This window comes from Miscanthus floridulus, chromosome 14, assembly GCF_019320115.1.
Source record: "Miscanthus floridulus cultivar M001 chromosome 14, ASM1932011v1, whole genome shotgun sequence".
Taxonomy (NCBI): domain Eukaryota; kingdom Viridiplantae; phylum Streptophyta; class Magnoliopsida; order Poales; family Poaceae; genus Miscanthus; species Miscanthus floridulus.
In genome coordinates, this window is record NC_089593.1 from 45,400,803 (window position 1) to 45,472,891 (window position 72,089).

The 72,089-nt window shown below is 46.1% G+C and overlaps 1 protein-coding gene and 1 pseudogene across 2 annotated transcripts; one reads left to right on the forward strand and one right to left on the reverse strand.

Annotated features, from left to right (window-relative positions):
- The first annotated feature begins 5,685 nt into the window (after window positions 1–5,685).
- On the forward strand, window positions 5,686–31,787 carry LOC136502786 (probable solanesyl-diphosphate synthase 3, chloroplastic; annotated as a pseudogene).
- Window positions 31,788–31,859: 72 nt separating this feature from the next.
- Window positions 31,860–36,490, reverse strand: LOC136502785 (WEB family protein At5g55860-like). Of its 2 annotated transcripts, none has more exons than XM_066498028.1 (3): window positions 36,286–36,490; window positions 35,346–35,550; window positions 31,860–33,856 (listed from the first exon to the last, which is right to left on the reverse strand). In XM_066498028.1, exons 2-3 carry the CDS (start codon window positions 35,526–35,528, stop codon window positions 32,084–32,086), a joined length of 1,956 nt encoding a protein of 651 aa, XP_066354125.1. In that variant the 5' UTR covers window positions 35,529–35,550; window positions 36,286–36,490; the 3' UTR covers window positions 31,860–32,083. The 2 variants fall into 2 exon arrangements, with proteins under 2 accessions (XP_066354125.1, XP_066354127.1); XM_066498030.1 differs by lacking the exon at window positions 36,286–36,490 and adding an exon at window positions 35,853–36,230.
- Between the last annotated feature and the right edge of the window lie 35,599 nt (window positions 36,491–72,089).

Here is a 72,089-nt window from a genome sequence, read left to right on the forward strand (position 1 = left end):
TCCATGCGAACACATCCATGTTGCTCCTCAGGAACCTGACGAGCGCGTCTTCCTATTTGGGATCCAAGTTGGCCCCGATAAGGGCCGTTCTGCTGGGATCGCCGTCGACCAGCTGGATCACCTTGTGCTCCTTGGACTTGATGTTCTTGCGAGGAGCCTCGAGCTCTGGGATCTCTAGGTGGTCGGCCGAGGTCTTTTTGGCGTCGAGCATGGTTTCGGCCATGCAAATAGAGAGGTCGTGAGCCTCTGCTATTTTGAAACTGTCGTCCTCGTAGGTATAAGCTACGTACATGTTGCCTCAGAGGGTTAGAACTCCTTTCTCTGTAGGCATCTTGAGCGCCAGATACCTGTAATGAGGTATGGCCATGAACTTGGTGAGCGACGGTCGACCAAGAATAGCATGGTAGGTGCTGTCGAAGTCAGCGACCACAAAGTTGATGTAGTCGGTGCAGAAGTGGTCTGGGGTCCCAAACTACACAGGTAGCGTGATCTGCCCGAGAGGTGTAGAGCTCTGTCTGGGGAGAACACCCCAGAACTGTGCCTCGTATGGCTTGAGATCCGCCTGAGCTATCTTCAGGGCAGGCAGACTATTCTTGAATAGTATATCGATGGAGCTGACGCCATCGATCAGTACTCTGTCGAACTAGACCTTGTTGATACAAGGATCGAAGACCAGGGGAAAATGTCCTGGCTTAGGTATTACGGCCCATTGGTCTTTTTTGCTGAAAGAGATTTCACGGTGAGACTACGGAGGGAGCCGTGGATCGGCGAGGAGGTTGTCGGCGTTGGCCATGTTCAAGCAAGCACGGGCGAGCAGCTTGCATTCCTGCTTGGTCTCGATGGACACTTTGCCTCTGATGATGGTGTGCACATGATCGATTGGCTTGACGTACTTGTGACGAGGGTCTGCATCGTCGTCATCGTTATCCTCATTGCGCTGTTCTCCTGCATCGTTAGGCTTGTCGGATGTATCCGGAGCCTGTTGACGCGTATAGATAGACTTGAGAACGCGGTAATTCTCCATGGTATGGTTTGAGTTAGGATGGAGCTGGCAGGGCCCTTTCAATGCTTTGGCGTAGTCGTCTTCGTAATTACGATGTCCGCCACCCTTTTTAACGGTATTGACCTCGCCATCGTCTTCTCGAGCATGCTTGCTCCTGTAATCATCATGGCGGCTACGCCGCTGATTACGTTGGTCGCGATGGTCGCAGGAGTCGTTGCGCTGGTTGCGGCGGTCAAAATTGTCGTTCCGACCACGGTTGCTGCGGTAATCGTCACAGTGTGGGGGGTGGTCGGAGCGTGGAACCCTTGCTGCTTCTTCAATAATTATCTTCTTAGCGTCATCGGCGTCCGTATATTTCTTAGCGGTGGCCAGGAGCGCTGTGACCGATTCAGGTCTCTTCCGGAGGAGCTTGTCTCTTAGGGCGTCGTGGAAGCGGAGGCCAGTGATGAAAGCCTCGATTGCCTCATTGTCGGAGATTGATGGGACCTTGATGCGCATCTCTGAGAAACGCCGGACGTACTCGCGCAGTGGCTCATCTTTCCGATCTTGGATCCGTTGCAGATCATACTTGTTGCCCGGTTGTTCACAAGTAGCGATGAAATTGTCGATGAAGGCTTGCTTGAGCTCCTGCCAAGAATCAAAGTAGTTCACCGGCAAGCTGACCAACCATTGGTGACCTGCATGGCCAATAGCGACTGGGAAGTAGTTAGACATGACATGCTCGTCAGCCATGGCTGATCTGCATGCAGTTTCGTAGAGCATGACCCATAATTCAAGGTTTTCCTTGCCGTCGTACTTCTGAAGTTTCTCGAGCTTGAAATTCTTGGGCCATATGACTTGGCGAAGGTGTGGAGTAAACTGCTTCAAACCCGACGGGCCGTGGGCAGTGTCATATTCCATACGGCGATAGCTTTCATGGGATGCATGATCGTTGGCTCTCTGGTTGATGCAAGCGCGCAGATCACATCCACCGAGGTAATGGCGGAGATCGTTTTTGCCATCGCGGTGATCTCGATTGCCATCTGGATTAGCCCTGCGACCGTGGTTATCGCGGCGATTGTCGCGGTTATCACGGTGGTTGTCATCCCAAACGTCGCGGCAGTTATCCTCCTGACGGCGGTTGTCGTCCCGACCACCATCATGACCACCATTTCTGCCTTGACGGTTGTCTGATGGGTCGTTGTTGCGCGAGCCACGTTGGTTGAGTGGCTGTGAGCGACTTGAGTATTGGCGGCTGTGGCTTGATTCGATTGAAACAGATGGAGCCCGGGCTTGATTCACCATCTCTGCGGTCTGAGCCATAGCAGCCGTCAGATAAGCTTGTATATCATCGTGAACTACCTGGGTTTCGGGAGTGTTGGGTAGCTGCTGCATTATCGCCATGGCGACAGCTACATTGGCGCTTGGAGTCTTGAAGACTTGTTTGTCCCCCACCCTATCGAAAGCATTGTTGAGGTCACGTGGCTAGACCCTTATGCGTCGTGCCTCCTCTTCTGCTTCAGCTTCGATTTGCCGGTGATTAAACCGGTCAATATTGCGTGCCTCGCGCGCAGTCCTTTCTTGTTCTGTTTCGCCAACTGCTGGTGGCTCATCATTGCTGACAACGTTGATCAAATCCCCTCACCTTGGCGGGAAAGACGGGAATTGTGGGGCCCACGGGGCGTGGTCTGGGATATCTAGATCGTATTCGACGCCTTCATCATTGTGATGCTGGAGCTTAGTGTGGACGGAGGTATTAGATATGATGCCAGACGAGGAGCTGGAGTCACCCTCTTGGACTGTGTGGACGGATCCTTCTTGATAATCTTCAATCTGGATCACGTTGACGAAGTTGCGAGGCTTCGGCCAAGGTCGGTGCATAAAACACAGATTCAAGCGGCGTTGTAGGTTATACGCGTAGCTGGAGGCAGCGTTTTGCAGGCCGTAGGGCTAGGCCTGGTGGTTCTCCATCGAGGCTTCATACTTGGAGAGCCGGAGGCCCGTCGCGGAGGCTGGCCGGCGATGAGCGGAGCGCCCTTCGGGAGTAGATATGACCACAAGATCTGTACCAAGCTGTGCAGGGTGGCTGGCCCAAACTGGTCGGGTAGATCTGTTGTGGGGAGCGGTTACCTACTCATTAGGTTGACTTTGAATCATACTTACCAGAGCTAGGGTTTCAGCGAGTTTGGTGCCAACCCGATCAATGGAATCGAGCAGGTCGGTGTTGTCGATCTGCTTCCCTTTATAGCGGGGAGGCGGATGATGGGTTATCGGCGTGGCTGAAGATGATGCGGGTGTGGTCGGAGCCAGATGTACCGTGGTCGGAGCTAGATCTATCGTGGTCGGAGCTGTATCCACCGTGGTCGGAGCCGCATCCACCGTGGTCGGAGCCATAGCCAATGCAGGTGAGGTAGTGGTTGACGCAGATTGAATCCGCGCCTCCTCCGTGGTCATGGCGATGAAGTCGTCGGAGCCGGTGGTCTTGGTAATCTAGCCGACAGTGAATGTGAGTCCGCTTGGCGTAGCCATGGGGTCGGAGGTGATGACCGTTTTGTTCACTTGGAGAGCAGTACGCACACCCCCTACCTGGCGCGCCACTGTCGACGAAATATGGTCGGCAGTCTACCTAGGGGTATGCCCAAGGTAGTAGATTGTCGGCAGACAGATGCGCAAGCCACAAACAAGACGATGACGCAAGATAGACATGAGGTTTTATCCAGGTTCGGCCGCCAAGAAGGCGTAATACCTACGTCCTGCGTCTGATTGTATTGCTGTATGTCAATAAGAGATGATTTTTAGAGGGGTCCCCTGCCCGCCTTATATAGTCCGGAAGGCAGGGTTACAGATCTGGAAACTAATCCTAGCCAGTTACAATTGCCATACATGGCCGGATAAGGATTCCTATTCTAACCGACCAGGATCTTGCTTGGTCGCCAAATCTGTTTTGACTCCTTACGCGGGACTCCGAACAGGTTGGTCGGGCCGCGCGTCGTCTTTTGGTGGACCGAACCCACTGATCCGGGCCGGCCCAAGCCTAGCCGTAAGGGTATAGGGGTTAATACCCCCACACCTAGTGGCACTTGATAACCGCTTTTATCATAATTTCCCCTCTTCATAGTACCACTATCTATCCTAAATCTGGTCACACTCTCTGTAGTGTCTTGATCGGAAAACAAAATGGCCCTATTGCATGACCTTTGCCTTGAGCCCATTTTTGTTTCTCTTTCTTCTTTTTCAAGTTGGAGCACTTGATTCACCATCTCTTAGGCCACCTCCATCACCATGAGTGTCATCTAGCTCCATCACTTGACTTGGACCAACCTATCTCAAATCCACATCTAGTGCATAGGGTTAGTCCAATATGTTTCATCAATTATCCAAGACCAAACTATGGCTTTCAACCATGTGTTCTTAGGCAAGTTCTTAAAAGGTAAGGCTCTCGTAACAAGGTACATGCGTCGGTAGGAGTTTTGTCTCCTATTGTCTCACCTACTGCCTAGTATATTTGTTGTGTGGACTTAATCTTTGTGTTGCAATTGTGTGATTAAGATATATCCTTAGAAGTAGAGTTTGAATCATAGGAACCTTATACTCTCTCGTTGTCCTCCTACCTAGCTATACCTTACTAAGTTATCCTAGAGTTAGCTTGAACTTGTTTCATCAATCCTTCCCATCACTATTTGATACTAAGTTGTAGTAAATATTAAAATCTCTCATTTATTATCATTTCTAGCTATCTCTTTTTCTTGAGATAAAATAAATAATGATAGCTTGGAGTACTCTTAGGTGAAGTGCTACAACAGTATATTCTGTGTGCTTGTGGAATTCTCTACTTGAGCATAAAAAATACCAACAACTGTCAAGGTGAGGTCTGAGGAAGAAAAACATACCTTCGGACCATCTTGAGCTGGGTGTCATGTGGGGAGCCCCAATTGGGGATGATGATCCACCGGTCCAAGCTGGTGTGAAGCGGGTGTAGGCTTTGATGTTGAGGGTTGGGTGACAAACTCTATGACAAGATAGGTAAGTGTAGTGGTCCAAAATCGAGTGAGAAGCCACTTCCTCTACTACTCCCACCTTTGCCAAAATCACTCCACGTATGCCTACCAAGCCAAACATCAAATGTGGAGTCTTTTTTTTAATGTCTCTCATCTGGGTACAGCTGTAGCATATGGTCGTACACATGCACGCCCACTCAACACACGCACACTACTCACACCACTCTTGTACAAACAAACATATAGCTACACTCAGATCTGAAGACCGCGTCCTTCTTGAGATCACCGAAATCCTCTGACTTCGTAGACGACGGGCACGTCATGATCCCATTGTGGCATCACGCGTGAGAGGCAGACGAGCCAGGGCACAGCCTGGGCAGTGCTGGGGAAAAACCCCGGTGATACACCAGCGTCAAACCCATGGTTCGAACACCGGTGGGCAGCCAACCACCGGCTTCTGCCATCTGCGCTACGTGCAGTTCTCAATGTGGAGTCTTTGTTGAACCCACAAAAGCTCCACCCAAAAGACAAGTGTAGATCCCAAAGCCAGATCACTTGAGAAACCCACTTAACACTCTTCCTGACATTTTTTGATCTATAACAATTCTTAAAAGGGAACAATCTTGTGGGATTCTACTGCGTCCACTTTGCCCTTTCCTGCAGCCGGAAATAGAAATTTCCGCTGTTGGCGTGCAGCTTCAAACTCACATCGTGGGGTTCCTCGCCGTATCCCCAGTCCCCACCCAAGCAGCCTTTGCACCGCCAGTACGCCAGCTTACAGCGTCCACGGCCCAGGCTGCCCCTATCCCATGGGCCATGGGCGGCGATAAGGCGCGAGCAGACGATAGAAAGCCGCGGCCGCCAACTCGCCCACGCAGCAAGGCACGGGCCCCACTCCCGCCTTCGCCACCCGCCTGCCTGTGGTTGCCTGCCGCGTCGCGTGTCACCGCAAGCTCACAAACTGCAAGACGCCGGGGCCGCGCACGCTGCCCTGCCACCACCGCCACCCGAGGACCATGAGCATGGCGGCGCCGTCGTCCTCCCTCGCCTCTTCCTCCCATCTCTCCCGCCGCGCCACCGCCACCGCCACCGCCACGGCCGCGGCCCAGTCGCACTCGCCTCCGCTGCCGCAGCAGCTCCGCCTCGGGTGCTTCCAGCACGACGCTCGCGCACAGAGCGTTCGGCTCCGGTACAGCTGGGCCTGCAGGGCGGCATCGAAGAGGCGCACGCCAGGTGTTTGCTTCGTGGTCTCACCAAGCCAGCCAGGTCCGCCTTTGTTGACTTCTTTTGCTAAACTATGCTGCGTCGTTTGCACTACTAGCGTTGGATTCGTGCTGTCTGGCTACACATCTGTGCAGGTCTTGCTGCGATCGACGTACCGGCGGCGACCATTCCGAATGCGACGACCGTCCCCGACCGTTCTTCGGTGTCCTCGCTTTTGGAGGTTGTTTCGGACGACTTGCTGAAACTAAACAACAATCTAAAATCGGTGAGCGTTTTGCTCTCTCGCCTTCTAAAGACTGCCGCACCTTTTTGCTCTGTTTACTCCGAAATGCTTTGGAAAGAGACGTACTCCTGTGATAGCAGCAGTTTGATGACCCTTGTACCAACATGACACCGGTGACGAAGCTAGAAAAAAATTTAGGAGGGGCTGAAACAAAAGAATAGAGGTTTTTTATCTTCTTTTAACCTTAGCTCCTCCTACCTAATACATATATGCATAAAATTTTAAGGGAGGGCTTAAGGAGGCTCCACGCGCGCAGGATGGGTAGGGGGGGCTAGAGCCCCCTAGCCCCATCGCTGGCTTCGTGCCTGCATGACACTGTGAGCCCTTACGCTAGATAGTTTTTTTCATCTGTAATATGATAAATAAAATATATCATAGTATTAGTAATAGTTAACTTGCAACATATATTTAGTTCATGTAAGAGACAAAGTTGACACTAAATAAACATAAGAAACTAAAAGAACAATAAAATAACTATTATGATTATCATAAGACAACAATGGTTCAGTTATTTGTCTTTTTCCCTTTTCTTGGAACCCGACAAATGCTTGTTAGGCAACATTCTAACACCTAAAATATGAAAGTAATAAGTACTTAGAATTAATAAGTTTAGAACCCTAACAGTAACCGGCTAACTTTCTAACATGCTAAACAAATAATTAACAAGCAATGGATATGGATCGAGGGATTTACTAATGATAATAATGCATGAGGTCACGAGGGCAGCACAATACTCCACTATTACTAAATCCAAATGACCAAACCCCACAAGCAGCAGGAACAGACAAAATTGTTGGCCCATAGGATCACCGGCTCAGGTGAGTGAACCACTCACCAGCCTTGCCGAGCACCCGCTAGTGTTGCCGAGCACCCACTAGCCGTACCGACCACGAACAAGCATTGTCCGTCCCGACACACTATGGCTGGAGCTAGAAGGAGAGAGAACAGAGCATGCACACATAATACAAGGCACCAGCGTTGGCCGAAGCCCTGTGAGATGACAAATCTGAACTCTCTTTACTGAGTTGCCGTGGTATTCTATTTATACAACTCTATCCATCTAGTCATAGTACAGCGCACATGCTGTAACAGTAACTAGATAACATACAGGGCTGACTCTGCGCTGGTCACTGCATGTGCCTACAGTGCTGCAGGTGAGCCGTGCAGCGCCTGCACTTGCAGTGGCTACAGTAGCACAGCAGGAGGCCTTTCGGCGTCGCCTTCCCTTGTTGTGTTCACACAAGGTAGCAGTAGATTATCTAACAATCTTTCCCTAATCCTACTGTTAACCCTTGTACCCCCTCCATGCCGATCATTTCCTTCAGCTCCGTGAGTCGAAGACGACCGAGCGGCTTGGTGAGGACGTCCGCGAGTTACCGACCAGTTTCGACAAACTCGATGACGATCTGCCCTCCATCGACACAGTCCCTGAGGAAGTGGAACTTCACGTCGATGTGTTTAGTCCGGTCGTGCAGAACCGGATTCTTCGTGAGGGCGATGGCGGGTTGGTTGTCCACCATCAGTGCTGGTGGGTGAGCTTCCATGTCGTCAGCTCGCTCAGCAGCCGACGTAGCCACACAACTTGGCACGCCGCTGTGGCCGCCACTACGTACTCTGCCTCGCACATAGATAGCGCCACCACCTTCTGTTTCAGTGACAACCATGAAATTGGGGCCGACCCGAGGAAGACGAGTACGCCAGAGGTGCTCCGTCGCCCATTGATGTCCTCCGCCATATCTGCATCGCTGAACACAGTGAGCTGCAACCTACTTCCGCCGGTCTTTGGGAAGATGATCACATGATCTACCGTCCCCTTGACGTAGCGCAGTAGCCGCTTCACCGCAGCCCATTGATCCTCTCTGGGATCCTCCATGAAGCGACTGACGTAGCCCACGGCGAACGCAATGTCCGGCCTTGTGTGGACTAGGTAGCGCAGACCGCTGACGATGCTCCGGTAAAGTGTCGCATCCACCTTCGTCGTGGTGCTGGCCTTCGTCAGCTTCAGCCGCTCCTCCATCGGAGTCACGCATGGCTTGCACCTAGCCATGCCGCTCCGCTCCAACAGCTTGGAGGCATACGCGCTCTGACCGAGCGTGAGTTCCTCCTTCCCCTGTCTCACCTGGATGCCGAGGTAGTAGGAGAGTGCGCCGAGATCGCTCATTCGAAAACGAGCCGCCATCTCGCGGTTGAAGCCGTTGATGTCCTCCGTGCGCGCGCTAGTGACGATCAAGTCGTCCACATACACGCCGACGACGAGCTTGTCCTTCCCCCGTCGCCGCGTGTAGAGCGCGTGCTCAGTTGCGCACCATTGAAACCCAAGCTCGCCCAGCGTGGCGCCAAACTTGGCGTTCAATGCTCGTAGGGCCTACCGTAGCCCGTAGAGCGCCTTGCGCAGTCGGAGCACCCTGTGCTCCTCTCCCTTGACGGCGAAACCTGGAGGTTGCCTGACGAAGACCGTCTCCACTAGCTCGCCGTTGAGGAAGGTCGATTTAACGTCCAAGTGATGAACGCGCCAATCCTTTGCTGCTGCCAAAGCTAGTAGCAAACAAACCGACTCCATGCGCGCTACTGGCGCAAAGACCTCCTCGAAGTCTATGCCCTCGCGCTGAACAAAGCCTCGGGCGACGAGGCGCGCCTTGTGCTTGACAATGGTGCCGAGCTTGTCCTGCTTGACTTTGTACACCCACTTCAGGCTGATCGGATGGCATCCTGGAGGTGGATCGACGAGCTGCCAAGTCTCGTTTTCCTCGATCGCCTTCATCTCCTCCAGCATCGCCCGTCGCCAGTTTCCGTCCCGCTCGGCCAGCGCGATTGTGGGTGGTTCCTCTGCACTGACGAGCAGCAGCTCTGTGTCATTGAGCAGCCGACCAGCCAGTCCTAAGGGTCCTATGCCGCCGACGATGTCGTCCAGCCTACGGAACCGCACCTCCTCACCTTCGTGGAAGGCATCCACGAACTCAGTGATGTCACTTGGAGGTGAGGCGAATTTGATCGGCGTCGATGGAGTTCCCTGTTCCGCCGGAGTGCTCGGTATAGTACCTGAAGTGCTCGGCACCCCAGGTTCGGTGCTCGGCACTATTTCTGGACTTCTCCTCATAACTCCTGCAGTGTTCGGCCACACTGTAGGAGTACTCAGCCTCAGTCTTGAAGTGGTCGGCACCACTGCAAGACGTCTTGGCTCCGCCGCGGGAGTGCTCGGCACCCGTCCTGTAGTGGTTGCCACCACTGCAGAACCTCCCGGCACCATTCCTGGCGTGCTTGGCATCCCTCCAAGAGTGCTCGACACTCCTCCCGGAGTGTTTGGCATCCCTCCCAAGGTGCTTGGCACTGCCTGCCGCTGGAGTGCTCGGCGCTCCTCCCGGAGTGCTCGGCACCTCTTCCCCAGCGTCTCCACCACCGTGGATGACCAAGTGCTCAACGACGAAGGTGCTGGTGAAGCCGCCAGCTTTCCCCATGCTCGGACTGCTCTAGTCCCAAGCCGTCTCCTCGTCGAACACGACGTCGCGCGAGACAAGCACCTTGTCTCTGCGTGGGTCGTAGAGCCGGTACGCCTTGGTACCCTCCGCGTAGCCCAAGAACACCATGGGTGTGCTCCTGCCCTCCAGCTTGGTGAGGTTCGGCTTTGTCTTCTTGACGTGGCCGATGCAGCCGAATGTCCGAAGGAAGGACACGCTCGGCTTGCGCCCATACCAAGCTTCGAACGGCGTCTTGCCCGTCAGGGCCTTGGTCGGAGCGCGGTTGAGAATGAACACCGTCGTGGTCACCGCCTCTCCCCAGAACCTTGCTGGCATGCCTTTTACCTTCATCATGGATCGGGCCATGCCGACCACCGTCTGGTTCCGCCTCTCCACCATGCCATTCTGTTGTGGCGAGTACCGCACGGTGTGGTGTTGCCCCACACCCTGATCCGAGCAGTACGCAGCGAACTCCACCGAAGTGAATTCGCCGCTACGATCAGTCCTCAGCACGCGGAGCTTCTTGCTGCTCTCGGCCTCCGAGCGTGTCTTGAACTTCTTGATCGCCGCCGTCGCTTTGTCCTTGCTCGTCAGGAGTTGCAGCCACATGTAGCGACTGCAATCATCCACGAGCAGGAGGAAGTATCGCCGACCACCGTTTGTAGCAGGCGTGATCGGCCCGCAGAGGTCGCCATGAACGAGCTCGAGAGCATCCTTCGCGCAATACATGGCCGCCTTTGGGAAAGGTAGCATCCTCTGCTTCTCGGCCAGGCAGCTGTCACACAGCTCGTCTTTGTGCTTGATGTGGGGTAGCCCTCGGACCATCTTCTCCAACCGACCAAACGCGTCGAAGCTGAGATGTCCGAATTGGGCATACCACATCCACGGTTCCTCAGAGTGCCTTGCCGCCAGGCACACCGGCTGCTCTACCTTCGGGTCAAGCAGGTACAACCGGTTCAGGGACCTCTTCACCTTGGCAAGAAGTCGCTGCTCCCGATCCCTAATCCTAAGGACTCCGTCCTTGATCAGTACCTCACTACCGCGCTCATCTAGCTGACCAATGCTGATGATGTTGGAACGCAGCTACGGGATGTACTATACATCCATTAGCGCGCGGTGCTCCCCGTTCTGGCATCTGAAGGTAATGGTGCCGCGCCCTTGGCTAGTCACCCTTGAGCCGTCACCAAACTTCACCGTACCGGTAACATCGTCATCGAGCTCGGAGAAGGATGCCTTGGAGCCCGTCATGTGGTTACTGGCACCAGAGTCCAGATATCACCGCTACTCCTGGTCGGCGCCCACACGTCCGAGGTGGACTTGGGCGCGTGGTTCATCGAGGTTAACAGTCTTCAGGGCCTTCCCAGGTCCTTCCACCGTCGTCGCCTCTTCCCTCTCCTCAGCCTTGACGTTGTGCAATGCACAGAACGTCGCCATCGGGAAAGTGGCCTCATCCTCATCATCAGCTTGCGCCAGGTGAGCCTGAGCCTTCTTCTCCTGCTTGCGATTTGGGCACTCCCGTGCCCAATGGCCCAACTTCCCGCAGCGCCGACAGACGTTGGGTTCGACCTGCTTCTTCTCCGAAGAAGCATTGCCGCGGCGCTTGCCATCGCCACCACGGCTGGAGGAGGCTGCCTTCCCGGAGTTCCTCTGAGCAGCCCACTCCTCTTTCCTCAGCAGGAGCTTCCCGCTGTCCTTTGTTGCTGTCGCTTGCTCCAGGCGCTCGTCCACCACCCGCAGACGGCCTGTCACATCCTCAATGGTGAGGGTGGACAGGTCCAGCATTGTCTCTATGGAGAGCGATCTGGATGTACTTTGCCGGCACGGAGTGGGGGTACTTGGAGACCGCCTCCTATTCGTCGATGGTGACGTCGTGGCTCTTCAGCTTGCTGATGAGCGTCTGTAGGCGGAGGGAGAAGTCCTCCACCATTTCACCATCCTTGAACTTGAGGTTGGCGTACTCCTGCTTCAGAAGCTAGGCCGTCGCCTTCTTTGCGCGGTCGGAACCGACGCGCATTGCCGCAATAGCCTCCCATGCCTCCTTAGCCGAGCTCTTCGCCCCCAACGGCTCCCTGTACTCTGCCGGTACAGCAGCGAGGATAGCCACCAACGCTGACATGTCATCTTCCTCATTGTCGATGCCCTTGTCAACAGCATTCCAGAGCCGTCGGGCTCTGAGCTTGACCTCCATGGTTACCGACCTGTTGACACCGTTTTTTGCACGTGTCAAAATGATCAGAGTGGGCTAATCGGCAGAGGAAAGTTACTGTGTACGCTGACAGCCGATGAAAATCAGTTTGTAAAGATGGGTGCCGATCAATGGTGGTGATCGATGGAAAGGTTGATTTAGACTCGGGCGTTGCCGATAAGGTTGGAGATGTTATTGTCGATGCCGATGAAAGAAGGTTTGAAGACTACTGCCGATGAAACAGGGAGTATGCCGATGGAAAGGAGGACGGTGAGATTTCCATCGTAATTGAGGCGGACAGGGAAATAGATAGGAGTTGATTTCCTTTTCTATATTTGTTAGAGTATGATTCATGTAAGGGTCACGTGTTTCCTTAGATATGGGTTTGGTGTCCTAGTTGTGTTTGGTTGTGTCTCTTTAGATCAGGGTATAAATATGGAGTGAGGGGCAATGTAATATAGATATCAATCAATATCAAAACCAATTTTTACTCCTATTTGCATCTACTTACTTTTCGGCGACTTCGTCAATTTGCATATTTTCCTTTTTACGAGTTCTCATTGATTCGGCGAGTTGCATAGCTCCAGTGTGACCTTCGGCGATCCTCGAGTTCCGTGTGAGTACCTCTTGGCCGTGACTTCCGGGCGTATCGCTGTTGTCAGGACCAAAGTGCTCGTATTTTCATCCTTGTCGATTAACAGGTCAAATCGACTGGCACGCTTTGGATATCGATTCGGGTATTAGCCCTTTATGTTTGTAGATCCACTTTTGCATCAACACATCTTTTGGCACGCCCGGTGGGACCAATCAGTCCGATCAATATGTTTAATTCCGAGATCAATTCAGAGAACATTATCGCGGTATCAGAAGAAGATCTTAAGGAAGAGCAGAGGCAGGCTATGGAAAAGGCTGTAGAAGAATATAGGCAGCTTTATCTGAAATCGTTTAGCCTGAACAAGAGTGGACAAGTCATCCAGAAGCAAGATTTGCCGTTGCCTCGGCAGGTTACCTTTGACTCCAATCCTGGTAAACTTCAAGAGATGGTTAATTCTGCAGTAAATCATGCTTTGATTAATCATTCCAATGTGCTGTCTAATACTGTTCATAATGCTGTGGTTCGAACTCTCAAAGAAGGACAAACGTCACCGCATTATGTTGGGTCTGCCTATCACCAACCAGAGCCGGCGTCTGTCAATACTCCATCGGCTCCCTCGGCCGTTGTGGGTACAGAAGTTACTCCCCCTTCAGTATCGGCAGGCTTACCTAATATTCAATCTACACCGATACGATCAGATCAGGTACTACCAGGAGGACGAATTCAACTTAATACAGATCTATCGGCATCAGCTATGTCAGGCCCTGTGTCTCAGAATAGTCAGATTCCTACTAATTGGTGGGGATATGGTATGCCTCTGGAGTCATCTACTTTCAATCCTGGGTTACCTCAGGTGTTTGATGCAGTAGGAAAAGTTCCTATACCATCGGCTGTTTCGCCGATAGCTCAAGTGCCTCAATATGCCACAGCAACTACTGTGCAATCAACTCCAGGAGGTTTCCAGATGCCTTTGGTTCAAACACCCAACTCAAGTCCATCGGCAAGCTTACTGCCGATGCAGCAGAAAGCCCCTGCTGTGAGTCAAACTGGGGTTCAGTTCATGCCTCAAGCTGGTTATAATTATCCAACAATGTCAGCAAATTACCAACCATCGGTAAGTTTTGTACCGATGAGTTCTAATAATGGTTGGTCAGGACAGTTACCTGTTCAACATACAGTTCAGCAAAATCAGCAAGTTGCAGGGATTCAACAAGGTCATATGCAAGCTGGTTTCCAGAATCAAGCATCGGCAGTTCAGCCGATGAATCCTTTCCAACAGGTTAATGGACCACAAGTAACGGCAAATATGCCGATTGCTGGAGATCGTGGGCCACAAAGATATGTGGAGGGATATCAGCAGCCACCTCCTGTAGAAATTCAGCCAGTTCGTCAGCAGGAGGCTGATGCTTTTTAGGCCGATAAGATAGCAGAAATTATGAAGGATCAGTTTGGGATAAAGCCTAAGGTCAATACTTACTCTTATCGGACTCCATACCCTCCTGCATATGATTTAATTCATCTCCCCAATCGGTACAAGGTACCAGATTTCACTAAATTCTCTGGGCAAGATGATACATCAATAATGGAACACGTCAATCGCTTCATTATTCAATGTGGAGAGGCAGCTGGCAGAGATGAATTAAGAGTTCGATTATTTTCATCATCTTTGTCTGGATCGGCATTTACATGGTTCATTTCATTACCACCAAATTCTATTATTACTTGGGCTGATCTAGAAAAACAATTTCATAAGTATTTCTTTGCTGGAATCCATGAAAAGAAGCTTACCGATTTAGTAAAATTGAGACAGCGTAATGATGAATCGGTAGAAAGCTTTGTGCAAAGGCTAAGAGATGTAAAGAATAAGTGCTACAGTCTGGTGCTGGATGATCGGCAGCTTGCCGATCTAGCTTTCCAAGGGTTATTGCCACATCTTAAAGACATATATGCTTCTCAGGAGTTTGAAAGTCTCAGTCATCTTGTGCAAAGGATTTCTGATCAAGACACTAGGGTTTTTGAACCTAAAAAGAATTGGAGTAAAAAAGTATCATTTGTTGAAGAAGTAGGAGATTCTGATTCTGATGAAGAACCAGTTATCGGTTTAGCTGAGTGGGTTAAGAATAAAAAGCCGATATCTTGTCCCTTTGGCCAAAAAGAGCCAGAAAAGTTTACCTTTAATATCACCAAGGCTGACAAAATATTTGATCTTCTGCTTCAAGAGGGCCAAATTAAGCTGTCATCTAATCATGTGATCCCATCGGCAGAAGAGTTAAAGAAGATCTTGTACTGCAAGTGGCACAATGCAACTTCACACAGTACAAATGAGTGCAAAGTGTTCAGGCAACAGTTACAATCGGCCATTGAATCTGGAAGAATTAAGTTTGGTATTTCTAAGGCCCAGAAGCCGATGAAAATTGATCAACACCCTTTTCCAGCAAATATGTTGGAGGCCAAAGGGAAGACCAAGGTATTAACGTCAGAGGCTGCTGAGAAAAACGCATCAGTGAATCCCCAACATCGGATAACTACCGATGATGCAAAAAGTAAGGGTTTGCTGGGAGAAAGCAGTAGTTCCAAAAATCATCCTCGACCTGGCATTGTGATTACTCATTGAAGGCAGCAGGAGAGTTGGCGTCAGCGAAATGACCGATATCGACAACAGCAAGAAGAGAGACGTCGGGAAGAATGGCATCGGCATAAAGATCATTGGAGGTGCCCGTTTTTCATCCACTGCTGGGAAGAAGGTATTAAATTGCCAACTGTTGAAAATTGCCCTGAGTGCAATGGTTATTATGGGGTCAATCGGTCAGAAAGGAGGTTTCAACCTGGTAATCAGGGTTTGTTTATCAATGAGCCGATCAGAGGCAGAACATCAGTGCATGATCGGCTGGGGGGCAGACTTAGTGTACATGAAAGGCTTGGTAAACGCGCTGGATATTTTCCAAGGAATCAAGAGGAGCTTGAGGAAATGGCAAATGCAAGAGTTCCTGATGAGAAAATATTCTACAGGGACCCTAATATACGCCGTGTAGAGTCAACTAGGACCTGTTATCAGCCGGTTTGGAAAACCAAGTTTCCTCGATGGTGCTCGGAGGGTCTGACAAAGACGCAGAGAAGGAGGATGCAACGTGAGCGTCAGGAGGATTTATACCAAGAGGAAAATTCCTCCAATGAGAGGTCCGGTCATCAGCAGTGGCAGGTAAAACACAAAAATAAGGGTCCATCAGCAGATGTTAATATGGTATTCATGTTGCCAATGGAGTTTTTGGCACTATCTGATAATGAGGAAGAAGTTCTCTCTGATCAAGTAGCTCAGTTGACACTAGATCCAATGATGGCTGTTTTTGAGAAACCTACCGATGACGAGAGACAGCATCTTAAGGCTTTGTTTGTGAAAGGCAGAGTTGATGGGCAGCCTGTATCTAAGATACTTATCGATGGAGGGGCTGCGATTAATATTATGCCTTATGTGATGTATCGAAAACTTGGTAAGGGAGATCAAGACTTGACCAAAACCGATATGATGCTGAAGGATTTTGAAGGCAATGTGTCACCGGCTAAAGAGGGCAGTATGCGTTGAATTGACCATCGGCAGTAAAACCTTGCCGACGACGTTCTTTGTTATTAATGGCAAAGGTGCATATAATTTGCTTCTAGGGAGGGATTAGATTCATGCTAATTGTTGTGTTCCTTCTACAATGCATCAATGCCTCGTACAGTAGATTGGGGATAAGATTGAGGTTGTCCCTGGTGATTCTTCTTATATCATCGCATCGGCAGAATCAGATACTTATGAGCGAACTAAATGCATATCAGGAGAAATTTGGGAAAAAGAGTTTCTTAGAGTTGTTGATTATCAAATTCCACCGATCCAAGCAGTCGGTTCTGAAGAAGAGTTTTAATGGATAGGTTTGCCGATGATGCAAAGTTAGGTCAAGGGTTTACGTCGGCAGATGATTTAGTAGAAGTAGATATGGTGATGGCGATAGGCCAAGACCTACTTTTATTAGTGCTAAGTTAGATTCCAAGTGTAAGCAGCAAATAATTGATTTGTTAAAAGAGTATAAAGATTGTTTTGCTTGGGATTATACTGAGATGTCTGGATTAGACCGATCGGTAGTTGAACATCGGTTACCTATCAAATCTGGATTTCGGCCACATCAGCAGCCAGCGTGCCGATGCAACCCTAATATACTTCCTGATATTAAGGCCGAAATAACTAAATTAATTGAGGCAAAGTTTATTCGGCAGTGTCGATATGCAGAGTGGATCTCTAATGTGGTTCCTGTTTATAAGAAAAATGGAAAACTTCGTGTTTGTATTGATTTCAGGAATCTCAACAAAGCCACACCGATGGATGGCTATCCAATGTCGATTGCTGATTTGTTGATTGATGCTGCAGCCGGACATTAAGTTATCAGCTTCATGGATGGTAATGCAGGTTACAATCAAATATTCATGGCTGAAGAAGATATTCCCAAGACTGCTTTCAGATGTCCAGGTCATGTGGGGTTGTTTGAGTGGATAGTCATGACGTTTGGTTTGAAAAATGCCGGCTGCTACTTATCAAAGAGCTATGAACTTTATTTTTCATGAATACATCGGCACATTAGTGGAGATCTACATTGATGATGTAGTGATTAAGTCTGGAGATGTCACAAAACATTTAGCCGATCTACGAAAGATACTGGAGTGCACAAGGAAGCATGGATTGAAGATGAATCCTAATAAATGTGCATTTGGTGTATCGGCAAGGTCAATTCTTGGGTTTTATGGTGCATCAACGAGGGCATCGAAATCAGTAGAAAGTCTATTGATGCAATTAACAAGGTGGTTGCTCCTGCCAATAAGACTTAATTGCAATCTTTGATCGGTAAGATTAATTTCATTAGAAGATTCATATCTAATCTGTCGGGTAAGATCAAGGCTTTCAGTCCACTACTTAAATTGAAAGCCGATCAGGAATTTGTATGGGGAGCTGAGCAGCAGTTAGCCCTCGATGAAATTAAGAAATATTTAACAAATCCTCCAGTGCTAGTTCCACCTCAACACGGGAAGCCTTTCAGGTTGTATTTGTCAACTGATGATACCGTTATCGGTTCAGCTCTTATTCAAGAATTTGAAGGGAAAGAACGTGTTATTTATTATTTGAGCAGAAGATTAGTGGATGCTGAGACAAGGTATTCGGCCATCGAAAAATTATGTCTGTGTTTATACTTTTCTTGTGTCAAATTAAGACATTATTTGTTATCTGCCGAATGTACGGTCATATGCAAAGACGACGTAGTCAAGTATATGCTGTCAATGCCGATATTAAGTGGTAGAATCGGCAAGTGGATTTTAGCATTATCAGAATTTGAACTACGTTACGAATCAACTAAGGCAGTTAAGGGGCAAGTTATGGCTGATTTTGTCACTCAGCATTGTAATACAGTGGACTCTCTGGAGATTGCTCCCTGAACACTTTTCTTCGATGGATCCACATGTGGTGAAGGAGCAGGTATCGGCATTGTGTTAATTTCACCTCAAGGAAGGAAGTATGAGTTTTCATTGCCGATTGTTGCTACGTCGACAAACAATCAGGCTGAATACCAAGCCTTGATAAAAGGGTTAGAATTACTGAAGGAGATACGTGCCGATGCTGTTGAAATCTTTGGTGATTCTATGCTAGTTATAAATCAATTGGCTGGAATTTATGAATGCCGAAGTGAAGTTTTGATTTCGTATTATGAAAGATGTTTGCAATTGTTGAAAGGATTTAGAGATTTTCGTCTTGAACATATTTCTCGACTGCATAATGAGGAGGCTAATCGACTAGCTCAGCATGCTTCAGGGTATCAGCCTATTCAGGAAGTGCTAACATCGGCAGTCGATACCTGATGACTGGAGAAAGGAGATTGTCGATTATTTAAAGGATCCATATAAAAAGGTTGAAAGACGTATAAGGTTCCAAGCTACCAAGTATGTGCTCCTCGATGATGAATTATATTATCGAACTATAGATGGAGTTTTACTCAGATGTGTTAGCAGTGATGAATCGAAAAGCTTGATGGGTGAAATTCATGAAGGAGTGTGTGGGGCGCATCAATCGGCTTTCAAGATGAAGTGGATGATCAGAAGGAATGGATACTATTGGCCGACTATTCTTGAAGATTGTTTTAAATATTTTAAAGGATGTCAGGGGTGTCAAAAGTTTGGTAATATTCAAAGAGCGCCTGCATCGGCTATGAACCCTATAATCAAACCTTGGCCGTTCCGGGGATGGGCTATCGATCTCATCGGTCAGATTTATCCGCCATCGAGCAAATGACATAAATTTATTCTGGTTGCTACCGATTATTTCACAAAATGGGTTGAGACAATTCCTTTAAAAAAGGTGACATCGGTTAATATGATTGATTTTGTGAAAGAGCATATTGTTTACCGATTTGGTATTCCTCAGACTATCACTACCGATCAGGGCACTATGTTTACATCAGGAGAATTTGATGAGTTTGCTGTAGGTATGGGAATTAAAGTTTTAAATTCTTCTCCATATTATGCTCAAGCTAATGGTCAAGCTGAGGCTTCTAACAAAGGGATCATCAAACTCATTAAGCGCAAAATTGAAGAAAATCCTAGGAGGTGGCATACAGTATTAAATGAAGCCTTGTGGTCATATCGGATGTCATGTCATGGTGCAACCAAAGTAACGCCTTATCAGTTAGTATATGGACACGATGCAGTATTGCCTTGGGAAATTAAAGTTGGCTCTAGGCGAATACGTTCTCAAAATCAGCTGACAGCCGATGATTATGATACTCTTATGAAGGATGAGTTGGAAGATGTGGCGGGTCATCGGTTAAGGGCTTTAGTTAGCATCGAAGAAAATAAGAAAAGAGTAGCCAGGATGGTATGACAAGAAGGTGAAGGTAAAGGAGTTTGCCGATGGAGATCTGGTCTGGAAATTGATTTTACCGATTGGGACTAAAAGTTCAAAGTTTGGGAAGTGGTCTCCTAATTGGGAAGGTCCATATCGGATAAATCAGTCTGTTCCTGGTAACGCATATATTCTAGAAACCCTCGAAGGGGTTGTGTTTCCCAGAGCATTAAATGGAAAATATTTAAAGAAATATTACCCTAGTATCTGGATGGATGCATAAAAGTATAAGTGCCGATAACAGTCCTATCGGCTAGAATTATGCAAGGATGTCAATGTCTCATAAAGTGCCGATACAATAAACAAGATTTACAAGTTTAACAAGGATTGGATAGCTAATATCGCACGCAGGCGAATCTGGTCGGCTTCCTCCATTTCTTTGATGTCTTCATCGGCAGCACCCTCCACAGGCTTGAGTTTTTTCTTCATGGCCAAAGCTTTGCGAAGCCTGGATGTCTCTTTCTTGCTGAAGGGCCTTGATGGCATTGGGTAGCTGGCTTTCTTCTTGTTGAGCATGAGTTAAGGCTGCCTCGACTTCTTTCAATTCAGCCAATAGAGCCATCTTTTTTGCCGATAAATCTAAGATTTTCTGCTTAAGTTCAGCGCCCGAAGTCTGCAAGTTGCCGATGCCCTTGTGCTTCTCATCGGCAATTTGTTTCAGTTGTAGCATCTCTTCTTTGAGTTGAGCTTGAGCTGCTCTATCGGCAATGCGCTGAGCAGCCCGTTGATATTGCAGTTGGCGGCTTTCTAAATGGGCTGCTGGGAAGAGTACTTCTTCAACATCGGCAGGGACCTGGCCACGGATTGTTTTGAAAATTGCCTTTGCGGGGTCCGAGTCATCTACTCAGTTGGGCGGTATCCTGCTGTAGCAAGTTCAGGAGAGCTTCCAACTTGGACTTAATTTCTGCCGATATTGTTCCCAGTGCAAGGGAAGAACTTGTTTCCTCTCCATCATCGTCAGAAACGTCAATGGCAAAGGAAAATAGGCTGTTTGGGGAGTCTTGTTCCTGAGGAAAAGAAAAAGAGGTCAGTTAAGGATAAGTATGAATATTATAAATCGACTAGGTCAATCGGCTTACCTGTTTCAAGGCAATTTCCTGTGCTTGGCTGGAGGAGGCAGCCTGGAGTATGCCGTGTGGAGGATCGGCTGAGCTTGCCGATGGGATATCCTCTGTGGCCTCATCGGTGGTTGGCTCTTGGGTATGATGACCGATGACGTTGGGGCAGATGGGGGGATCGGCATGGACTTCTGTCGTTTTGGCTGTGCCTCGGCATCTGTTAAGGCTTTGCGTTTTGCTTGGGCCTCAGTAGCGGTTGGCTGGGGGGCATCGGCACTTGTTGGTTGTGGAGCTTGGAACATCTGGTACGCTTGCCGATGTACCTCATTTGTTGCTGCAAAACAAGTGTAAGGTATGATATTTAACAGATAAAATGTAAAATCGAAGGAATACCTCTGAAGGTTTGTCAGAAGTAGTGGTGCTTGATGTCGGAGGAATTGCCGATGACGATCCAGCAGCGGCTCTTACACCCTGATGATTAATGTTAATACAGTTTGTGATCGGCATGAGTAGAAATAAGCGGGTTGTTACCTTGAATGCCTTGATCAGGGTTGTAGCAGCAGCCGATGGAGTGGCCCTAGCTGTAGCCAATTTGGACTTTGAGGTGATGGTCTTGGCACGGGTCTTCTGGTGAGTCAAAGCAGCTAAGGTGGGGGCGTTGTAGCCGATCGGTGATATCGGGGAAACAGGCTGAAGATTGAAAGGTTTCCCACTTTTACTCATAGATGGTGCTGGGTTGTTAACCTGTCACTGAGAAAGTTAGTTACCGATATATGAAAGGAAAAAGCAGAAGGGAGTTAAAAGAAACTTACTGCATCATCAGGGATGGCGTATTCAGGGTCGATCATGTGCCGATATGTGTGAGCAGATGTTGCAAACAGTTGTTCCTTCCACTCTCGCCACCATTGCTTATATGACTCGGTGATGAAAGATACTGGCGTCCAGATGGATATATCAACATCTGTAGTATCGGCATCGGGGGAAAGTCGCACTACCCTTGCTCCAATCTGTTCCGCAGGTGATTGTTTCTCTGGGTTTGATCACATCGGCAAAACAAAGTTTGATTGGCAGTTGCCCAAAAGCCAATTGACGGGATACTGCCGATGGGTTGTAAAATTCAGTACGTGATAGTGGTGTTTTTCCCGCTACCGAATGTGTTTACTGGAATTGCCCTGGGAGTAATGATGGCCATCATGAGTTCATTATCCTGATTCAGAGTGTCATCGGCAAAGTTGAAAAGAAGGGGGAATCTGTTTTCTTCGTCAATATAAGGTACCCAGGCCCTATGATCACGAGAAAGACCATTGTAGAAGCTTTGGAAGAATCTGCCGATCTGGTCTTCATTGGCCTCTGTTCCAGGAAGGACAATTATGGCTTCACCAAAATTGAGGGGTGAGCGTGTTGCCGATTCATCAGTCCCCAAGCACATGGTCTTCAGCAATTTCTCGTGGGAATTGTTGGGCAAAGAAGTCCCATTGCAAACGTTTGTGCATATGGGCATTCAGCCACATGTTGATAAACCACCACGGGCCTCCTAAGTTGCCGATGGGTTCGCCAAGCAAAAGTTTCTGAGACACTTGATGAAGAAGATGATAAGTGGAGCTCAGAAGGTATCGGCCAAGTGGGAACCTTACACCATTAGCCAAGAGTTCAGCTGCGGGGAGGAAGGCGTTGGTTGGTCCTACTGATCGACCACAGAAGATAAATTTTTCTAACCACATATTCAAGAATGTGGCATGTTCCCTCTGGTTAACTGTCCCGGTCTTCTGGCATTCTTGAATGTATCCCGTCCAACCGCCGATGTTGCGGGTATTCACCCTATATTCAGATTTTCTGCCATAGATGGAGCCTTCATCGGCAGTTGAAATATCCAAGCCAGTGAGCATGTGGACATCGGCAAGTGTGGGAGTAGCTGGGCCATGTCCAAACATAAAAGTGTTTGTTGTGTCTGACCAGAAGTAAGCAGCTGCAATCATCATTGACTCATTCTTTTGCATATCGGCAATAGATAGCCTAATGCATTGGTCTAGCTTCCGTTCTGCCCAGTATACTTGCATCGACCTATTGACCCTTAAGTACCAATCTTTCCACCCTTTGGTGGTTTTGGGCCAAGATCGGAATGTATCTTTCCATAAATTCAGAGAGAAATTTTGGGCTCTAAAGGGGATTCTATTGACTTCTGCATTAATCAGATCGGTTGGATCTGGGTTACCCATTGGTCCTAGGCATTGGACATGTGGCTGATCGGTTGGAATAACTAATTTGTTGCGCAGTTCCTAAGTTTAGAGAATCCGAAGAACAAAAGAAAAGAAAAAATTACCGACTGTATGAACTCGCAAAGACCAGAGGAATCGAGGTAAAAGGTAACGGAAGAGGAACGAACCGCAGGGACGTCGAAGTTGATTGCCATTATCTTGAGGTAGGTGGGGGCATGAGCCGGAGACTCGAGGTTGACGCTGGAGAAAAGTTCTTGTTGGTTGAGGTTGCGCAGTTGTTCGTCGGAGTCGCCGCCGGAAAGAGAGAATGTCAAAGATTAGGGTCTGAGGGTAGAAGACGAGCGTTCCGGAGAAATCTATTTATAAGCCGCTTGGAGTAGGGGTATTTTGGACTTATCTCTATACCGCGCGCATGTAGGTCGAGGTGGTTCAGATGGATATGGTAACTGTTCGCACGATAATCAAGGGATTGTACAGATGATTTGATGGCAAGTAATCATGACTTGGAAGAGATATCGGTACAGGATATTTTAATTCTGAAAGTGGCGGCATTATTATGTTAGGATCTTGCCGATGGATTATTGTTTCGGTATCTTAACCATAATCAAGGCAAGAGTGGTTGGCAATTGTGCGATATTTACTGAGGTGCGTGAATCAGGATTAGATTTGATTAGATTTGATAACAGATCAAGTTTTGGCTTGAAGGATGAGTTACGGTAATTGGGCGAAGGCAAACGTTATCTGGAGTAAATTTCGGAGCATTAATGGTTTTATACTCCGAAATTGGGGGGCATGTGTTGACACCGTTTTTTGCACGTGTCAAAATGATCAGAGTGGGCTAATCGGCAGAGGAAAGTTACTGTGTACGCTGACAGCCGATGAAAATCAGCTTGTAAAGATGGTTGCCGATGAATGGTGGTGATCGATGGAAAGGTTGATTTAGACTCGGGCGTTGCCGATAAGGTTGGAGATGTTATTGTCGATGCCGATGAAGGAAGGCTTGAAGACTACTGCCGATGAAACAGGGAGTATGCCGATGGAAAGGAGGACGGTGAGATTTCCATCGTAATTGAGGCGGACAGGGAAATAGATAGGAGTTGATTTCCTTTTCTATATTTGTTAGAGTATGATTCATGTAAGAGTCACGTGTTTCCTTAGATATGGGCTTGGTGTCCTAGTTGTGTTTGGTTGTGTCTCTTTAGATCAGGGTATAAATATGGAGTGAGGGGCAATGTAATAATATATATCAATCAATATCAAAACCAATTTTTACTCCTATTTGCATCTACTTACTTTTCGGCGACTTCGTCAATTTGCATATTTTTCCTTTTTACGAGTTCTCATTGATTCGGCGAGCTGCATAGCTTCAGTGCGACCTTCGGCGATTCTCGAGTTCCGCGTGAGTACCTCTTGGCCGTGACTTCCGGGCGTATCGCTGTTGTCAGGACCAAAGTGCTCGTATCTTCATCCTTGTCGATTAACAGGTCAAATCGACTGGCACGCTTTGGATATCGATTCGGGTATTAGCCCTTTGTGTTTGCAGATCCACTTTTGCATCAACACGACCACTCTCCATAGTTGGTGCGAGTTAGCGTCGGCCAACTGGTGCCGTTGACCTCCCGCACCGTACGAACAACGACCTCCGGTCGTGGCTGGGTAGCCACAGCAGTGCCACTGCTGTCGTCCATGTCCGAACCGCCCGTCATCGCCAGCGGTTAGTCTGGAGACGGCGTTTGTACGGCTCCAATACCACTTGTTGGCCCACAGGATTACCGGCTCAGGTAAGTGAACCACTCACTAGTCTTGCCGAGCACCCGCTAGTGCTGCCGAACACCCACTAGCCATGCCGACCACGAACAAGCGTTGTCCGTCCCCACACACTATGGCTGGAGCTAGAAGAAGAAGGGAGAACAGAGCATGCACACACAATACAAGACACCAGCGTTGGCCGAAGCCCTGTCTGTGAGATGGCAAATCTGAACTATCTTTACTGAGTTGCCGTGGTAGTCTATTTATACAACTCTATCCATCTAGTCTTAGTACAGTGCACATGCTGTAACAGTAACTAGATAACATACAGGGTTGACTCTGCGCCGGCCACTACATGTGCCTACAGTGCTGCATGTGAGCCGTGCGGCGCATGCACCTGCAGCGGCTACAGTATCACAGCAGGGGGCTTTTCGACGCCGCCTTCCCTTACTGTGTTCACACAAGGTAGCAGTAGATTATCTAACAAAGATGACTTAAGTCAGATAAAATTGAATTGAATTATTGGAATTCAGAAATCATGTAAAGGCATAACCGATGGCCTAGACAATCCAATCCATCGACACATGTACCTTGATTCCTTGAAGTTGCAGGGGCACTGACCGCCTGACCACCGTGGCGCCATTAGCGGTTCATCTAGGCGAAGCGCGAAACCACGATCACCCAAAGAACCAACGAGTGCGAGCATGTGCAGAATTGCGGGAAGAGGCCGACTCCACGTGACTGCATGACTTTTCCCATCCCAGGCTGACTATTGTGTTTTGGTCTTTGGGCCTTCAAATCCTGGCTTATGCGTACATTGACTGATATGCAGGACATACGAACACATGGGCCCCTTAGCGGCATGGATTAGGCGGTCACGCCTCTTGCCTAGTGTCAAATCCGTCCTGAGATTCTCTCCTAGGCGAGTTGTGGTGTCGGGCAATTGGATTCCTGGCCTAGTGGTTTTGGTCTTTTGACCGAAGTTGTGTACGCCTAGTTGTAGAGTCAGAGGACCGAAGGTTGTGCGGGGATGGTTTGTGTACCACCTAGTTGTGTGGTTTAGTGACCAAGTTGTTCGGGGTTTGTATCCCTAGTTATACGTTTTTTTAACCTGGTTTCCCTTATAATCTGTGCCCATTCTCTTCTTCTAATAAAGCCTCCACCATCCTTTCAAAAAAAACTAAGTAGTATCTTTCTGTTTAAGTGCGTTGTTAAAAGGCTGATTGTTAAATTGGGGCCTGTTATGAAGTACTCACTTTAATAATATTGGTTAGTGCTCGTAATTCATTAAATTGGTATGTAAGTATGTGACCATGTTTTTGCCCTCAAATCACTTTACAAACCAGTGTACACTTCCATTCTATTACTAGTTGCTTCATCCTAGATTGCCTTAGTTTTGGCAAGTGTGCTTTGCACCATTTGCACTTGTTATCCAAAAGGATGTAGACAATGTGTGCTTTGCACCATTCTGCACTTATTGTCCATGACTTGACTTTACAGTGCATGGGAGTCCATAATCTAAATGACTAATGAGACCGAGAGAGCTCCTTAGCTTAATGGTGCATCCCTTTTTAAACTGTCCTATATTTGTTCATGCATTGGCCCCATATTTTGGGGACGTTGGGTGGTTAGAGTGGACAGGTGCTTTAGCTGGTTCTTATTTGACATTTTTTCATCCTAACTTCTTCCACTGAGTTGCTATCTGTATAAGGTAAGACATTGTAAAATTGTGCGTACCTACCACAATAACAGCTAACATAACTTCAATAGCTTGTTGGTGCAGAAAATCCTGTTTTGGTTTCTGCGGCTGAACAAATTTTTGGTGCCGGTGGAAAGAGATTAAGACCAGCATTAGTTTTTCTGGTGTCTAGAGCAACTGCTAAGTTAGCTGGTTTGTCGTAAGTTCTCTTTGTTATTACGGCATTACCATTTTGAAGGAAATGTTTTGAAATTATTATCTGAGACTATATTTTTGGAATACTTACATAAAAAAACTATATTTTTGGAATACAGGGAGCTAACTACAGAACACCAACGATTGGCAGAGATTATAGAGATGATTCACACCGCAAGTTTAATACATGATGATGTCATAGATGATAGTGGGATGCGAAGAGGTAGATGATATGTTGTTTCAAATAAATCAGAATATTGTGAATAAAACTGTTATTTCTTTTTTCATTTTATAGATGCATTTGCCTCTACTGATTCTTATCATCCAAATACTTCCAATGTTAGAGCATGGATTAACTGGGGAATCATTATTTCTTTTGGGATCTATACTGTTACTACATTTTTCTCACACATGATTTTAATCAGACAGAAATCATCATACAAAGTTGCAGTCTTCATCTTATCATTTACCTTTTGTTTGAAAATTACAAGGAATTTTTGCATTGACTTAAAGAGAGACATGAACTGAAGCCAGCCCTAGGTCGTGAACCTAGGTGGACAAGAGAACAAACAGCCTCACCACCACATTGGCAGCCTAATATTTATTTTCAGTGTTACACTATCATGCTCATCAGAATAGAAGGGCTCATTATTCAGTTGGCCAATATAGCCTAATATGTAGTTGACTGTTTTTCAGGAAAGGAAACTATTCATCAGCTATATGGTACACGGGTCGCTGTACTTGCTGGTGATTTTATGTTTGCACAATCTTCTTGGTTTCTTGCAAACTTAGAAAACATTGAAGTTATAAAGCTGATCAGCCAGGTGATGATGGGATAAGTCTCTGTGTTGGCTGGTCTTTGTGGAGCTGCAGCATGGTGGTCTTGCTGCCCATCAAGGACAGCATCCTTGACAAACATCTTAGCATCTAGGACAGCATATTAGCATCTAGCATCTTGGCATATGCTTGGCTGGTTAACAGCCTATAAATATGTATCTCCAACCCCTCAGGTTGACATGGCATTTGTATGAGAAATAAACCAGAAAATTGCCCCAACTCCTAGTGTCATCCTCTCGCGATGAGAGTAAGAATTCTGCTACTACAAAGAGTAAGAATTCAGCGACTAACAACTGGTATCAGAGCCATACTATCTTGTAGCCTGAGCATCTCCTGCTCATCTCCCTTCCCAGTCTCGCAACAGCGCCAGCTGGGAGCAGCAGCAGCTCCGGCCGCTCCTACTCACTCCTCTCCCTCTGCGCTGAAGCAGTCCTCTCCCCACGCAGCAGCCCTCCGGTAGCGCGTCATGTCCGCAGGACAGTCTCAGCGCTCGGTCGCCTCGAGCACGCGGCGTCGGCAGGAGGCCGAACTTGCCGCGGCAGAGGAACGCGAGCGAGCGGCGGCAGAGACTGCTGCGGCGGTGGCAAGGGCGTCGAAGCTGGCAGCGGCAGAGCTGGCAGCAGCCAGAGCGGAGGCAGAAGCGGCAGCGGCGGCGGATGCAGCGCGTGCGGCGGCAGCAGAGGTCGAGGTTCTGCGTGGCAGCATCAGCAGCTCCATTTCTGCTGACGACAGCGCCGACGCGGACCTCGAGCTGCTGGGGAGGGAGGCAGCGCGAGCGCGGGCGGTGCGGTGGGCAGCCGTGCACGCCCACGAGCGCGGCGGCAGCCCAGACAGGCGCGGACGTGCCGGCGGCGCTCCTGGGGGAGGCGCGCATGGCGGTGGCGCTCCTGGAGGAGGCGCGCACGGCAACGGTGGCGGACGGGTCGATAGAGAGCGCGGCCTTCATAGGCAGCGTGACTCTCTCTCCCCGGATCGGTACCGTGGTTACCACGGGCTCCAGGCTGTTGTCAGGGACGTCGGCTCCGGCGATGGGTGGCCTACCCTCACTACTACCAACTACGTCGAGTGGGCTGCGGTGATGAGGGTAAAGCTCCAGGTGCGGCACATATGGGAGACAGTCCGGTACGGCGACGTCGACTACGACCAGGATCGACGGGCGCTGGATGCCCTCATCGCTGCAGTCCCGTCTGAGATGCAGTTCTTGCTTACCAACAAGCGGACTGCCAAGGAGGCTTGGGACGCCATTGCTGCGGCACGCATCGGCAGCGATCGCGCCCACAAGTCCACACTGCAGGCACTTCGCAAGGAGTGGGAGAACCTGGCCTTCAAGCCTGGTGAGGATGTTGATGACTTTGCTCTCCGTCTCAACACTCGATCGAGTCTCTACTGAATCTCTCCACGATGTCGATCGAGGAGGCGATAGGTCGCCTCAAGGTCGTCGACAGCGATGAGCCACAGTCTCTCTCGGGGCCCATCACCACTGGCGGGAAGCTCCTTCTCACTCGGGAGCAGTGAGTTGCCTGCCAAGGTAACCGGAAGAAGGGAGAGCCTGCTTCCGCGACAGGCGGCCGCAAGCGTAGCAAGCCTCGCAAGGCGCGCAGAGACGCCCAGGCCGGGGCGCGAGGACGTGCCGAGAGTGATGCCCGCGGAGGCGCCCAGGGCGGCGCCGTCCGCAAGCACAAGCCGGCACGAGACAACACCTGCCGCAACTGCAGCCAGCTTGGCCATTGGGCCAAGGACTGTCGACAGCCACGACGCGGCTAGGCCCATGTCGCATAGGCGGAGGAGCCGGCTCTGTTCATGGCACATGCAAGCATCGAGCTACCTCCAGCGGCACCGGCCGCAGTGGCTCTCCTCCACCTTGATAAGCCAAAAGCACACGCCCTCCTCGGCGACGGCTCCGGCAATGACAAGACTGACGGGTGGTGCCTCGACACCGGCGCCACCCATCACATGATCGGTCGACGGGAGCTCTTCACCGAGCTTGACTCTAGTGTCCGAGGCTCCGTCGGGTTTGGGGATGCCTTCGGCGTGGAGATCAAGGGCGTCGGCTCCGTCACCTTCACCGCCGTGTCTAGTGAGCACAGGCTGCTCACCGGAGTCTACTACATCCCCGCATTGAGGAACTCTATCATCAGCTTGGGACAGCTAGATAAGAACGGTTCGTGCGTGGTGGTTGAGGATGGAGTCATGAGGATTTGGGATCGCCGTCGTCGCCTTCTTGCCAAGGTAACCAGAAGCGCAAATCGACTCTACGTCCTTAACATGCAGGTGGCACAACCCCTCTGTCTCGCTGCTCGTCGGGATGACGAGGCATGGCAGTGGCACGAGCGCTTCAGGCACCTTCACTTCGAGGCCCTGAAACGGCTCAGTGCCACGGAGATGGTGCGAGGCCTGCCGTGCTTCGACCATGTGGAGCAGCTCTGGGACGTCTGCGTGTTGACGAAGCATATGCGACTCCCCTTTCTCCAGCGGGCGAGCTTTCAAGCCAAGGAGAGGCTCGAGCTTGTGCACGGGGACTTGTGTGGCCCGGTGATACCGGCCACACTGGGAGGACGACGCTACTTCCTGCTGCTCGTCGATGACCTCGCCCGCTACATGTGGGTGATGGTCCTCGGCAGCAAGGGAGAGGCTGCGGACGCCATCAGGCGCGCGCAGGCTGCTGCAGAGGCGGAGGAAGCACATCCGGGTGAGGTACCACTTCATCCGAGGCTGTTTGGAGGAAGGGAGCATCAAGGCAAGCTACATCAACACCAAGGACCAGCTTACGGACCTACTTACCAAGCCTCTTGGGAGGATCAAGTTCCTTGAGCTCTGCTCCAGGACCGGGATGGTTCAACTTTTCCACAAGACGACGCACAAGACTTAGGGAGAGAATGATGTGATAAGTCTCTGTGTTGGCTTGTCTTTGTGGGGCTGCAGCATATGGTCATTGTGGCTGCATGGTGGTCTTGTTGCCCATCAAGGACAACATCCTTGACAAGCATCTTAGCATCTAGGACAGCATCTTAGCATCTAGGACAACATCTGTTTTATGACATCATATTAGCATCTAGCATCTTGGCATATGCTTGGCTGGCTAGCAGCCTATAAATATGTATCCCCAACCCCTCAGGTTGGCATGGCATTTGTGTGAGAAATAAACCAGAAAATTGCCCCAACTCCTAGTGTCATCCTCTCTCGATGAGAGTAAGAATTCTGCTACTACCAAGAGTAAGAATTCAGCGACTAACAGGTGATCCAGGACTTGAGCAAAGCTTTCATTTCCTGTTTAAGACAGTACTTGATTTTCTTAACAGAAATGATACTGTGCCCTAACAGGTCATCAAGGACTTCGCAAGTGGTGAGATAAAACAAGCATCCACTCTTTTTGACTGTGACATCACTCTTGATGATTACCTTCTCAAGAGCTACTACAAAACTGCATCTCTGATCGCAGCAAGCACAAGGTCAGCCGCCATATTCAGTGGCATCAGCACGACTATTTGTGAACAAATGTATGAATATGGCAGGAATCTTGGGCTGTCCTTCCAGATAGTTGATGACATCCTGGACTTTACCCAATCAGCTGAGCAACTTGGCAAACCAGCAGGAAGTGACTTGGCGAAGGGAAACTTGACAGCTCCAGTCATCTTTGCTTTGCAAGATGAACCAGAGCTAAGAGAGATCATCGATTCTGAGTTCAGTGAGACTGATTCGTTAGCTGCTGCGATAGAGCTTGTTCACAGGAGCGGTGGAATAAGGAGGGCACATGAGCTTGCGAGAGAGAAGGGTGACTTGGCTATCCAAAACCTGCAGTGCCTTCCGAGAAGTGATTTCAAAAGTACCCTTGAGAGTATGGTAAAATATAACCTTGAAAGGATTGAGTAGATGGATTCAGTTGATTCCTGTACCAGTCCACTAGATACAGGCCTCCAGTATGGGATTGATGTAGCTCCAAAACCCGTCTTTCAGCCCCATCTCAGAAGATACGGTTTCAAAGAAACTACTAGGAGAAATTGTTCTATTTCATACATATTCTGGGGAACTCCTGTCAGGCAGGCCAGAGTTATCTTGTTGATCATATGAGATGATCTATGCAGGATCATCAGAAAGCAAGGACCTAGCCGCATACTCGTACACGTCGAGCCTACATCTGAGTATTCTACTTTTGCAGCTCTTGTAAATATAAGGAGCTTACTGTAACCTAGCATTCTTTTATTTTGCAATTTGCGCAGCAAATTAAGTGCTATACTTGTATGGGGACCTAACAGGCTGACACTCATATAACAGTTATGTACTCTAGATCACTGGGGTGTATTTTTCTATAAACATGTTGGCTGGAGTGATTGATACATACTTCAACATAAACAAGGGACCTCTCCAGAGAACACATGCATAATTGTACCATGTTGAGATCATAGTTCATGAATGCAATTCGCAGCAAGTTTGTTGCTTCCACTATTCTGGAAGCTTGCAAGAACATGACTAAGATACTTTTGCTGAAGTATAACAGTGGATCACAGAGGTACAATGCCCTCATCCGGAAGTCCAGAAAGTGCCGGAAATTAGGGGTACAAGCAAATTTAAAATTATGTCAGAAATTTACTGCAAGGCGCAATGAAGTACACGGATTTATACAGATTATAGCGTCAAAGCATGCGTTTGAGTTTGGAAATTTCAATTTGCAAACAAGAGCTTCGGATAGATTACACAGATTTTTCCCCAGGAAGGTACGAGGGAGAACTGCTGCCAGGATGGCTTTTCTTCTTATGGAACATGCTCGTGATGTTTGGCAGCATGAAGCTCCTCCTCAGTAGCGTTCTGTTGTTCCTTTGATGCCCGTCGTTCTTCTCAGAAGCTTTTCCAGCAGAAGTCTGAGTTACAGGGGGAGATGCACTTCCAAGTTCTTCTGCCCCTGCCAAAGGCTGCGCCTCTGCAGTTTTCTTCTGCTCCTTCTCACGCCATCTCTTAAGCTCACCTTCTACAGCCTTTTTGGCTGCCTCAGCCATCTCTGCCCTCTTTAGGGCCTCTTCTGTTGCCAATTCCATGTCCTCCATTTCCTTGCGGGCAGCTTCTAGTTTCTTGATTGCCTCATTCTCACTGGCTCTGATGGCTTCCACTTGAGCCATAGCAGCAGCAACTTTCATCTCACTCAACTTCTCTGACTCCTCAACCTTTCGGCTTAGAGATTCAAACTCCTCTTTTGAAATTGTGATATTTGCTCCAGACTCTGAAGTTGAGGCTCTAGCAGCACTTGCTCTGTCAGAGAGTTGCTTGATCTGATCAAGGGCCCTTGCTTCAGCTGCTTTAGCCTCTTCTGCTTCCTTTAATGCCAATTGCAACTTTTGTTCGGCTTCTGCTAGTTCAACCCGAGCTTTTTCGGCTTCCTCTCTTAGCTCTGCTGCACTCTTCTGCATCATCTCAGCTTCTTGCAGGGCATTCTTTGACTCCGAGGACAGTTGCTGAAGGGCCAGCATCAGGTCATCAGAAGCTGACGTAGCTTTTGATTCAGCAGCCACAGCAGCCTCCAGCTCAGATTTACATTTCTGAAGCTTGACATGTAAATCTCCCACAATATATTCAGTTTCTGTATCCTTCTCTTTGAGCTGATTGTGGTCCTGTTTTACAGCTTCCAATTCCACTTTCAGTGACTCCACCAAACTTCGAAGAGAACTTTCCTCCTCTGCTACTTTTTGCAACATTTCCTTAGCATCATCCAGCTCTGTGCTGACAACAGCAACAGACTCTAAATCCCGAGCCCGAGCATCTTCTATCTTTTTTTGCATAGATGCAATCTCAGAATTGGTTTGTTCTAGTTTTTCTTTCAGACTATCATAAGCAGCAGGGTCAAAATCATTCCTCAAAGACGACAATTTCTTCTGTGTTTCTTCCAAAGCTTGTTTATACGTGGTCCTAGCAACATCCTTCTCATCAAGGATTTGTGCCTCTTCTTCGTGTGCTTGCACCGTAGCTGCCTTAACATGCATAAGCGATTCTTGAATTTCGGCGATCTCACTACGAAGTTGGTTAGCTTTTTCTTTGTTGGCTTCAGTTGTATGCAGTGATTCCTCTTCATGCTGGGCAGCAGACAACCTCATATCCAAAGATGTTTCAAAATCCTTCTTGAGCTTTCTAAGCTCCTGTTTTGCTGCATCAAGGTCTGCCAAAGCGACAGCATACTGCTCCCTTGCACTTTCCAGTTCCTGCTTCAGAGGACCATCTGTTCCTAGACCTTCATTTGTGCTGCCACCTTCAAGCTGCTTGGTTCGAGTCTTTGCATCCTCTGTTGCCTGAATGGCCAACTGTTTGGACTTGTTAATCACATCCAGCTTGGTCGTTAGCTCCTCAACAGTTTTTTTAGCTTTCTCTAGCTCAGAAAGAGCCTGTACTCTCGTTGTCTCGGCATTACTCAGTTGTTCCTTGTATTTATTCAACTCTTTCTGGGCCAAGTGCAGCTCTGTCTCCTTGGCTAAAACCCTCTGGTAAACATAATTCCAATAATTGCAAAGCATCAGAAACATATATCGAGAAACAGGCACGTAATCATTCAAGTTACATGAATAGTCTTAAAATTGATATGACAGGTGACCTATGTCAATGTATCATTATAGGTTCAAACTCAAGAAGCAAAACATAGAGGAGCAATTAAGTCATTAAATATGTTCTCTAAACACAGAGATTTAGATGTAAGAGAAAACATGTTGGGCTATCCAGCTATAAGCTTAAAAGGGCAACTTCAAAGACAGTTGAGTTGGTCCTCGAGTTGTAGTTGGCAGAAGGCAAAATAGTTGAGTTGTAACAGCAGGTTCCAGATCAGCTACTGTGGTAGAGGATAGTGAGGTTCGCTGGAAAATTGTAATCCTCCAATTGGACAACAATCTAGCACTGGGTAATGTGGCATTTATTCCTCTCTGTTCAAGGAATGTTAATTATCTGTATGCATAACACTTCTTCAAACTATTTCTAATTGATATTCCTTTCCATCATACTGTCTATTCTGAACCTACAAAAACAAATTACTAAACCAGCTTGATCTAAAAGCATTTTTTTTTTCTCAATTGAACTAGTGACTGCAAAGTAATGGATCCAAGAATCCAACTATTCTTCAGACCATGCAACACTCCCATTTATATAAGACAATTAAACAAATAATATAAACAATAAGTAAAAAGTGTGTTGCAAAACTAATGAGATGCAAGGCAGTCTTCTTTGGTCATAAGACTTCTGTTCTACAACTGTAAATTAATATTTTGTCTGTTAAAAAAAGCAACTTTATATCACATGGATGTAAAGAAAATAAGATGGTAACGGCCAATTTAGATTTGAGGACTACTGCCCCCCAGTGTTACATGGACACGAGTACAGATGCCATTATCCAACCCAGGTGAGGGTGTTTGATTCTGCAGATTTTCTAGAAAGCTTCCAAAAGGTAAAAAAAAACACAAATGTGGAATTGTTAAGTCTGACAAATCGACTGTAGCAAACAAAAGAGATAATATCAGGGCACATAGTTTCTTATGTATTGCTTTCTGAGTTTGGCACTTTTGGTTATCTGGGTCGTTTTGGGCCAATTGGGTGAACCCTTAGTGTTCACACAATGTGGCTGCAAGTTAGGTTTGGCATGGTGTTTTGTTTTTGGTCACTACAAAGTCTTATAATTTCGTTGCTGTTTAGTAATGAAATTCGGCTTTGGCTGTTGTGGAAAAAAAAACATAGTTTCTTATGTATTCTAGTCCTATCTAGTTTTTTATGTATTCTAGTCCTAGCTATCTTAAGGTATGCCACACAATGGTCATATTAATTCCCGTAGTGCAATTGTTTGTGTGACCTATCTCCAGGACTTTCTCCTTTTGAGTAACCATCCCAACCAAAGGTCAAAGGGGAGGAGGAGGGGGGGGGGGGGGGGGGGGGGGGGGGGGGGGGGGGGGGGATGGGGGACAACTTTGACAAAGAAAAATGTTTCATTACCTCTGCTTGAGGAGCCTTGGGCTTTCTTGCAGCTGATTTGTCAGATGAAAACCGGACTTCACCAAATAAACTCACTGCAGCTTTAACAGATTCAAAAGGAGCCCTTGTATCTATTTCGCCAATCTCTCCTTTTTCTGCATCAGCAGATGGTGGACGAGCTTTTGTGCCCATATTTGCCTTCATTTATTTATATAGTTTATGCAAGCTGCAATAGGAAAATAAATTGAGTTAAAACAAAGATGATGATAGAGAAGTCATTGGAGTGTGAAGTGAGTCGATAATGATAAAAATGGAGTGAAGAAATTACTAGGCAGCCCCATTCTGTCATGACTCATGAAGAAACAAAAAAGATATATATGGTTTCTCGACCTTTAAAAATCGCATATTTGATTATTCCAGACATAATACCAGGAATTGGTTGTCGCCAATATGACATCTTAGTGACATTCAAATCCTTGATGAAAACCATTGAATCCTGGATTCCATGCAGCACAAAAAAGAACGCACCTGCTCCCAATCTTCCTGCTCTTCCCCACCCCCATGGATCCTAGAAACAAGATTCAAAAAGCTACCTTTGTCTGTCAAAACTATGGTTTGATCATCTCGTATGGCTCATCAAGCTCGCCAATCATCTAGGGCTTAAACATTCCACCAGCGTAGAGCTTCACCCATGACATTCCGATCCAATATTATGGCAACAACAATGACCTCTCACGTATTGTGCGTATTGTGGTGGCGAGGGGCGTTCAGCTGAACCACCCTCAAAAGAAAACAAGAGCTTTCCATTTGCAATAGCCCCACCACGCAACAAATCCACAACGAAACCAGACGGATCGGAGCGTCAAAGCATAGACAAACATTCCGATTCTAGGCCTCAAAGCAAAGGGACGGTTCTTCAAACCGAAATAGGAGGAAAATCAGCAATTTAGGGCGTTCTTACCAAGCACAAACGAAGAAATCAACACGCAGGGCCAGGTGGTGACGTGACGACCCTACGGATGGGGTGGGGGAAGAGGAATGCAGCCGCGGTGGGAGAGATGGGCTAAATCTGGGTGGGGTGCCGGGCTGGCTCGTGGTGAAGGAGAGATAGGCTAAATCTGGGTGGTGGTGGAGGGGATGCAAAAGGTTTCGGGCAGCTGGAGGAGGAATTGTGGTGGGGTGGGCCGTGGACTTGGGTGGGTTCACGACTCACGAGCGGGGGATGACCGGATGAAACACGGTTGGGTTGGACCGGGCGGCTCGGCGCGGGGTGGGAGGCACGATCTGAAATGCGGGCCCCCGGGCATGCCGCGCGTGCGTCCTCTTAAATTGCACGGACCATCCGTATCTCACAGAATAAGGTGTCACTGTCACACCGACCGTCACACCGGATGTTTAGGTAATATAATAATAAAGTTAATTACAGAAGCAGTAACTAATTAATCTATTAAGCATAATTAATTTATCATTAGCATATGTTTACTGTAGCACTATGTTATCAAATTGTTGACTAATTAAGCTTAATAGACTCATCTCGTAAATTAGTCTCAATATGTGTAATTAGTTTTGTAACTAGTCTATGTTTAGTACTCTAAATTAGTGTTAAACATCCGATATGACAGAGACTAAATTTTAGGGGTGGCAACCAAACACCCTCTAATTTAAGCATAGTCTTTGTCCAATACTTGCTAGACCCATCAGCATGCATACTGAACTAACCTAACCTATCAGGCATGTATCCTTACGGCAATGTGTTGGATAGCACAGACTATTAGTGTCGACAGAATATCGTTGACAGTCCTCCGAAGGGTATCCCACGAAGATAGATTGATCGGTAGATAGGCGTGTAATCAAGAACAAAAAGGCAACAGAGACACACGAGTTATACAGATTCAGGCCGTCAGTATGACGTAATACCCTACTCATGTGGTCTGTTGGTTTGTATTGGCTATCGTATGATATTGCATGAGTTTGGAGGGGGTCCCTGCCCACCTAATATAGTCGGAGGGCAGGGTTACAAGTCGATTAGATCTGATAGATAACCAAAAAGTAATAACAGATTACAGGAATCATGGGATCATACGTATCCTAACAGATCTTGTAGTATCTTCAGGATATCTTTTCGGTGTCTTGCAGAAGGCGCCGAGCAGAGTCGTGTCCCACAAGGCTTCGTCTTGTAGGCTTGGCCACCCCTGAGGGCATAGCCCATGTGGTCCACCGTGGGTATCCGGGGTCGTACCCTCCACAGCTAGTCCCCGAGCGCCTTGTACCCGTTGTGCAACACCGTCTTGAGCTTGTCTAAGCAGGTGCGAACAAAGCCAAGCAGTCAAACTCATGGTCCGACCACCATGATGAGTTGCCGAGCAGTTGTGAGCGGTTATCGAGTAGCGCGATCTGTCGCCGAGCAGTGTGATCTGTCGCCGAGCAGTGTGACCCAAATATGGCTTGCCATAAAGGTGTAAGAGCTCAAGTTCAGAATTGAAAATTTCTTCGCAGTGGACCAAGTGTGCCCACTTAGAGTCCGATCATGAGAAAAGGAGATAATTGTCTTCAGCTTCAAGAGGCGCGGAGTCTTCCAAAATAAAGCAAACACATTCACCACGAGGTGAAGTGTGCCCACTTAGTCTCCAAGCCTGACAGTAGATGACGTAGTCATGTGGTGTCAGGGTCCAAAGTAGAAGAATAGTATAAGACGAGCCGAGTAGGTAGCCAGTCCCCGGGAATAGCCCCGAAATGAGAAAAAGCACATTCACCACAAGGTGAAGTGTGCCCACTTAGTCCCCGAGCATGATAATAGGTGACATAATCACGTGGTGCCAGGGTCAGAAACAACAGTCAACAGAAGAAAAATCCCCAATACGGTGAGGAACCGATACGTAATGCTAACGCAGTCCCCGAGCCACAAGAGGAAATCTTGAAGAAAACAAATTGTAGAGAAAATATCGGAGTAATGGTTGTACAATAGTAATTACTTAGTCGTAACATTTGGCGGAGAAGTCAGCGAATATTCGACGAGCGGTAACAAATTGCGGAGATAAATCGGCGATACGGGCTGCTGAAAGGTCCTAATGGCTAGAGGGGGGGTGAATAGCCTAATAAAATTCTACAACAACACTTAACAAAATATGTTAGACAATTATGCGGCGAAGCGAGTGTTGCGCTAGCCTACTAAAATGCAAACCACCTACCACAATTCTATTTTGAATAGTGTATATCCACACAATAGCTACGACACTTAGCTAAATTAGTGTGCTCTCAAAGACTAACTAAAGAGCAACACTAATCAAACAAACAAGCTCTCACAACTAACTACACTAAAGAGCTTGATAACTAGTTTGCGGTAATGTAAGAGTGAGCAAGAGAGTTATACCGCCGTGTAGTGGTAGGAACCAATCGATCACAATGATGAATACCAATGTAGACCAATCACCTCGGAATCAAATGATGAACACAATGATTTTTACCAAGGTTCACTTGCTTGCCGGCAAGCTAGTCCTCGTTGTGGCGATTCACTCACTTGGAGGTTCACGCGCTGATTGGCATCACTCGCCAAACCCTCAATAGGGTGCCGCACAACCAACACAAGATGAGGATCACACAAGCCACAAGCAATTTACTAGAGTACCTTTTGGCGCTCCGCCGGGGAAAGGTCAAGAACCCCTCACAATCACCACGATCGGAGCCGGAGCCAATCACCACCTCCGCTCAACGATCCTCGCTGCTCCAAGCCGTCTAGGTGGCGGCAACCACCAAGAGTAACAAGAGAAATCCGCAGCGAAACACAATCACCAAGTGCCTCTAGATGCAATCACTCAAGCAATGCACTTGGATTCACTCCCAATCTCACTATGATGATGAATCAATGATCTAGATGAGTGGGAGGGCTTTGGCTAAGCTCACAAGTATGCTATGTCAATAGAAATGGCCAAGAGTGTGAGCTTGAGCCGGCCATGGGGCTATAAATAGAGCCCCAATCAAATAGAGCCATTATACCCCTTCACTGGGCAAAACGCGTTCTGACCGGACGCTCCGGTCAGACTGACCGGACGCTGGCCCTCAGCGTCCGGTCGCTCGATGTCAGCCACGTGTCCAGACTCAACGGTCATCAGCCTCGACCGGACGCTGCTTCTTCGAAATGACCAGACGCTGAAGCCCCTGCGTCCGGTCGTTTACAGTAAGCTCCCGAGCATGACCGGACACGTCCGATAAAACTGACCGGACGCTGAAGCCCCAGCGTCCGGTCATTTCCAGTAAGCTCCCCGAGGCATGTTTTTTCGACCGGACGCGTCCGGTCCACCTTGACCGGACGCAGCCAGCGTCCGGTGCTCAACCCTAGCCACTGTGCCGTCTGACAGCTCGACCGGACGCAGCCTTTCAGCGTCCGGTCGCTGAGTGACCCAGCGTCCGGTCAGTAGACCGACGCCAGCATCATTTCGATCAACTCCATTTCAACTCTTACTTCTTCACCCTTGCTCAAGTGTGCCAATCACCAAGAATTTTGCATCCGGCGCAATAGAAAATAGACATTTCATTTTCCCGAAAGCGCCGAATCCCGCCGAGCTTGCTCGGCGGGAGGGAGAGAGGGACCCAAACTCATCTCAACCCTGCACACACCTTGTGCACATGTGTTAGCATATTTTCACAAATATTATCAAGGGTGTTAGCACTCTACTAGATCTTAAATGCATATGCAATGAGTTAGAGCATCTAGTGGCACTTTGATAACTGCATTCCAATACGAGTTTCACCCCTCTTAATAGTACGGCTATCAAATCTAAATGTGATCACACTCTCTAAGTGTCTTGATCACCAAAACAAAATAGCTCCTACAAGTTTATACCTTTGCCTTGAGCTTTTTGTTTTTCTCTTTCTTCTCTTCAAGTGTAAGCCCTTGATCATCTCCATGCTATCACCATTGTCATGTTATGATCTTCATTTGCTTCTCTACTTGAAGTGTGCTACCTATCTCATGATCACTTGATGAACTAGGTTAGCACTTAGGGTTTCATCAATTCACCAAAACCAAACTAGAGCTTTCAGCTGCGGTTGCACAAAAGCCCAAGTAACGACCCACCTTGTTGTTGTGGAGAATGCGGAGAGGCGCCAATCGTAGGAGCAGTTTCCCAAAAACCCTCAAATGTAAAAAGGTGGGGGAGTGCTTTATAACTGCGCCGTCGAACCCCGCGCTCCCACCTTTGCCACTTTGCCATTTTTATCTTCTTCCTTAGCCCTCGTATTTCTAGATTCACATCCACGCGTGCTTCTGTCGCTAGTCCTCATCTAGATCTGAGAGATGGTGTCGAAGAGGGAGCTGTGAACCCAAAGAAGGCGGGTGCCGGACCCAGCCGTGATGAAGAGTGGGTGCCGTCGCACATGGGGGAGGCGGAGCTCGACAGATTGGTGGAGGTGGACGTTCTTCCTAACCGTGTCACCGCCGGATGGTGGCCAACCAGTGATGAGCCCTTCCCAATGCCTCACACTGATGAAGTAGTGGTGTTTGAGGATTATTTCTGGTGAGGATTGGGATTTCCTATTCATCCTTTTTGAGGGATCTGTTGGAGTTCTAGGCACTTAGTCTGTGCGATCTCCACCCAAACACCATCTTACACATCTCGATCTTTATCCACTTTTGCGAACCGTATTTGGGGATTCTTCCACACTTCAACCTCTTTAGACACCTGTTCTAGTTGAAGAAGAAGGGCGACAGCGGTTCCAAGGTGAAAGCATCTAGGCCCCTAGTTGGGTTTCGGTGATTAATGACAATACGTGATTACTGTGACTAACGTGTGTTTTGTAGAGGAAATTAAGTTAGGTCACGGTAATGGAGATCGATTGGGCAATCATGGTGGTCATGCCCCTACGATGGAAATCGTTTTGGTTTTCAAAGGATGGACGACAAGGTTAAGGATGGACTAGTTCTAAGTGTCGTTTGTAGTTGAAGAGACACTTAGAGTAGTTTAGGACTTTGTTTTTCCTTTAGCCATACTATTAAGGAGGGTATGGATGGGTAGCTTGACCTAGGTCAGTCTAGTGAGTTAGGTGTGGTGCACACTTGCTAAATCTAGCACTAGGTAGCTCCAACATAGCCCTTAGATCCAATAGAGCAAACTTCATTCATGTATGATCGAGAGTTGGAAGTGAATGGAGGGTCAAATACTAACTGGACGCTGGCTCAAGGTCCGATCAGTTCATTTGATCGAGGTATTTTCATCTGGTGCGACCGGACGCTGAGAGGTCAAGTGATCGGACGCTGAGGGCTAGCGTCCAGTTGACTCCAGTAAAGTTCCAGAGAGGGAAAATCTCGACCGGACATGTCCGGTCAGTGCTGACCGGACGTTGGCCAGCGTCCGGTAGCACTATAAACACTGGAGTTCGGGGTGAACTGACTGGCGTGTCCAGTCAACATGACCAGAGTGTCTGGTCACCTCACAGAGGCACACAACGGTTCATTTTCAGCCCATGTTATAAATACTTCCTCCATTTGTGTGTGGCGGTACTTTTGCTCATTCCAACAGCTGAGAAACACCTTTGAGAGTGCCAAGAAGAGCAAGATCCTAATGAGGTTATTGAGATTTGAGAATCCCAAAGAGAGCCCTCATTAGTGAGATCAAGAGTAGCAAAGTGTGCATCCACCCTTCTCATTAGGCTTGTCATGGTCAAGTGAGAGTTCATGCCTATTACTCTTGGTGATTGCCATCACCTAGACGGCTTGGTAGTGATTGGAAGATTGGTGATCATCCGACGGTGCTTGTGGATGACCCAACTCAAGTTGTGAGCGGTTGTGGGTGATTCACCGCGATAGAGTGTCGAAGAATCAACCCGTAGAGAGCACTTGATCCTTGCGTGGATCAAGGGGGAGCTACACCCTTGTGCGGGTGCTCCAACGAGGACTAGTGGGGAGTGGCGACTCTCCGATACCTCGGCAAAAAAATATCGTCGCGTTCCTCCTTCTCTCTTTACTTTGAGCATTTACTTTGAGCAATTCAATTCTTGTCATTTACATTCCTAGAATTGTCATGCTAGAGTAGGATTGGAACTTAGGGTGCTAAACTTTTGTGCGTTAGATCAATAGAAACACTTTCTAGGCACAAGGGGTTAATTGGGCTAACCGTAGAGTTTAATTATTAAAAGAAATTTAGAATTAGCCCAATTCACCCTCCTCTTTTAGGCATCTTAATCCTTTCAATTGGTATCAGAGCCTTGTGCTCACGTATTTAGGCTTAACCACCTAGAGAAAGATGTCTCACGGGGATGGACCTCCTCCTATCTTTGAGGGGGATGATTTTCCATATTGGAGAATTCATATAGAGGCGTACTTAGAAGCTCTAGATGTTGTAATACTTAGAGCCACCTCACAAGGCTTCCCAAAACCTCGAGATGCTACTAACCTACAAGGCGATGAGGTGAACTATGAAAAATAGAATGCAAAGGCTAGAAACACCATATTTAGAGGCCTTTGTAAAGATGTGTTCAACCATAAGGAACCACAAAAACACCCATGCACTATGGTCAAACGTTTGTGCGCTCCATGAGGGAACAAAGAGTGAGTGTGAGGGACACTATCATCTTGTCATGAAAAAACTTAATTCTTTTGAGATGCTTCCTAAAGAATGTGCTAATGAAATGTATTCACATTTGAATGTTCTTGTAGAGGAAGTCAATGGGCTTGAACTAACTCAAATGTAACCATCCGATGTTGTAAGAAAGATCTTGAGTGTCCTCTCCATTAACAAATATGGGCATATTGTGACCGTGCTTCATCAAGGTGATCTTTGCACCGCTACAACAACACAAATCTTGGGAATGATCAATGCGCATGAGATGTACATGCACATCACACCTCAAGATGGCTCGTCCTCTAACAAGAAGAAAGAAAAGGACTTAGCATTCAAAGCTAGTCAAGAGAAGGGTAAAGCAAGGCTTGAGTATGAGAGCTCAAGTGATGATGAAGTTGATGATGCAAGCCTTGCTCTTATGGTGAGAAAAACCGCCAAGATGCTAAAGAAGCTCAATAAGAGTGGCATCAAGTTTGATGGCAAGAAGAAGAAGTTCTTCACTAGCTCTAGAAGGAAGCCAATCTCCGAGATAGATTGCTATAATTGTGGAGAACTTGGTCATCTAGCTCACTAATGCACATAGCCCAAGAAATACAAGTTCAAGAACAAGAACAATGGCAAGAAAGATGACTCAAGTGATGAAGATGAGAAGAAGAAAGACAAGCCATACAAGAAGAGAGATGGCAAGACGAAGGACTTCCACAAGAAGAAGAAGAGTGGAAAGGCATACATCGTCGGTGATTGGCTCATGGACATTGATTCATCTAGTGGCTCATCCGATGATGATAGTGACAACGAGAAGGTGGCCGCCATTGTTATTGACTCTTCATCATCTTCACTGCCACCATCGCCATCATCCTCTACACACCTATGCCTTATGGCCAAGGGTGAACGCAAGGTATCAAATGGTGATGAGAGTAGTGGTGATGAACATGCTAGTAATGATGATAGCGATAGTGATAGTGATGATGATGAATATGAATCACCTTCTTATGATGATCTTGTTAAATTACTAAATAAATACTCCAAGATCATTATAAAGACTAGAGCTAAGAATGATAAGCTAGAAGCTAAAAATGATTCTCTTTTAGCCAAATGTGATATAGCCGAAAAGGCTAGTGTGGAGCTTAGAGAAGCAAATGAAGCTGTCATACAAACTCAAAGAGCTCAAATCTTCTAAGAAAGAGCTTAAAGATAAACATGGTAAACTTGAGAGGATGCATAAAGAGCTCATCACTAGCCATAATATGCTAAAAGATGAATATACTACTATTAAGATTAATCATGATAATCTAGTTATTGCTCAATTATATTTATTCAATGAGCCACATGATGCTACTAACAATGTTGTTAAGATTGATATAGCTACATCATGTGATGATTTGATCATTGAGAGCATTGAGCAAAGTTCTAGTAGCAAGGGCAAGCAAATGGTTGAGGCCGATGATTATGATGAGTTTGTCAAGCTCAAGAATGACAATGAAAAGCTCAAGAAAGATCTTGAAGAACTCAAAACCACCAAGTCTGTTGTGCTAGAAACTCTTGATCATGATGATGAGTTGATGCTTGAGAATGAGAAGCTCAAAAAAGAAAATAAGAAGCTCAAGGAAGAGAAAAACAATGATGCTCTTAAGGAAGAGAACAAGAAGCTCAAGTTGGAGAAAGAGCATCTCAAGATTGGATTGAGCAAGTTCATTAGAGGCAAGTATCTTCAAAGTGAGCTACTAATGAACACCGTCATGAAGATGGATAGAAATGACATTGGGTACATGGCAAATAAAGAGAAGAAGGCTCAAGATCAACAAAAACAAAAGCTAAAGCCAAAGAAGTGTTTTGAGTGTGGACAAGAAGGCCACTTTGCTCATGAGTGCCAAACTCCACCACCACAACCCATGCCCAAGCATGCTAGACCTTTTGCCTTCAATGCTCACTACATGCTTAGAAAGGATTCTAGTGGAAAGATGAAAGTCATGTTCTTAGGACCTCCCAACAAGAATAGGCCTAAGAAAATTTGGGTTGCTAAGTCACTTGTTGAGAAGGTGAAGGGCCCTCAACAAGTTTGGGTTTCTAAAGCTTGATCTCTTGTGTGTAGGTGAACTACAAGACCGGTGGAAGTCATTGGGTAATTAATAGTGGTTGCACACAACATATGACTGATGATCCTCATATGTTCACCTCACTAGATGAAGAAGTAGATGGACAAGAAAGAATCACAGTTGGAGATAACTCAAAGGGCAAGGTTAAAGGATTGGGCAAAGTGGCAATATCAAATGATCATTCTATCTCAAATGTGCTATATGTTGCTTTATTGAGCTTCAACTTGCTATCCGTTGGACAATTGTGTAATCTTGGCTTCCAATGATTGTTCACCAAGAAGGAAGTTGTTGTATCTAAGAAGGATGATGATCAAGTGATATTCAAAGGATTTAGATACAACAACATTTATCTAGTGGACTTCACCTCCGAAGATGCAAATTTGAAGACTTGCCTATTCACCAAAACAACACTTGGGTTGTTATAGCATAGAAGACTTGCTCATGTTGGGATGAGCTCACTCAAGAAGCTAATGAAGAATGATTTGGTGAGAGGGTTGAAGGATGTGAAGTTTGAAAAGGATAAGTTTTGTAGTGCATGTCAAGCCGGCAAGCAAGTTGCAAATACTCTTTCAACCAAAGCTTTTATGTCAACCACAAGAGTGCTAGAACTCCTTCACATGAACTTATTTAGGCCAACAACATACAAGAGTTTGGGAGGAAATCTTTATTGTCTTGTGATGGTTGATGGCTATTCAAGATATACATGGGTATTCTTCCTTCATGACAAATTTGAAGTTATATCTTGCTTGAAGAAGTTTGCCAAGAGAGCACAAAATGAGTTTGAAGTGAAGCTCAAGAAGATAAGAAGTGATAATGGGAAGGAATTTGACAACACAAACATAGAAGCATATTGTGATGAAGTTGGGATCAAACATGAGGTCTCCGCAACATATACTCCTCAACAAAATGGTGTAGTTGAGAGAAAAAATCAGATATTGATCACTCTTGCAAGAACAATGCTTCATGAGTACAACACCCCCAAAGCTCTATGGGCAGAAGCTATCAATACCACATGCTATGCATCCAACCACCTATTCCTTCAAAAGTTCCTTGGCAAGACACCTTATGAGTTGCTCAATGGGAAGAAGCCGGACGTCTCCTTCTTTAGGGTGTTTGGTTGCACATGCTACATCTACAAGAAGCGGCAACACCTAGGGATGTTTCAAAGACGTTGTGATATTGGTTTTCTTGTTGGTTACTCATCAAAGTCCAAAGCATATAGAGTATTTAATCATACCACCGGCTTGGTTGAAGAAACATATGATGTGGAATTTGATGAATCTAACGGCTCCCAAGGAGCACATGAGAATCTTGATGATATAGGTGATGAACCATTAAGGAAGGCTATGAAGAACATTCTGGTTGGAGACATCAAGCCTAAAGATGATGTACAAGTGATTGATCCACCTTCTTCATCAAGTGTGCCACAAGATGATGATAAAGATGGGAGAGTAGAAAATGAAGACACTCATGTCTCCTATGATCAAATGGTGGCACAAGCACAAGATGTTGACGCTCCACAACCTCCTCCTCAGGTGGCCAATAGAAGAAATACACCTCTACTACAAGATCATCCATAAGATCTCATCATAGGGAGTCCATGAAAGGGTGTAATGACTCGCTCACAAAAACTTGCTTCATTTATTGCTTATCACTATTTTATCTCTTGCTATGAGCCTACCAAGGTAGAAGAAGCTCTTCAAGATCTAGATTGGATAAATGTCATGCATGAAGAGTTGAACAACTTCACCTGTAATGAAGTTTGGACTCTTGAAGAGCGGCCAAAAGGAGCAAGAGTCATTGGAACAAAGTGGGTGTTCCGCAACAAGCAAGATGATCAAGGCGTAGTTATGAGGAACGAGGCAAGACTAGTTGTAAAGGGGTTCTCTCAAGTTGAAGGATTGGATTTTGGAGAGACCTTTGCACCGGTTGCAAGACTAGAAGCCATTTGTATCCTCCTTGCATATGCATCACATCATGAAATGAAACTATATCAAATGGATGTGAAAAGTGCATTTTAAATGGCTTTATTAATGAAATAGTCTGTGTTGATCAACCTCCCGGGTTTAAAGACCCTAGATATCCTAATCATGTTTATAGGTTGTCCAAGGCATTATATGGGCTTAAGCAAGCCCCAAGAGCTTGGTATGAGTGCCTTCGGGACTTCCTCATTGAGAAGGGCTTCATCATTGAGAAGGTCGACACCACACTATTCACCAAGAAGCTTGATGGGCACATCTTCATTTGTCAAGTGTATGTTGATGATATCATCTTTGGATCATCAAATGAAGATTCTTGCAAAGAGTTTGGTGAAGTGATGTCAAAGGAGTTCGAGATGTCAATGATTGGAGAGCTTACATTCTTTCTTGGTTTTTAAATCAAACAAATGAGAGAAGGGATTTTCATCTCTCAAGAGAAATATACAAATGATCTTCTCAAGAGATTCAAGATGGATGAATGTAAGCTAATCAAGACACCAATGCCAACTAATGGACATCTCGACCTAGATGAGGGAGGTAACATAGTTGATCAAACTATCTACCGCTCTATGATTGGTAGCTTGTTATATTTAACCGCATCTAGGCCCGACATCATGTTTAGTGTGTGTATGTGTGCAAGATTTCAAGCTAATCCTAAGGAAACTCATTTAATTATCGTAAAAAGAATCCTTAGGTATCTTAAGCACACACCAAGAATTGGCCTTTGGTATCCCAAAGGAGCTATATTTGAGTTAGTTGGCTATTCCGATTCGGATTATGCTGGTTGCAAAGTTGATAGAAAAAGCACATCCGGAGGGTGCCATTTGCTTGGTAGATCACTTGTGTCTTGGTCCTCTAAGAAGCAAAATAGTGTGGCTTTGTCCACCGCCGAAGCGGAATACATTGCCGTGGGTGCTTGTTGTGCACAAATACTTTACATGAAACAAACTTTGCTAGACTATTGTGTAGTTCTACATAAAGTACCTTTTTTGTACGACAATGAAAGTGCGGTAAAACTTGCAAATAATCTGGTTCAACACTCTCGCACCAAGCACATAGATATTCGTCATCACTTTCTTAGAGATCATGTTACTAAAAATGATATATCATTAGAAGGTGTAAGGACCGAGGATCAATTAGCGGATATCTTCACTAAACCGCTAGATGAGGCAACATTCTATAGATTGCGGAATGAGCTCAATGTTCTTGATTTTATCAACTTTACTAAAAGATGAGCTTGTGTTGTCCCTTGCATTGCCTTGTAATATACAACATGTTTAATTTTTGATAATGCATATAGGGCTTGTCTAACATGGTTAAGATAACCGCCATAAAGCGTGTGAAGAAGCTTAACCTTGGATCAAACTTGACAAGCAACTAGATTTATCTTCCAAGTATTGCATTGCATATGCATGAATGTTATTTTATCGTTTATCTTCAATTGCCTTCTTATTGCCTATTTTCATAAAAAGAATAATAGTCTAAGGCAAAATATTTTTGAAAAACATGAGGGTTTGAGAGAGGTCACTCACATCAGTCCCGATTAGTGTTTATTTGGATCTTATTGGAGTTGGGACTTAATTCGGAACAGGCAGCACGAAGCACTTTGAAGATTCACTAGAAAAGGAGTGACCGGACGCTGCACCGAACTCTGATGTCTAGCGTCCGGTCAGTTCACAGGAGGTGAACTTACTACGAAGGAGTGACCGGACGCTGGAACAGTGTTCTCCCAATGTCCGATCAGATGGTGGCTCTACGTCCGGTCGATCGAAGACGACGAAGACAGCTTGCACCGAACTCTGGCTGCGTCTGGTTCGTGTCCACCGGACACGTCCGGTCACGATTCCAGGGGTTTTGGACCTTACTAGAATCGATCGAACGCTGGGTGGCAGCGTCCGGTCGCTACCACCGGAGCATCCGGTCAGTAGAAAACGTGCGTGTTCTAGATTCTTTTCCTATTTCCTTTTTTTGACACAAGGGGGCCCCCATATAATGCCACGCGCCATACCCTAACCCTCATCCTGCATCGCGCCGACATCGCCGAGACGTCGCATCACCATCGCGCTCGCCTCCACCGCCGCTCGCGCTCGCCGCCGCCACCGTCGTGCACCGACACCACCGAGCTGCCTAGCTCTACCGCCGAGCTCTTGTGGCCAAGCCACCACGCTCCAGTGCTAGTTTCCCATGCCTCTGCTTCACGGCCATTTTCTCCCCGCATTGCAATCCAAACCCTAGCCGACCCGGTGGTTCCCCGCGTGTTGCTTCTTTTCTCTTCGGATCGCCGTTTCATCAGGTAGCAAGCCCTCAGTTTCTATTTCGTACCTAATTGCTTGCTTTCTTAGGGTTTCGTATCTCTAGATGATTAATTAAGATTATCTGTATATCCTCTATTCTATCATGCAGCGAGTTGGTGCCATTGAGGTCCTATTTGTAGTTGTCAGTCAACTCGGGGCCAAGCTCGCGAGTACGGATTGAGGCCAAGCCTCAGAAGTGATAGTTGGCAGTTGTTTCTTGTCAGTGGCAGTTGTTCTTTTCAGATCTAACCAATGGTTCATGTCGAGAATGTTGGAGGTGGTCCCAAAGATGAGGATCCGAGGCATCCGCCTCGCTTGCCTCCAGATCCAAAAGGCAAGGCAACAAAGAAGCTAGCAACAAAGAAGCTGAAAGGTCCTAATATGGCTAGAGGGGGGTGAATAGACTATTTAAAATTCTACAAATCAACTAGAGCAATTTGATTAGTAAGACAAATAGCATAATGCAAACTTGCTCTAGCTCTACGAGTGTTGCAAGCCACCTATTCAACAATTCTAGTTGTAATGATTACTAGACACACAACTTGCTATGATACTACTCACTAAGAGCTCTTAATCTTGCTACACTAAAGAGCTCCACTAGATGAACTTAAATAACAAATCAAGCTCTCAATTCTAATTACACTAAAGAGCTTGCCACAACTAGTTTGCAAGAATATAAAAGAGTGAGTAAGGTGATTATACCGCCGTGTAGAGGGATGAACCAATCACAAGATGAAGATCAAATCAATCACCTAGAGAATGCCAAATGGCAAGAGACAACCGATTTTCTCCCGAGGTTCACGTGCTTGCCAACACACTACGTCCTCGTTGTGTCGACCAACACTTGGTGGTTCAGCAGCTAAGAGGTGTTGCACAAACCTCGTCCACATGATTGGACACCGCAAGAACCTACCCGCAAGTGAGGTAACTCAATGACACGAGCAATCCACTAGAGTTACATCTCAGCGCTCCACCGGGGAAGGTACAAATCCCCTCACAATCACCGAAGTTGGCCACAAACAATCACCAACTCGTGCCAATCCTCCACCGCTGCACCAAGCCATCTAGGTGGTGGCAACCACCAAGAGCAACAAGCGAAATCCACAGCAAAACATGAATATCAAGTGCCTCTAGATGCAATCACTCAAGCAATGCACTTGGATTCTCTCCCAATCTCACAATGATGATGAATCAATGATGAAGATGAGTGGGAGGACTTTGGCTAAGCTCACAAGGTTGCTATGTCAATGCAAATGGCCAAGAGAGTGAGCTTGAGCTAGCCATGGGGCTTAAATAGAAGCCCCCATGAAATAGAGCCGTTGGGCTCCTCACTGCACTGAATATGGGCTGATCGGACGCTCCGGTCAGATTGACCGGATGCAGGACCTCAGCGTCCGGTCGTGCGATGTGCGCCACGTGTCATCGGCTTCAAACGCCGATTGCCTGATTTCAACGATCAAGTGATGACCGGACGCGTCAGTTAGAAAGTGACCGGACGCTGGATCTCAGCGTTCGGTCATTTCCTGTAAGGTTCCAAACGTGACATTTCACGGCCGGACGCGTCCGGTCATGCTCAACCGAACTCACCCAGCGTCCGGTCACTCAACGTCTCTTCTGTACGCCGCACATCAGCATACATTAGCACTGACCCGACGCACCCTACCAGCGTTCGGTCACTTTTAGCGCCAGTGTCCGGTCGAAGATCGAAACACGCGCCCTCTGCTGCCACTGACCGGACACGCCGGTCCAACCGAGACCAGCGTCTGGTCACTTTCAGTGACCTCTGTCTTTTCAGTAAAGAGCGCCGGTGGCACCGTCGGACTATCCGCACTCTACGGGCGGACACTCCGCCGGTGAAGTTTCTAACCCTTACTCAAATGTGCCAACCACCAAGCGTATCACCTTGTGCACATGTGTTAGTATCTTTTCACAAACATTTTCAAGGGTGTTAGCACTCCACTAGATCCTAAATGCATATGCAATGAGTTAGAGCATCTAGTGGCACTTTGATAACCACATTTCGATATGAGTTTCACCCGTCTTAATAATACGGCTATCGATCCTAAATGTGATCACACTCGCTAAGTGTCTCGATCACTAAAACAAAATGGCTCCTACAATTTTTACCTTTGCCTTGAGCCTTTGGTTTTTCTCTTTCTTCTTTTCCAAGTTTAAGCATTTGATCATCACCATGCCATCACCATCTTCATGATCTTCGCCATTGCTTCATCACTTGGAGTAGTGCTACCTATCTCATAATCACTTTGATAAACTAGGTTAGCACTTAGGATTTCATCAATTAACCAAAACCAAACTAGAGCTTTCAATCTCCCCCTTTTTGGTAATTGATGACAACCCTTTCACAAAGATATGAATTGAGATTTAATTGAATCCACGTTGCTTGCCCAAGCATATTTACCATGTGTAAAAGAATATGGACAAGTTTCATGAACTCCAAATGGTAGTAATTGCTCCCCCTACATATGTGCTAAGAGTTTGGATTATAGCTTGCACATATGCTTAGATAGGAAATATAGGAGACAATTTCTACCATATGATGCTAAGGTATAAGAGATGGACCTTTGAAGCATGATACTAATCGGAGTGCTCCAATATACCATCCTTAGCACCATTAGTAACTAGACATACACAAAAACTAGAATACCCCATGAGATCAACATTAGAAGCAAGGGTCTAGTTTTCATAATGTGAGCATGAGTCTAGTTACTTAGCTCAATATCACTTGAAAACTCTTGAGATGAAATCATTAGATAACCTATGCATGCTAGATTTTTATTTCATCATTCCAATCTTACAATTAGCATACACCACACAAGCATGAATATTGAACTTTAAAACTTGTGCCACGAAAGCAAACATATGTAATGCACATTCAAATGCACCATACAACACTTCCAAGAAGGGGAGCATTGTTGGTTGCTACCTATATCTGCTAGACCATCTATTCCTGCATTGTCTTTGGTTAGTTCTAATCTTTTGCAGGATAGTGTTGACATACATCATGTGCATTCGGCTCATAGAGTCTACATGCTTGCTGAAATTTTTATATGAGATGACATTCTAGAAACTTGGAAACATGGTCATGTTCTTTCTCACAATTATTTCAGTTCCTTTTATCTTTGCAACCCCGTTCTCCTTTGTGTTGTGCAGGATCAGTTTCAAGCACAATCGACACCGAGGGCGGCTTTTCATCAAGAAGGGAAGGATGATGAGGACATGACACCCATGCATATGACTATGTTTGGTGCATGGTATGGAAGGGTAGGAGGCCAGCAAGAGTGTCCAAGTCAAGAAGGAGGCCCGAGGCTAATTTGGTTCGAGTCCCCGAGGTGGAGGCCCAAAACAACTCAAGTTCGAGTCTATCTCGGCCTCTAGGACCAATCTGCCTTAAACTGGTCACGCAGGACACATCCGGACTCCGTTTTCGACGATCCACATATGGTTGGAAAGCTAATTTGATAAGGAAGCCAATCCAAGTGGTCTCACATCAAAAGACCTTGGAAATCAATGGGAATCATCGAAACAAGTCAGCATCCAGAATCTGCTAGGGTGCTACGACACCGTCTTTTGGTCTGTTGAACCGTGTATAGTGTTTGGGCCCATTAGGGGGCGCGTCCAGGGGGGTGACGCCCAAGACTCTATAAATAGCAGCCGTCGCTCTCCTTAGGGTTTGAGTTTTGTTTAGTTCATGATTTCTTCGTGAAACAAACATTATTTTGCTACAACTGTGCCGCCAAGGCTGCTTGCTGTGAACCAGGGCCCTAGTTCTTGATCTTGTTCGCCTATGGCGATTAGTCCTTTCGAATAAATACTTGAACTCCTTCTTGTTATCATAAGCCTCATATCTATTTGTAATTTCAGATTGCGTTCATCCCGTTCTTGCTCGTGTTCTCGATTCGCTTGTAGGAAAGCCTTCTCGGTGAGGTCAATCCCGTTCGCGTGGTTGATAACCAACGGAGCAGTGGTTTAACGGTTGCGGAGATCCAAATTAGTCTTGGTTCGAAGCCTAGATCATGAACGTCGAGTCTCCACCAATCGACGCTATCATACCTTTCAGAAGATTGGGCCTAGTCTACATCACCGGGGTCGTACCCTCCACAATTAGTTCTATTAGTAGGCTTGGAGTTGCTAAAAGGTGCTATTAGCTCATATACACCTTTAACTCAATATCCATCCACCTATTAGTAGCTAGATCTAAACAACTCCCGCTAAAAATTAGCAGATGTTAGTTATTGGCTAGCTAATTTTAGTGCTAACGGATCCATACATACCTTTAGTCCTTACATCACAACATGAGAGTAGCTGAGTGACGTAAAGTTTGATTTTAGAGCAAAACAAAGATGGGATGGGATATCTATAGAGATCTTTGTTTTTTGTGATTGCTCCTGTGGATCAACCCGTTTCCTCCTCACAGAATTCTGTTCATCCACTGTTCGTTTGCCTCATCCGTCGGATTGTTACCCTGTTCGCTTGATCGTATCAGTCATACTTATCAGCCATGATACAATGTTTCTCTCTCATAATAAAACAGCATCAACCGGCTTATAGGCCACAGGTACGGGAACCGGTGTTGTGTCCCTAGCCTTTGGATACCCGCCACGCCTACCTCCGGCCGTCTTCCCTTTGCTTCCTTCCCCTCGGCCTTATCCTTTCCATAATCCCAACCGACGACGCTGCAAAAAAAATCCCCGTCCTCCACCCTCCACTGCCGCGCAGGCTCCACCTTGCCTGCCTCCGCCCTCCAGCGGCGACGCAACAACCCCCCCTAACGAGCGCCGCCACGCCTGCGTCCATGTCCCAACGTACGGAGCCTCGCCGTCGCGCAACTCCGTAGTTGGGGACCACGGCAGCGCTGATCCAGCTCGCCTCACCGACAGAATCCACGTCGAGGGCCTCGATGCCTGCCTCCTCCAACACCAGTGCGACGCGGCCTCCCCAGTAGCCCTGCCCCGCCTGCGGGCAACTCCTTCGCCGCCACCTCATCCTCGCGCAACCCCCCGTAGCAGTACGTGGGCAAGCGAGGGGCCACTAATGTGGCGGCATGCTTCTTCCGGCGCCTTGTGTGGCACCGCGCTAGGCACGTTCAGTGCATTTGTTCTCCCTTCAAACATTGCTTATTCAGATGGTATAGGTGCTGATAGAGTGATTGCTGCGCTCTCATTTTTGTCACACAGATTCTTCAACTTGCGGAGCCAATAGACGTGACAATTTATGCGTGGAACACCGGGAGGGCTACTCACAGGAGTTGAGGCAAAAGCATACTCTTTTCCCTACCCCCCTCTACTACTGATGTACCAAATGGCCACCGTCGTGTTATTTTCTACTTTTGTTCAAGGCTAACATTTAGGCCAACTTCATTTCAGGGTCTCGCAGCATTCCTTCCTACCAAGGTAACAATTCCGAAACCAGTTTCCTTTGCCCAGGCTACTGGGGTTCAATGTACGCATGCTTTTCTTTTCTTTTTGTATTGCCCTCGCTTTCCCAGATTGAACTGTAAGTCTTTGCCCTACACATTTATGTGCTAATGATTTCGTACAGATTCATCAAGCAGGTGCGCTCCGGTTGCAGGCCACATGGCCACTACTGGGGTCCAATGTACGCATTCATTAGTACAAAAATAATTTTTTAGAAATATTATACAACACACGTGTGTTTTAACATAAAAAAACATATAAATTTTAATCCACCGGATGGTGCCCTTGGTTTACTGCATCCGTCAGATCTACAGTGCACCAGCAGTGCACCATGACGCGACACCACCAGCAGTGCGCCATGACGCGACACCAGCAGCAGCAGTCCGTCAGATCTACGACGCGACACCAACAACAGCAGTCCGTTAGCACCAGCAGCGCAGCACCAGCACCGGCCAGGCAATGGAACCAACCCCTCTGTATTTTGTCCTCTCATAGAAAAAAATTGTTTTCTGTAATATATGATTTGTGATATATGGATCTGTAATTTTGTGATTGTCTGAAGGTAGAAGAAGACTAGAGGTAGAAGAAGGATGGAGGCTGTTGGATCTTAATCTTATAGTGCAAAAAAATTCATGTGTTGAAATTGTATAAAACACATAATTATGTAGTAGACAGACATGCCTCTCCCTTTTCTAACAGAAGCGGTTGTCTTACCACACCATCGCTAACCTTCGCGGAGGCACCGTAGCTATACAACTATTGCTAAAAATCAATTTTTAGGAGCAGTTGCATTAAGAAATCTGCTTCTAAAAATGTATTCATTTTTAGGGGTAGTTTCGTCAAGAGAACCGTCTCTAAAAATGTTATTTTCAAGAAGGTTGCTTATATCAACCGTCTCTGAAAATGAGTGATTTTTAGGGGCGGTTTTATTAAGTCAACCGTCCTTAAAAAATGGCTATAACATAAATAAATTCATATCTTTTTTAAATGAAGTTGGATGAAGACAAAATTTATATCAAAATTATAGAGCTTGACGAGATATAAAATTTTGTAGTTGATAAATTTTTTGTTTGAGGTCATTTAGGATTCCAAATATATAAATTAAGTCTTAGATTTTGAATTTTAAAATTTTAAAATTTTCAGACGACCTTGGATGTAGAAATGTTCTATATCAAAGTTGTAGTACTCGACGAGATTTAAAACTTTGTAGATGAATGTTTTGTCATTTAAGATTATTTATGAGCTAAAATATTAATTACAAAATTTGTACATATTAATACAAATAGACAACATAGTAGAACTAGACATAATTGACTACATGGTGTGGTTGTAGGGGACGGATCGTGTAAGGAAGAGGTTGTGGGTTCGAATTCAGGTATTAGCACTTATTTAAATAAAGTAAAAAATAAATCGGGTAAGCTATGGCCAGTCCTCAGCCCTTTGGGAAAATTTTAAAAAATATTTTTAGGGATGGTTCACTTAAGACAATCGTCTCTAAAAATCAATTTTTAGCCTCTGAAAATTAGTTATCTTTACAATCTTTTGTATAGTAGCAGTTTTAAAATCGTCTCTGAAGATTACTTTTGACCGTCTCTAAAAATCTTTTATGTACTAGTGATTTTCCCTTTTATTTTTTCTCTATCCTGGCTTCGGTGTTCTGTTGTGCTTTTATGAGGTTTTTAGATTAGGAAGATACCCTTCCATGTGCTCATGCTTCACGGATTCAACTGAACATCTATATGTATATGAGAAGCGAACAAAGGTACAAACAGAGAGTTTCAGACAGAACAGATCTGTTGGTGATTTATTTATTGTTTGATATTGGATTAGTACAAATTACCTGTGTGCTATATTTTGGCTCCTTTTCCATGCTGCAAATTTTCCATACCTTTGTTTTATTACAAAAAAAAGAATGGCTACATGTTGCTCAACTAAATGTTCTACCAACCTTTAGCAGGTACTTTAATTGTATGCAGCCAATGAAAAATGTACGTGCGTGTAACATCCTAGGTGTTAGCCTTGCATAACTTGACTTGCATAGCATAAGCATGAGCATCAAGCATTCATATATAAGCATTTACACTTGAAACATTTGATTGAAACATATGCAACATTACTTATTATTTCATGTTGCCATGTGTATATGCATATGATCATGAGTGTAAACATGTAATTGGTTAATATGAGGCACAAAAACATATTAGCAACACTTAGGTTAGCAAATGGAACATTGTTCATGAAGGTCGCCTTTCATGATCAAGCACTCAAGTGATGTTATATGTGTTGACCTGGATAGCTCTATGTGTGACCAATGCATGAAATGAGTGTGTGACCTTGCAATTAGCTTAAACATGTTTAGAGTATCATTATGAACAACTATGATATTCATGGTTAGGGGCAAATTGGTCACCAAGCCATAGTTTGAATGTATACCATCATTTGAATGTAGCATGTTTGACCAAGTTTGAACTATGTGCTAGAGACCTTGCATGTAGGTGGTCACTAAAGCAAAGTTGTAGTATTTGATATGGGGAACAACTTTTATTTTTGGGTCATGTGATGATAAGGTGCATAGCTTAGTCTTTTGGAGATCACAAAAATCACTAATGCACTGATTTCTACACTTAGAAAATATTTTCTAAGTCTAGGTTTTTAGACAGTCTGACGAACTGACCTTGGGGATGATTTAACTCGGTTTTGGTTGCGAGTTAGCACATGATTCTTGAAGAGAAAATATAGCTAGTACATAGAGCTACAACTTTTATTTAGATTGCGGGCACTAATACTTCACGGTTTCGAAGATCTAGCTCCGCAAAAACCCACTGTTAGGCTCGGTTTGCTGCGCTGCTGACGAACTGAATCGGGCGATTCAGTGGCCGACATCAGCAGACCTCGCACGCCACGTGGAAGCAAGCACGGCCGCGCGTCACCGGCGCCCTGCCCAGTGCGGCCAAGGCAGGCCAACGCGCACTACATCAAGCCCCGCGCTCGCCCGCACTGCCCCACGCTCACCATTTTCATTTCCTCGGCTTCCTTCTTCGCCGCCCACAGCAGCCGCCTCAGCACCGAGCGCCACCATCGCCCTTGCCGACACCAGCTCACCCTCGCCGCTCCTCTATCACCACAGCCACCCCGTCGTGCTCGCACCGTCCCACCGCATCTGCCTTGCTTGCCAAAACCGCACAGTAAGCTTCTTTGCCACGCACGGCCCTCGCCATTGCTCCGCCACCACACTCCGTCACCGTGGTCCGGCCAACTCCGACCATCACGTGCCACGATAGAGCCTGCAATAGGTGCACCATAGTTCATTGATGCTCATCCGAGCCTTAGGTGGAGCCGCCGTGGTCACCGCTGGCGTAACGCTGCCATCCAGCTCCGCCGAGCAGCCATGGCCGTTGCCGTCGTCCTTCGCGTCGGTTATCCGCCCGCCTAGATAGCTCCACACGTGCGCTAGGTCAAGGAGGTCACGGTAGTTCAGGTTTCGTCGCCGGAGAGGTCACCGCCGGCGAGATAGCACCGTCCCGGATGCCTCCTCTGTTCTCGCATCGCTGACATGTGGGTCCAACTGGCGCGTGGGGCCCGGCTGTCAGCGGCATAGTTTCAAAAGATAGGTCATTTGTTTACAGATTTGGTGCAATCTTTGAAAATTTGATAAGTTGGGCTATGTAGATTCAAAAATTGTGAAATAAATTTGGTAGTCTTCCTTAGGAAGTGTAGTATTTAGAAAAAATATAATCTTGACACTTGTAGTAGAATGTTTGGTGGATTTAAATTGAAACTGGAAATGTGTTTTTGAATGTATGTAAACTTGTTTATTTTATATCTAGAGTTCCTGTGCTCTAAAAATTATGAACTTTTTGTGGCAAGCTGTTCTTGAAATGTATGAGCTCTGGTAAAAATTTGAGGGTCAGTGCATGTATAGATTTATAGTTATAGTTTTTTCTTTTATAATTAGGTAATCCTTGTATGAATTTTTATAAATTATTTATGAATCCAATATTCATGAAATTTGTTGGAGGTTATTCTAGTACCATATGGATGATAAGAAATATATAAAATCTATTGCTTGACACTTTTCACTAGGGTTTTCTATTTTTGCTATTGTAAGCCTTTCTGCCTTGTCATTTTTGTATAGAATGTTCTACTTTGTAAAATAGCATGAAACTTTTACAGTAGTCTTTTGGTAGCATTAGTAAGGCACTGTAAATTTTTGAGAATTTATGATATATATTTAGTATATATTTATTATTTAACCTAAGTATCTAAATAAAATAATAAAAACATTTAAATAAATAGTTTAGGCTTTACCATTATGTTTTCTTGAGTGTATTTGGTATGCTTGAACTGTTGGTAGACTTTGTGTTGTCAAAATTTGAATGCTTACATGAAGTAAAAGTATTGTTGCTTTATAATTCGAGTTGAGAGGGTTTTCGGACAGATTCTGTAGTTTGGTGTGTTGCATAGTGAAAATGATGTTTACTGTAAAAATAGTTAATAACAAAGTTGTAGATCACTCCTTCATGTATCTTGTGTTAAAATTTCAGGATCATATGCCAAAGGGTTTAGAAGTTATGGCTGTTCAAAGTTAGTATTTCCGAATTGCTTGCTCTCTGGAAATTTCTAGACAGCACTGGATTGATTGTCTGTTTTGGTTATGATAATTTGTGAATTAGCTTTTGGTGATTAAATAAGAGTTGTAGACAAATTGATAAGCTTTCCAGAAAGTCCAAGATCACCACATTTAGATAAGTAGAACTTCAGTTATGAGTAAAACAAGTAGCTGCTGTTTTATAGTGTGGTACACGAACTGCTGAAGTGTTTGATTGAGTAAGTAAGAAGAGATATGCACATACTCAGTAAAACACGATACACTTGTTATTACTTTAGTACAATGATGTTAAGAATACATACAAGAATGCATTCATCATGTATCATCATATTGTACTTGTCAGCATGCATACATTCGCAATACCTTATAACATATTCATGCATCTAGGATCGGAGGAAGAAATAACGTTGCTGGAGTTCGACGAAGTAGAGGAAGGGGACCAGCAGGAGAATCCTTAAGCCGCAGCTCCCGAAGGTGAGGAGCAAAACCCAGAAGAGCTTCCCGAGTGCCCTGATCACCGCCCCATGTCCTTTCTGAAAGGCAAGCCCCAGAGCATTCTAAGTCTCCCAGTATTTTACGAATGATTACTTAAGTCCTTATGATTGATGCATTAGGTTATAAGAGTTGAATGAAACCACTTGATGCATATAAATTCCTTGTCCAGATATATACATCGTTAACCCTGTGTAGGTCCAGGATCGAATATATGCTTAGCCATGCTTAGACCGATAGAAGTCGGGTGATTTCCTATCACCTGCGAGATATAGGTGGAAACCGGAGCATGGTTGGCTATATTTGCTATCGTGGAACAGAACCATGGGGTAAAAAAAATCAAGGCCGGGCGGGGTCTATGCGTAGGTTGACTCATGTGATTTCGTTTGTGCCGGTTAAGGACCGTACTGTTGTTGGAACTTCTGACAAGATTGAACGCATGCCTATCACTTAGCTGGCTGGATAACTCGTTCTGACCGCGAAGCCGAGTAGCCCAACTCAGGCCGAGCCCCATTCTATTGTGCGCTCCTTGCTGGGAGCCAGACTGAGTCCAAGGGCAGGCTAGGCCTGAACGTCCTGGCATTTGGTGTCCCCGACTGTGCGGCGCGGTACGAACCCGTGAAATGTGGACCTGAGTTGTACCAAAGGTGACCTAAGGCGACTAATAATATGGTCTGCCTAGATTTGTGTTAGGAATAAATTCCCAGCTGGTTGGAATCGATTCAAATCGCCGTATCTCCCGGATAGTGAGAAACTTGGCTAGCTCCAACATCGTAGTAACTGAGTTATGGAACATGATAGTTTGAATGAATACGGAATTACAATACGTGCTATGGTTACTATTGTATGCTTTTAAAATGATATACCACATGTTTGGCACAGGTTAGTTGCTAATTTAGAGATGGATAGTTATAATCAACTTGATAACGGAATCATAATTATATAACTGAGTTAACCGCTTTAATGCAAAATGTTATCAAGCTATCTCCAGTTATACAGCCTTGCATGATTCTTTGAGTTGTTTTATTTCTGGTTTATGACGGGTAAGTCTAGCTGAGTACCTTCTCGTACTCAGGGTTTTATTTCCCATTGTTGCAGATGGCACTGTGTATCATGGTTATTACAAGAGTTGCTTCTATACCGCTGTAGATGAGGAGTAAGCCTTGGGCAGACTTTTTTATTAATCCCTCTACATGCTTTTATGGATTGTGATCGTATTTCGGCACTGTATTAAACTATGTTGGAAACTTTACTTTCAAAATTAATTTGCTTCCGCTTTTGATTATCAAACTTGGTTTGTAATAACTTTGTTTCATACTCTGATGATGAAAATGTATCTGTGAACTTTATGTAATATGTGACATGTATGTTGAATCATGTACGATCTTGGTTGTTGTGAATCATTTATCGAGACCCGTCGTGGTACTCGATGGACTACCAGGTTTATATGGGTTCAAGTATGACAGTGCGACCGCTTGGGGGCTGCCATCGTACTTGTACTCTTATAAATTGGTCGGTTCTGCGACAGTATGGATCCTCTAAATGCCTCGGTTGGTTTCATGGCAGAGAGTATATTCAGTAGCTAACTACAAAATAAGTTATTCTGTAGCCACCTCCACTTACGATAATTTTATATACTAATTTACAATAATGACAATACATATTTACCATAGTTGGGTTACTATAACACATGAGGATATTTACCATAACGTTATAGTAAACCATTTAGTAATTAAGGAGTTACTATAATCTCGTAAATTAACATAGTATATATCGTAACTCAAAGTGGCTACAGAATAAATTATTTTGTATTCTGTAGCCACTTTTAGTAACGATAATCACTATATTAATTTACGAGATTATAATAACTCCTTGCTAAGTAGTTTACTATAACGTTATGGTAAATATCCCCATGTGTTATAGTAACCCAACTATTATATATATATATATATATATATATATATATATATATATATATATATATATATATATATATATATATATATATATATATATATATATATATATATATTAGCCAACTTCAAAATAAGTTATTTTGTAGCCACCTCCATTTACGATAATTTTATATACTAAATTACGATAATGTTAATATATATTTACGATAGTTGGATTACTGTAACACATGGGGATATTTACCATAACGTTATAGTAAACCACTTAGTAAGGAGTAACCATAATCTCGTAAATTAGTATAGTAATTACCGTAACTCAAAGTAGCCATAGAATAACTTATTCTGTGGCCAGCTAGAGGATAGCAATTCTCTCTCTCTCTCTCTACATATATATATATAGCTGGCAATAGAATAACTTATTCTATAGCCATCTTGAATTACGATAATATTTGTACCAATTTACGATAACATGAATATGCATTTACGATACTCGTGTTACTACAACTCACGGTGATATTTACGATAATATTATAGCAAATCACTTAGTAAGGAGTTATTGTAATCTCGTAAGTTAGCATGGTAATTATCGTAATTCAAAGTAACCACAGAATAAGTTATTCTATGACCCGCTGCAGAACAGTATATATATATATATATATATATATATATATATATATATATATATATATATATATATATATATATATATATATATATATATATATGGCCTTCTAACCTTTAGCATACTAACTGATGCCTCACGGAATGTTGTGCTATGAGCATACCGCTTCAACGCATAATTTTTAGTTACAAGATTTTTAGTTACAAAAGAAAAAGTCTATATGTTTACTTCAGTTGTTTTCGCAGTTTCCTTAGCAAAGTACTTGGATTTCATTTTGCATTATGCTTTGTAGAGTTATCAGCATAGTTTTTAAGGCGTCACCAAGGCGGCGACTCGTCCGAGCGGGATTCCAAACGGGGCGTCACGGTCACCACGCCCTCATCGCGTATGGCGTCGCCTCGCGGCTGAAGGCGTCGCCTAGGCGTCGATTTCACTGAGGCGGATGCCGCTGGACGGAAAAGCGCGCGGGAAAGAGCAGCTCCGCGTGCTCGCGCGAGAAAAGAGCGGAGCGATGCGCGCGGGTGGGAAAAGAAGCAGCTACGCGCCTACACCTCCCGCCAACCCAATCCCCATCGTGTTAGTTGAGAGAGGGAGAGGGAGAGGGAAAGGAAGGAGAGAGGAAGAGAGAGGAGTGCGGCGGCGCACCTAGAATCCGGCACCGGTGCGGCGTAGGCGATTGCTCCCACGCGAGCGCGACTCTGTCCAGTTCGCGACTCTAGCCCTATCCGCGACCAACTCCCGCTCCGTCTGCCGCGACCCACGAGCAGCCCCGCGACCGACTCCGCCCCGTCCTCAACTGCGACTCTACTCTACGACCACGCGATTGGTAGTTACGTCCTCCCCTCCTCTTTCCTTTGTTGCTCTGCGGCTCTCCTCTTCCTCCCCCTTCTTCCTCTGCTCTTCCTCCGCCTCGTTCCCATGCTCTGCACCTTCCTGTACTCTACTTTGCTTTCTCAGCTCTGCTCGTTTCTCCTTTTTATGTGCTACAGTTTGATAGTTTGAATGGATAGCTCACAGGTGTGCTCTTCTGATGTGGTTGCATAATTGATGTGAATAATTAATATATGCTTGACTGTTTGTCTCTTTGACGTCTGAACTTTGCTGCATAAGAGATGTTAATTTATTGATTAATGTCATTGTTATATGTGACTTAGAGGCTCTGATTGTGAACAGCAGTATGTGTATGGCGTCGCCTCGCCGCGCACCTAATTCACCTAGGCGTCTGGAAGGGGATGGAGTGCCGCACCTCGCCTTACCGTCTTAAAAACTATGGTTATCAGAATATCTGATTGCAACAAAACTTTATTACATCCAGTGCACCATGTGCAAGCTGCTGATTATGTTGTATTCCTAAGATGCTGCTTCAAAATATCCATCCGTTCCTGCTTACTTGAGTTACACTGTTTCTAATGTACATGGCCACCTACAGATTTCCTGACTGTGCATGCTAATCTCATCCATTCATTGACAGATTCTGCTACGGAACCACTCAGGTTTTTACTTATAGAGTTTTCTTATAGGAAAACCATAATTGGCTGATTTACGCCGTAGCAACCATGCTTACTGAATTATTTCTCATACTTAGTTACTACCTGTGATCATGTACAGATCACTTTCGACATAATAGAACACACATATTTCTCAGATTTTGGGTCAAAATAATCTTTGCGCTTCTTATTGCGAAATCGTTGGCATGAAAGCCAGGGAATTGGCTAATGAATGACCTATCCTTTTTTTGGGTGTTTTCCTTGCTACGCCAACTGGTCCTTGAAGCACGCAACTTTCTACTTCTGGAATTATAGGCCAATGAATGACCTAACATTTTTTTTCGTGTTTTCCTTACTGCTCCATCTGGTCCTTCAACCACACAGGTTTCTACTTATGGAATTTTCTTATATAATCTTACCAGGCTTGCTAATTTTGGCCATCACACTACCAGCCAAACATTACTATGAACTCAGTTTTGGTTGTCGTAGTTGATTATATTTGAAATGGCAGATGCTGTTCCTTGCCTGGCCTTCCAATCTTTGCAAGAACTACTGAATGGCCACATTATGTTTTACTGTTCTTTTTCTATTTAGTTCTTGACTAACTCTCATGGCTTTGTTCTTTACTTCTTTTTTAGATAAAAGCATGGGACCTGGACGACCATAATTTGCTGATTTATGATGCACCAACTATGCATACTTAATTATTTCTCATATTTAGTTACTACCTGTGATCATGTACACATCACTTTCAAAATAATGGAGAACACATATTTCTCAGATTTTGGGTGCAAATAATCTTCACACACTTCTTATTGCTAAATCGTTGGCATGAAAACCAGGGAATAGGCCAATGAATAACCTAACATTTTTTTGGGTGTTTTCCTTACTACTACAACCGGTCTTCGATGAGAAGAGCGACAACAAGATTCTTTTTGCAAAGTTTACTGTATAATGACGGCGTCGAGCGTTATACATGCCCTAAAGGTAAGATATGCGCCGTACCACTCACACATAGCTAGGCACTTTCTTCAACTGTTCAACCCATATTATTAAATCTCAAAGCACACAATGCAAAGAGTAAACAAGCATCCAAATGGATGGGATATCCAAGGAGCCAAATAATTGCCCATCTTGGACGCTAAAAGCACTAGTTTTATTTTAGTAATTGAGTGACAACCAATGATATAACAATTATTTAAGTGTTGTGATAAGCTAGGTTAGGTCCACACCCAAGTATTAAGCTAGATGGCTACCCTCGAAGAGATAGAGATGACCACAAGTTAATCAAGTGCACAACATTGGAGAGAAGAGAAGAGAAGGAGCTAGGAGCAAACTCAAAGGTAAAGGTATACTTGATAAGGTTTTGCTTTTGCTGGCCACGATGCAATAGAGTGCACGACCGGGTTTAGGATAGATAGTCATACTATTAAATGGTCGTAGTTTATCTAGTGCTACTAGGTGGTAGCTATGGGTGCAAATGGTATGAATATTTTCCGACCATATTCGATGTTGGGACATGCAATATTCATATGGGCCAAGTCTCCTAGAAGAGGTCCAACTAGAGTCATTGGAGTGACATATAAAACCACCCCCACCGAGAGGTCACTTGTAAATTTCCGCTTGCCTATATAATGTCAAGAACATGAGGACAAGGGGGCTTTCTCTTTTCCCACTATTTTTCGCAAACCCTAGCCGCCGCCTCACTCCCCCCCCCCCCTCGCGTGTTGGAGCCTTCATCGACAGACCTTCTCCGTGGAACCTCCACACTAGACCATCGTTATAGAGCCTTCTCCGTGGAGCCTCCGTAGTGGAGCCTTCTCCACAGAACCCTTATACAAAACAATCATCAGGCCTTCGTCCGAGACCTTCATTCTGAGCCTTCGCCCCGGACCTTTGTCCTAGACCTTCATTCCAAGCCTTCTCCGGCTGGGCCTTCGTCGGAGCCTTCCCTGGCTGGGCCTTCGTGGCCAGCCTTCTCTGGTCGGTCCTTCGTCGGAGCCTCCTTCGGCCAGGCCTTTGTCACCAGCCTACTCCGATTGAGTCTTCGTCGGAGCCTCCTCCGGCCAGGCCTTCGTCGCCAGCCTTCTCCGGCTAGACCTTCGTCAGAGCCTTCTCCAGTCAGGCCTTCGTCGTCAGCCTTCTCCGGCCGGGCCTTCGTCGCTAGCCTTCTCCGGTCAGGCCTTCCTCGCCGACCTTCTTCGGCCGGGCCTTCGTCGCCAGCCTTCTCTGGCCGGGCCTTTGTCGCCAGCCTTCTCCGGCCGAGCCTTCGTCGGAGCCTTCTCCGGCCAAGCCTTCGTCGGCCAACCTTCTCCGCACCAAGGAGCCTCCACCTCTCCATCCTGTTCAGGACACATGTCCTAACATTAGCGTCCACCGTGCTCGGCACGAGTAAACTTTATGAGAGGGGGCTTGAACTTGTGAGAAGACCTGAGCCGGGAACTCATCAGTCACCTTCGTTAGTGAAGCCAACCTTCTTCAGCAGCCTTTGCCAGCAGAACGAAGGTTCCAAGCTGTGAGAACCTTGAGGGATGGTAAGAACCTTCGGGCGAAGATATAACCTCCTTACAACTCCGTAAAAACTATATGAGATAATACCTTCGATTAAAACTTCACAAACTCTTTTCAAAAAATAAATAAATATATATATAATATATAATAAAAAAAGAAAGATTTTGAGCCGAACTCTTGAAGCCTTCGGCCGCTTTTGCTTAGAAAGAATTCCAAAGCTCCTAAGGCCTTCGGCCATTTTTGTTTTAAAAATATTAACGAAAGCTTAAATCCTTCGACCTCTCTCGGTAAAAAGAAAAAAAAGGAGAGAGCAGCAAAACTCCTAAAGCCTTCGGTCCATTTTATTAAAAAAATCAACAAAAAAACTTGTATAGCAACGGAGGTTCGAGACATTTCTTCTCTGTGCTAGCTAACCAGCAGGAACGCAAGCCCTTTCGTTGAGAATATGCAGGTCTCATCTTCATTCTCTCCCGTCCGGGAGCAAGGTCAAGGAAAGGCCTTGGGCACTCCGAGCCGCAAGCAACTTCACACGGCCGTCGTCCTCGGCAGGGCCTCTGACCAGAACACAAGCAAGCACGTAGGCTGGCCCCGCGTCATCCGACGTCGTCCACACAATCAAATAGCACAGCGGACGCTGCTTCAGGAGCATCGTCCACAACGCCGACCATGAACCTGAGCCGCACAACAACTTCGAGCGGCAACACCAAGCATCGCAACGACCCCGTCCACTCCCTCGCAGCGGCGCCGAGCTCGCCTGGTGAGGCGGGACGCCCCAAGCCGAGGAGGAGAAGACACTCCTCATCGAGCCAAGCTCGCTCGACCTCGCCGCACGACGATGACCCGAAGTGTTGTGCGACATCGGCCACGGCATTCTCGACCTCGAGCCTCGCCGCCAAACCAACCCTTCGCAGCGACATCACGGTCTGACCTCCGACGTCGACCAGCATGTCGAGCCGAAGGCCCAGCCCCTGGCTACCCGCCTAGGACCCGCGCATGTGAAGACGCAGTGCACCGTGAAGCTCCAGCCTCCCGAAGGCCTTGGCTACCGAAGGCTGGTGCGATTCCCTGATATTGCTCCACACTTTTGCCCTGACCACCGAAGGTAAGATGGCCTATTTGCCAACCGACAAACCAAGGTTTGAACTCTCGTATCTCGCGGCAACAGAGTACTTTCTATTGATTACTATACCGTATCATCGCTTGCTAAAAACAAAAAACGTCACCCGAGCTTCAAGCCTAGGACATCCAGCGTAGGCATCTTCTTTATGTGCTAACCAAAAGGCCATGCAAATTTCCCCCCTGACATTTGCAGATTATTTGCTAAGACCACCATTGAGCAATAGAAGCCGGAACCTCCGAGCTGGGTTTCTATTTGTGAAGCTGGAAGCTATTCATTTCGCGAAGCTAGAATACCTTCGCGATTTTTCATCACTCTGATTTGTTGGAAGCTCATTTTCTTGGAATTCTCAGAATTTTTCATTTGTGAAGCTAGAATATCTCCGCTGAGTCCTGGCGAAGACATTTTTTTTGCGAAGCCTCAAGTCTCTTAACAAACCTGACGAAGAAGGCCTGCACTACTACAGAAGTTAACTATAGGGGTGGCTCTAGAGCCTATGTAGGGGCGACTGCACCAGTCGCCCTTCCCAGGGTGTTTCTACAGAGGGTGCCTCTGTAGGGGCGGTTTCCTGACCATGCCCTCTGTAGGGGCGGCTGGTGTTTTCAGCCGCCCCTGCAGTGCCCTCTGTAGGGGTGGCTGGTCATATCAGCCGTTCCTGTAGTAGACTTCTATAAGGGCGGCTATATCACCAGCCGCCCCTGCTGTGTGTATTTGTAAGGGCGGTTCAATCAAGAACCGCCCCTACAGTGGATTTTTCAGCAAAAAAAAAATTCAAATTCAAATCTGACCACATATATATATAATTCAAATTCGAATCTGACCGCCACAAATATACATATATACATCCACAAACACAAGACCATTATTTAGAACATCATCACAAGTCATAATTCACAAAGAGCATAAGATATTCCGATATCACTTTCAAACTGGTTGTCCATCAACATAGCAACTGTATGTGCTAACCTTATATCTTTCCAACTACGCAACTGTATGTGCTAACCTTATATCTTTCCATACTGTACAGCGTGAAGTATAAGTGTGCAAAATGAAAGAACATGGCTGGGCAGTTTTTTTTTCCAGCGTGACGAAGCTGCTGCATCATCCTAATGTATACCCGATGATCTAATCCTGGCCAGGCACTAGCTGATTGCAAAGGCCACACCATGACACGAAGAACTCAACCAGCATGGCAGCACCACATCGTTGGAGTCTAGCACTTGCATGAACTTTAAAATATGGCACACCACTCAGAGAAAACCCAAAATGGAGGTGCTGATGTGACAGTGGAGGGGGACTGATCTGGTGGCTGAAGGGTAGAAGTCAGAAGAGACATTGGGGTTGTGCTGGATGATGAGGGAGGCCACGAAGCATAGCGAAACGGCCATGGAGGCGACCACGGCGAGAATCTGGACACATTAAGCAATACTCAGACCCTATCATAGAAATGGACATATAAAAACACCCCACAATCATATTGTATCTCCTACCACTTACCAAGCTCGTAGATGTGTAGAGATAGGTTCTGCATCCGAGAGCCCTGTACTTGTAACCCAAAGGAACCAAGCCAACCACAGGAACAGACCTGCAAATGAATGGAAACATGAGTTCTGTGGTACATCAGAGCACAGTTATGACTGCATACTCTCAAATGGTATAGCTGAGAAGAAGATATTTGGTGTCAAGCAACACCGGCAACGACATGTGCGGGAAAAATCTACAAAATAGCAACGGCATGTAAATATTTCCAGGTTTGACCTATATGAATACCTCACTCGCAATGACAAAGCAAAAAAATCATAAAAGAGTGATAATCATGACCGCTTCTTGCAGGCCTTACATGTTAGAAAAAATCACATCATATATTTCAGCTAAAGGCATTTGTTTGCAGCATCATCAGCATCGACATATGTTCAACCAACCAAAATGCAAAATAGCAAAGGTACAATAACATGTTTAGGTATACTAAAAGCACCTCACAGTCATCATCACATCATCAGCAATGACATATGCTCAGACTTAAATAAATAAAACAGCAGCATAGTCACACACTTATAATCCAGAAGAGGCACATAGAGGAGACCGCAATGGGATCAATACAGAGTAGAGGGATGGTCTTGCTTCACCTGGGAGACGGCAAGAAACGAATGCAACAGAGGGGGCACCACGGTCACAACCGTCGGAGACACCCTGAGAGGCGTCGCAGCGCACAGATATTGCAGCTCACCAAGTAATAAACTGTGTTCCTAGTAAGGCCAACTGCTAATAGATCATCGGCAATGGGTTGTGTGCTCAGTAATAGAACAACCGATAAATCGTATGAAGCAAAGACATCATTGACAATGGCTGTATACTGACTAACAAATAGAAAAAAAATGTGCAAGTAATATAACGACACAGTCACGACGAAGGCACCAAAAATAGCAAGATCCATGGAAAAATGAAATAATTATATAATCATCACTGCACAATTCCATTGTCTCAGTCTTTAAAGAATCATCATAGCATAATCCCCAAGCCTCAGTAGACGACATGAATGAAACAATTAGTCATCAATGTATAGGTAAGGATATCAGTTCTGCATAGGAGAACAATAGGACACGATGGACACTGGGTGACCTCGCTCGCTACAGCCAGGGGGGCGCGGGTACGATCTCCATAGTGAGGAAGGAGAGGGAGAAGGGGAGAGAGCGCACAGTGAAGCTTAGGGTTTGGGCCGTACCTAGGGTTTCGCCGACTAAAGGAGCGCACGCTCCCCGACTGGAGGAGGCATTGAGGAGGCCATGCGGAGGATGGGGGAGAGGAAGGAGGCCACCGAGCCCCACCCATGGTGGCGCACCGCCCGGGGGGGGGGGGGGCACCGCCGCGGACCGCTCGCAGCAAGCATGCGGAGCTGGCTGCAGCGTCACAACAGAGCGGAGGGAAGCGAAGCACCGAGACAAGATGCGTAGGAGCCAGCGGGCAGCGCCGTCGTTGGGGCACAGTCCTCCATCATGGCAGCAACGGCCATGGTGTCCGAAAGGTTCCTGCCTGCACAGGTTGGATGGGAGGACAGACGGATCCGACCATGGAGGCACCGGATCCGGCAGATCCACTGGTTTGGGCCTCCGCCGATAAGGAAGACTGAGCCGAGAAGGCTACATCGACGTCCGTCCCTAGCGCCCGGTGAGGGAAGGGGAGGGGGAGGAAGGGAGAGACCGAACCTTAACCTGTGCAGCGGCTGGGCAGCAGAGGCCAGTGGCCAAGGCTTCTGCGGAAGTGCCGGCGGCGGCGGCCCGCGTCGGGCCGGCTGCGCGCACTGGCTGTCGTCGCCCTGACCGCACCGGGAGAGAGAGGAGAGGGGGGGAGGGCACGCCGTGGGGTGGGTGGGGTGGGGGGGAGGGGGAGGAGGAGGGTGGCCGCAGCTGCGCCGGCCCGGGCGTGCGCTCCGTGCACCGTGGCCATGGTGGTATGGATCGAGAGAGCGAGAGAGAGAGAGCGGAGAGGACGAGGCCATCGGGGTTGGGGAGAGACAGGGAGGATTTCATTGTAGGGGCAGTGAATTGTAGCGGGGGGTGGAGCCAACACGGACGGTCGATGGCAGAATCGGACGGCCAGGGGAAATCGGGGCGACGTGGCCACCCTGAGTGGCGACCAAAGCTTCCTGCTTTGATAATAAGAGATTTGAACAGCCATCAAAATAATTGATAAATTATTATTGGAAGACCTCTAGAAAATACAGGACGTAATGCCCTACCAATTATAAGGATCAACAATGAACTTGGTTCAGAAGCAGACACATTAAAGTTCTTGTTTAAGGAAAAGAAGTGGATGACTCTTCAACAAAGTACATGTAAATTTTACCTGTAAGTACGCATTAACTGCCTGAATTCCTCCTCAATCTTTAGCTTAGACTTGGTTAAGAGGTTGTTAACTTGATTCAGTACTCCTTCACAGCTCTTAAAGTTCTTGTTTGAGGAAAAGAAGTGGATGACGCCTTTCAGCAGATCCAACAGCACCTTTCAGAGGTGGATGACAAACTTTTATAATTATTTTTTGATAGATATATTTACATATATAATAACTAAAACAACTACAACAGTTTAAAATTGCAAAATTGAACCTTTAAAAATGGGAAAAAATTTAAATTTTAAAAATTAAAATCAAAACTACTAAAATAATTTTGAGACACCAAATGATTTTAAATGAAAATTTGATAAACATCAAAGTTGTAGAGGTCATGAAGATCTACAACTTTTATTTTGGTCATCTTGTCATTTGACAAAATTTGAACCTTTCAAATTTGAAATTTTAAAAAATGACAAGTTCAAACCAAAATTTGAGACCCAAAATGATTTCAACATAAAAAGTGATGAATACCAAAGTTGTTCAACTCATTAATATCTACAACTTTTATTTTAGTCATCTTATCATTTGACAAAATTTGAACTGTTTAAATTTGAAATTTTGAAAAACAACAAGTTCAAACCAAAATTTGAGACCCAAATTGATTTCAACATAAAAAGTGATGAATACCAAAGTTGTTCAACTCATGAATATCTACAACTTTTATTTTGGTCATTTCTTCATTTGACAAATTCTTAGCACACATTGTTCATTAATCTTACACATGTCTCATATAGTTTATAAAACCTTGAGAGATGTGTCACATTTA

Excerpts from the sequence above, each read along its gene's own strand:
- LOC136502785 (XM_066498028.1), bottom strand. The coding sequence starts at position 35,528 with ATGAAGGCAAATATGGGCACAAAAGCTCGTCCACCATCTGCTGATGCA. Across the intron at positions 33,857-35,345 it reads CCAAGGCTCCTCAAGCAGAG|AGGGTTTTAGCCAAGGAGAC; the intron begins GTAATGAAACAT and ends TATGTTTACCAG.